This window comes from Xyrauchen texanus, chromosome 11, assembly GCF_025860055.1.
Source record: "Xyrauchen texanus isolate HMW12.3.18 chromosome 11, RBS_HiC_50CHRs, whole genome shotgun sequence".
In the NCBI taxonomy this organism is placed as follows: Eukaryota; Metazoa; Chordata; class Actinopteri; order Cypriniformes; family Catostomidae; genus Xyrauchen; species Xyrauchen texanus.
The window spans coordinates 5943172-6015260 of NC_068286.1; the positions used below are offsets into that span (position 1 = coordinate 5943172).

Sequence of the window (72089 nt, forward strand, 5' to 3'; positions counted from 1 at the left end):
AAATTGGCTGAGTACTCAAAATCTTGCTGCACACTGTCATTTTTATTATTATTATGAACCGTGTCGAATCCATGTCGAAAAGTTGTAGTTAGGCCTCACATCCAAAAACCTCAGAATTGTGTATTTCTAATCAATTATTATGACTTACCTATGGCATCACACCACGCGCTTTGGACATTCAGACAGGATAAAATAAATAAAATAGAAAATAATGTCGTCTTTTCCATAATTCACAGTAAAAAATGCGCAGTCTGTTTTATGAAACCTGGGAGCAAAGGGAATGATCATTCCTAGTGTAATATGTGCTCTCTCTCTCTCTCTCTCTCTCTCTCTCTCTCTCTCTGCGTGTGCAGTGCTTTATTACATGCAATAAAGAGTCATGAGCACCGTTCAAGAGGTGTAAGCAAGTATCAAAGGTTCTTCATAAAACCTAATAATACAGGAGTGATCATCATGATGCTGGGGGCATTTACCAGAAGAAATGTGTTTATTTGATGTTTATGGACATTTTTTTGTGTTTGTGTATTGTCTCACATTATAACTTTTGGTTTTCCACTGAGGGATCTTGATCATTTTTGCTGAGCCTAGGCTTGGTTGTTGATCATGTATAGACATTTTACTACCATGCTTACGCATACAGGGATTTCAGTCACCTAGGAATATTTTTATTTATTAATAACACCCACATAACTAATTCATTGCCGTAAATCGATTGACCTTTATGCTGGACTTTGGCCTGCAATTGAACACTGATTGTAAAGACACATTTTTCAAACTCTGCACTGCTGGGTAACTGAGATTTTAATGTAACATTCCTTTTGTTTCCCTGTAGGTACTGCCAATATAATCAATGATTTATCTTATCTCTGCTTATAAGTTTCAGGCCAGGTTTATCTCAAGCAACTTTACAATTTATAACACCACCAATTTCAGTGACATCACCCACCCAGCGAAACAATCAACACTGTGTGCACCCAGTAAAATTACCATATTTTATGATAATGGTTATATAAACAACAAACATATCCATTACTGTGCGTTTGTTTAGATAAATTGCTCATTCATAGGCAGGGTTGGGGAGTAACGGAGTACATGTAACGGGATTACGTATTTAAAATACAAATAGAAGTAACTGTATTCCACTACAGTTACAATTTAAATCATTGGTAATTACAATACAGTTACATTCAAAAAGTATTTTGATTACTGAAGAGATTACTTTGCATTTTATTGTCGTTTGTTTCATTTCATGTTTAAACTATTCAGTTGGAAAACATTTATTCATATAATGATGCAATCTGACGAGCTTTTGAACAGCAGTGAAACACTTTCTTACGATGTTTCTTTCTCACACTGTTGTGAGTGAAAAGGGGGATATGACGTCATTGAGGGATTGTCCATTGGGAGCTTATTAGAGGAGCTACATTGTGTTTATACAGCTTAACAAGAAAACAGTTAGAAACGCTTTGATGGTTGAAACACAAACCTAAATGCCTTGTCAATGTTTTTATGAGGTTAGGGTATTTTTACAAGAAATGCTAACCAATGTAGCCTTGAACATTGTATAGAAAGCTACAACAAAGTGAAAAAATCTACCAGTGCTGAAGAAGTAATCCAAAGTATTTAGATTACGTTACTGACTTTGAGTTATTGTCATGTCTACATGTGTTTTTGTTATTTTGGAATTGTAGTTCCTGTTTCATGTCATGTGATATCATGTTTCCCTCCATGTTCATGTGTCTAGTTGTCATTGGTTCATTGTCTTATCAGTTCTAGTTTGTCATTGGTTTAAGGTTATAACAGTCTTTTTATCTTGTTTATAGTTCTGCCTGTTTATTGGTTTTCTTATTTTTGCTTTACCTAATGTCTGTGTATTTAAGCCCTGTTATGTCAAGTCTAGTTCATGTTTATGTTCACGTTTTTAGTTAGGGATTTTGTAGTACATGTTTGGTAAATAAACTGCACTTGGGTTCTTCATCTTCACATCATCGTCTTCTTCATTTCCAGTGTCAGCACATTGTCAGCATACAGAAATACTTGACCCACCAAAATGAACTCAGCAGATCTACTAATGTGTCTGCATCAAGGAGGATGCTCTATAGAGGACTACGTGGAGGACTTCTGCATCCTGGCAGACGAAGTGGGCTTCAATGTGATCTCCCTCAAACACTTTTTTTGTGCAGGCTTGAATGAGCCGGTGCAAACCTGGATGACTGGCAGTGGGAGTACCTTCAATCTGGCTCAATATATCGACTTTGCCGTGCGGATAAGTGGTTCAACTTTCACTGTGGGGGAGGCGGATAACGAGCCAGCATCCTCCATGCCTGCCATGGCCAACGAGTCAACACCTACACCTGCCACGGCCAATGCCCACGCCTGCCACGGCCAACGAGTCAAAGCCCAAGCCTGCACACGGCCAAATTTGGCATCCCGGAAGAGGTTGTCTCAGAGTCTCTGCCCATGTTCACAACCAAGGAGGTCGTCTCCGAGTCTCTTGTCCATGTATACGACCACGGAGGTCGTTCCCAAGACTCAGTCCATACCCACTGCCACAGAGGTCGCTCCCAAGACTCAGTCCATACCCACTGCCACAGAGGTCGCTCCCAAGACTCAGTCCATACCCACTGCCACAGAGGTCGCTCCCAAGACTCAGTCCATACCCACTGCCACAGAGGTCGTCTCCAAGTCTCTGTCTATGCCCACGAACACAGAGGTCGTTCCCAAGACTCAGTCCATACCCACTGCCACAGAGGTCGTCTCCAAGTCTCTGTCTATGCCCACGAACACAGAGGTCGTTCCCAAGACTCAGTCCATACCCACTGCCACAGAGGTCGTCTCCAAGTCTCTGTCTATGCCCACGAACACAGAGGTCGTTCCCAAGACTCAGTCCATACCCACTGCCACAGAGGTCGTCTCCAAGTCTCTGTCTATGCCCAACACAGAGGTGCTCCCAAGACTCAGTCCATACCCACTGCCACAGAGGTCGCCAAGTCTCTGTCTATGCCCACGACCACAGAGGTCGTTCCCAAGACTCCGTCCATACCCACTGCCACAGAGGTCGTCTCCAAGTCTCTGTCTATGCCCACGAACACAGAGGTCGTTCCCAAGACTCTGCTGGTGTTCACGACCACTGAGGTCTTTTCACAGTCATCTAGGACACTTAGTTTCAAGCCTTCCAAGCCCGAGTTCCCCGTCATGGCCACCAAGCCCGAGTTCCATTTCGTTACAGTAATCTAATGGAATAGGTTACAAATTACATTTTACAGCATGTATTCTGCCATCTGTAAACTAAAATTCATTAGGAGAAATAAAAATAGACACAAATGAGTAAATTTCTCTTCAAAAAAGGTTTGAAGAGAGAGAAAAAAAAACATTTTAAGAGAAAAATATTTTTAGAAGAGAGAACTGAGACACAATTTTTGTTTTCCACCATGCGGTTCAGGGCTTCCGTAATATATAGAAAACAGTCAGAGAACACAGCTCTTAATAACATAAATAATATAAATATATTTGTTTTTAAATAAAATGAAATAAATAACCCAAGATATTGTCATAGCATGGGAGAATTCAGTCTAAGTTCAGTTATTGTATCCAATTATGTGTCACACCAAAATATACCAGGTTGCCTGAGAAAAAAAGATGGTCTGTAGTTTCAACATCATATTCACAAAAATGTGCATTCATTATCATCAAAGGGAAGTTTAAGTAATTCTTTAGAGGGGTAAATGTTGTTCATAACTTGTGTGAAGTGTGTTTCTTTCATTTTGGGGGTATAGGAAGTGTTATACATTGTTCTTAGTTTAGTTATTGAATTTGTATCAAATTTATGCAGGATGTCATTTTTGTTTGGCTTTTCAGGGTAAAGGTTTTCAGTGACAACTTCTAATAAAATGATTATTGAACTTTTTAGAAAACAGCCGGAAATGAAAACAACCCCTAAAAGTGGAGGACCGGAAGTGAAGGGACGGATTCATGTGACGCGATCACATGACGCACCGTCAACATGGCTGACGCGGACAGTGCGAGAAGTGTGAGCGCGTTACTGAACGGCATCGCGCAGAGAGTTTATTACGGGAACACAGAAATCACAGAAGAGTTACTGAAGAATGAGCTGTATGCCGAGCTGTCCCAGGACGAGTTTCACGCGTTACATGAGAAGATGAGAGCGCTCTTAAAGGTGCATCTCTCCTCTGCTAACTGTATTAGCAAATATAAATAACAACAGGGTAATTTATTAATGTTTATGCAGTAGTATACAAACTGCATTCTAAGTCGTGATTTTGTGAGACTTGAAATAGCTGGGAACACGCAACAGTATCAAATAGTTTATTTACATATTTCAGGAGGGGCTGCAGTACCAAGTTATTCCACTAGAGTATTTTTCTATTGTGACCTTTTTCTTCCATACTCTTGACTGTTTCTGCAGTGTGCACTATGCAGTTTGTATACTTTGTGCATTTTAGCAAATATACGTCTTGTGGGCTGACAGAAAATTATCATACTAAGCCTATCATGCATACTGTAGACTACAGAAGTAGCAAGAGTTCAATGGTAGTATACTTTTTAAGACAGCCAGCATTTGATAGACATTTGAGAAGTTAAGATTGAAAGTTTTCTTATTATTACTTTAAAGAAATATGTAAAACCTTCCTTTCTTTTGAAATATAGCTAAAAGTTCTGTTCTTAAAAGTGCTAAATGATCCATCAGAGATGAACTGGGACTAAAAATCAGCCCAGAACAGGGCAATGGTGACACCAAACGGAAATAGTTGCCAATAATTCTGTTTACTGCAAATACAGAATTATGTCAGATACATGCGCTGCTTACACACTGTCACTGATGACACACTTTTAAAATGATTTAAATTAAAATGGCAATTTTTTTTAAAAAGAATATCGTCTTTGATTACATAAAAAATTCTTCAAAAAAGCGTATTTAAAGGGATAGTTCACCCAAAAATGTTAATTCTGTCATCATTTACTCACCCTTATGCCACCCCAGATGTGTAATACTTTTTCATCTGCTGAACACAAATTAAGAGTTTTAGAAGAATATTTCTGCTCTGTAGGTTCATACAATGTAAGTGGATGGTGACCAGAGCTCACAAGCTCCAAAAAGCACACAAAGGCTGCATAAAAGACTCCAGTGTTTTAATCCATATTTTCAGAAGTGATATGATAGATGTGGGTGAGAAACAGATTCATATTTAAGTCCTCCTGCTCTTTAATTCCTCTCCCTGCCCAGTTATATGCATGAAGAATGTGAATCACCAAAAACGCAAGAAGAAGAATGCAAAAGTGATTTTCTCACCCACCTCTGATCATATCACTCCAGAAGACATTGATTTAACCACTGGAGTCATGGATTATTTTTATGCTGCCTTAATGTGATTTTTGGAGCTTCGCAATTTTGGCACCCATTCATTTGCATTGTTTGAGATATACCAAAATAACTATTCTTTTAATGGAAGTACATGCTTATCCAGTCAAATAAAAATAATTTACTGATGAAATCAAATCAGACATGATATTTGACATTAGGATTATATCCCCCATTGCATTTTTATACATTATATTCAGCATTACTTATACTAAGTAATGATAAATTCTTACACAAATTAGTATTGTAACAGCGCCAAATCTGTCATTTCTAAATAAGTCACTGGAAAGTTCTGTGTTATACTGCAATCCTTTTTGGTTGTTATTGGGGTTTAGGTTTCACTACTTTTTGGGATTTTATTCATTTTGGAGGCTTAATATCTGGGCCCTTCATAGTAAGGAAAGACTTAAGTAATTTTTTTTATCATTCTATAGATAAATAAAAAAAAATACTATCTGCCAATCGATCAGTTATCGGCCATTTCCACCAATGTAGTTATGGTTACCGGCAAAGCTATCGGTCGACCTCTAACGGTTACAGACAAAAAGGCAACAAGAGTCCAAAATGAATGAAATCCCGGATGCAGTGCAATTAAAATACAAGATTTGGTGCACAACACGGGTCTTTTAACTGTAATGTACTTTATGAGTTGACAGGGCATGTTTCTATATTCTTGTATTTATAAGGATAAAAAAATTTATGAATATTGTCAGTGGTGGCAGCAGGTTTATTTTGACACAGCAAATCCTCATGAGATGTAAGTGATTGTTTATAATTCACCTCCAGAGGCTGCGTTGTACTCTTGAACCCTTCTGGGCCGTCCATGGGGTGGAAAAATAACTATTAGTGTTGATTTTAGCCTGTAATCGATAGTTCCAAAAGCAGCTATTGGTGCGATGGTCCGGATCAACCTCTAGTGTACAGTGTACACTGTGCAGAATGCCAATATTCCATTCCAAACATCCTCAAAGTCTTTGGTTGCAGTAAATCATTGTTTCTTTATGTATCTTTTCCATTGTACAACATTCTGACGCCAGCCTAACCTCCTCCTGTCTCTCTTTCGCAGTCCATCGCGTCTGCAGACATGGACCAGGCGCAGCTCGAGGCATTCCTCACAGCGCAGACACGTAAGCAGGGTGGCGTTAGCGCAGAGCAGGCAGCCGCTCTGTCGCGCTTCTGGAAGGCCCACCGCGTGCGGGTGCGAGAGAGTCTGCTGTCGCAGAGCCGTTGGGAGCCCGGCCTGAGGGGCTTGAAGTGGAGGGTGGACCTGCATACCTCCGCTAGTAGGGGACAGGTGTCCAACAGTCCAGTAGCCCTGGTGGAGTTAGAGCTGGGTCGCACTGGAGAGGTGAGTGTTGAACTAATCAAAATGGCCGTATTTTATCAATCAACAGAATGAGATTGAGAGCAGACAGTTGCTTTTTGTTTTGTTTATTTGTTTTGAAACTGTTTTATTCACTTCAAATGTGCTTTTAAGTCCTCGTGGTCGCGTAGTGATTCGCCTCAATCCGGGTGGCGGAGGACGAATCCCAGCTGCCTCCGCTTCGGAGAGCTTAACCCGTGCATCTTATCATGTGGCTTGTTGAGTGCGTTGCCACGGAGACATAGCGCATGTGGAGGCTTCACGTCATCCAGCGCAGAATTCACGCTGAACTCGCCACGCGCCCCGCCGAGAACGAACCACATTATAGCGACCACGATGTGGTTAACCCATGTGACTCTACCCTCCCTATCAACCGGGCCAATTTGGTTGCTTAGGAGACCTGGCTGGAGTCACTCAGCACACCCTGGATTCAAACAAGTGAACTCCAGGGGTAGTAGCCAGCGTCTTTAGCAACCACTTTAGCACAACTGAGCTACCCAGACCCCTAAAATACATTTCTTGATTCCACGTTGTGCCTAATACTGTCACTTATCCATGACTTATAATGTAGAACAGCCTCTCGTACAGCAGGTCGGCCACTAATCACAGGGTTGGTGGTTTGATTCCCGGCCCACACGACTCCACATGCCGAAGTGTCCTTGGGCAAGACACTGAACCCCGAGTTGCTCCCAATGGCAGGCTAGCACCTTATAAAGCAGCTCTGCCGCCATTGGTGTGTGAATGTGTTTATGAATGTGTGTGTGAATGGGTGAATGAGTCACAGTGTAAAGCGCTTTGAATACCGTTAAGGTTAAAAAGGTGCTATATAAGTGCAGACGATTAATAACTACATCTCATTACATTTAATCTGATAAAAGATGTTTATTCTCCATTTAATAGAGCATCCCATTCATTTTCTCCACAGACGAATTGATTGTTAACAATAATAAACCTTTAAAGACAGACCTACCATGAGCCCACATGTTGTTAATTGATGGTATATGCATCTGTTGAAGCCATCCGTCTTTATTGTTGGATTTCATGACATCCATATGGAAAAAATGAATGGGAAAAATACTTTCAGAACCAAAACGGCTGAAAAAAATGGCCGTACGGTGTTTTGCACACTATTGTTTATTGCTGTTAAATAGATTCTGAATTCAGTTTGAACCGTTTTTTGAGTGTTTTCTATGATGTGAATCTTACGTGTTTGGTTGAGAGTGAATGTCAACGTTCTCTTTCTCTTCTTCAGAGCTCTGAGTTTGTGTGTTTGGAGTTTGATGAGCAGAAGGTCAGTCTAGTGCTGAAGAAGATGGCAGAACTTCAGGAGAGCATCAACAGCATTGTTCACCACAGCTAGAGCTTGTGTGTATCGGTGTTGTATTGTCATAATGTATATTCATTATACTGTAAATAATAAATCATGATAATGTGCGACCTGCTGTATCATCTTGAGTCACTCTAGAGATTTATTACTAAACATGGAAAGTGTCTTAAGCTTAATATTGATATAATTATAGTTTCTACTCCAACCAATTTCCAACATAATTGTTTAAATGTTTGCTGACTTTGCTTTTCACTTTAGTACATTTACTGTGTTTGAGTGACTCAATGGAGCATGTCAAATTATCTGTAGATGTATTTTTTTATTGTATTTCTTTGTACAGGAAATAAAAAAAATGTGTGCATGTGTTAAATGATACTTATTCTTTTATAACAGTACATAGCAACATTGTGAGTAACATGCTTCATTGGGCCTGTCCAGAGTCTTAATGTTTCACAAGATCTACTTGCATCCTATCAACCACTGCAAACACTTATACAATACAAAAGTATGTCAACAGCTTGCCTAAGGCATGTTAGGGATTCACCAGATCTTCACAGGTTGCCACTGGAGTCCTCCTCCATGACGACATCACAGAGCTGGTGGATGTTAGAGACCTTGTGCTCCTCCACCTTCCGTTTGAGGATGCCCCACAGATGCTCAATAGGATTTAGGTCTGGAGACATGCTTGGCCAGTCCATCACCTTCACCCTCAGCTTCTTCAGCAAGGCAGTGGTCGTCTTGGAGGTGTGTTTGGGGTCGTTATCATGCTGGAATACTGCTCTGCGGTCCAGTCTCCGAAGGGAGGGGAACATGCTCTGCTTCAGTATGTCACAGTACATGTTGGCATTCATGGTTCCCTCAATGAGCTGTAGCTCCCCAGTGCCGGCGGCACTCATGCAGCCACAGACCATCACACTCCCACCACCATGCTTGACTGTAGGCAAGACACACTTGTCTTTGTACTCCTCACCTGGTTTCCGCCACACACGCTTGACACCATCTGAACCAAATAAGTATAGAAATATAAAGTTGCAACTATATCTACGCCTCAAGCCCATCCGCCTCAACGTTGTGCGTGTTGTGGCTTCACAAATGCTTTGCTGCATACCTCGGTTGTAGCGAGTGGTTATTTCAGGCAAAGTTGCTCTTCTATTAGCTTGAATCAGTCGGCCCATTCTCCTCTGACCTCTAGCATCAACAAGGCATTTTCGCCCACAGGACTGCCGCATACTGGATGTTTTTCCCTTTTCACACCATTCTTTGTAAACCCTAGAAATGGTTGTGCGTGAAAATCCCAGTAACTGAGCAGATTGTGAAGTACTCAGACCGGCCCGTCTGGCACCAACAACCATGCCACCCTCAAAATTGCTTAAATCACCTTTCTTTCCCATTCTGACATTCAGTTTGGAGTTCAGGAGATTGTCTTGACCAGGACCACACCCCTAAATGCATTGAAGCAACTGCCATGTGATTGGTTGATTAGATAATTGCAATAATGAGAAATTGAACAGGTGTTCCTAATAATCCTTTAGGTGAGTGTATCTCACACATTATATCACTATTATAACTTAATTCGCAATTGCGACTTCATATTTCTCTCCATTTCGTAATTTCAACATCATTTTGCAAATTTATAGCTTGTAATGTCGAAAATTGTGAAATATAAAGTTAAAATATAATTTATCAATTCATCTCACAATTTCACATTTCTCTCAATTTCGTAATTTTAACATTGTATGGCTTGAAAAGGCTTGAAATACAGCGAACGAGACGCATTGACTACTTTTACGGCCGTTTATGGTGTTTTATTTTACAGCCCCAAATCACCACCCACTTTCATTATATGGCAAACAGCAGTGTAAGGATTTTTCAAATGTCTCTTTTTGTGTTTCACGGAAGAATGAAGGTTATATGGGTTTGGAGCAGTATTAGAATGAGAAAATAATGACTGAATTTTCATTTTTGAGTGACTTCTTTAAGTTCGGCTAAATCTGCCACATTTTGACTTGCGACCCCGTTAACCATTCTGAGGTGTTTCAGTTTCATGAATATGTTCCCCATTTATGTTTTTTAATGTTTATTTCTTGAAAAAACCATTTAGGCATGTTCCAAATTGTATTTAGTACACTATTATTGGAAATTGCAAAGAACCAAATGAATTCCAATAAAGAACAAATCAAATGAGTTTCTGAAAACAGGACAGGATAATTCCTTAAATACTTTTAATTACTGAAAGAGGTTTGCATCATTTACAGGTCAATTGTAACCATTCACATTAAAATGTAAACTTAAAAACATACAATGATGAAAAAACATATATAGCTTACAAGACGATGGACAGACATGCCACATGCCTGTCGGTGAATACACACTAACTTATAACCTGTACATGATCGGGGTCTTCAGTATATATCTACTATACTGTACATAGTGAATGCCTAAAAGTCTGATATTTGCATCTGGATTGCGTCGCCTCTCAGCTGAGAAACATATGATATTTAAGCGTTTTAGGTGACAAATAGATAGAAGAAAATCCAAAAGTGCAGGTGCAAAGAATAGAGCTAATACACATATATGTGATATTAGATGGAATTAGTTGCATGGCTTCAATTAAAGCAGAAGACATCATTTTAGTTTACCTGAAAATGCTTCCTATTTTGGTCCGTTCCTCCCACAAACTTGTCATATGGATGCAGAGGATTTTGACTATAGCGCACAAGTCGTCCATACATGCTTCTATTATGATACCGTAATGGGGGTTTTGTCCGTTTTGGAGCTTGGCAGTATAAATCACCATTCACGTTCCTTGTAGGAAAAGAGTTGAATGAACAAAAGTGCCTAAAGTTGACAAAATGTTCATTCAGTTCGAGTGAACCATTCCTTTTGAGTCCTTCCTCAAGAGAGGGTGATCAGTTGGACCCTCGACTATCCCTGTGAATGTTAAGCCAACGTTATGCAAAGTTCCTTGTAGGACTCTTGTTCTTTTTTTTGCCCAGTCAGGACTAGTGAGCTATTCTAGACACGATTACTATGATAAACAGTCTAAATGTATTAGATACTAGTAACCATTTCTGTATATAAAGTACACGCATTGTAGTATACAACAGGTGAATGGTTCATTTCAGTCTTTGTACATGTAAAAAGTCATTTTGTTTGTTACATCACAAAAGGTCACTATCGCACCAACTGATCAGCAAAGATCAAAGACTTACCCTCTGGGAGAAGTCATTACTGTCCTTTCCTTAATAAGCCCATATAAACATGAAGACTTTGATGTTTCACACTGATTTAAGTGGAGATCCACAAGAGAAAAAATGGCCAGTTTAGTTAAAGGGATATTTCACATGATAATTCCATCATCATTTACCCACTCTCGTAAAACCAAACACAAAAATGTGTCGCCAGGTGTTTAAATGTAGGCGCAAATGCAATATGGCGAAGATTTTCAGTGAATAATGACTTACATTTTGTGCATTTTCTCACACAAAACTATTGTATAGCTTCAAATGATTTGAAATAGTTTTATGGTGCTTCTTTATTTAAGCTCGACAGCCATGGTCACCAATGACTGTCAATGTATGGAAAAGAGAAGTTTGACCATTTTGCTTAATTACTTAATTTGTGTTGCACAAAGAAAGTCAGTCATTCGGGTTTGTAACGACATGGTGAGTAAATGATGACAGAATTATAACTATTAGATTACACCTCAAAGTTCAGACACAGCTTTGAGTGTAAAGCTGTTGTTTTATTTAGCATGTTAGCCAGATAGCGAGATCTCATAGTCACTGACGGGCACGTGCGGGTGTCCCACCTTCCGAACGTTCTTAGCATTAGATATTCGCGCAGCGATCTCTACAGGTTTCTCAAAGTACTGCACCAGGGCTTGTTCGGTGAGCACAGAGGCCAGAAACTGCTCAAAGGTGATGGCCCAGTCTTTATCGATGCTAGCGCTGTGAGGCAAACCCTCTGTCCCATGAAGTCCTGCTCTCCCGCTGTTGCGTATGAGTACCGTATCCTCCACGATGTCCTCACATTGAAGTTTATCGTCCATTTCGTGCGAGCCGGTGCTCAGGACGGAGTACGACGACATGGATGTGTCATCTTTGGTCTCGTCATCAGAGATGAGCATGGCGGAGGACGTGGCTGTGTCTTTGGGTGACGAGTCCTCAAGTTTGATGTCCTCCAAGGGTCCCGTGATGCCGGAGTTTAAATCGGCATCGCCCGGAACACCCGGTGGGTAGAAGCAGGGTTTGCGACACTCTTTTTGGTGTTTGCTTCTGCGAGATGGAATCTGATCATCCTCTTCGTTGTCGCCTTCATCTTCGTCCTTGCTAGCGGGACTACAGAAGAGCTTTCCTACCTCGCCCATCTCCAGCAGCAGACTGGCGACCGTGGCGGTGGCGTGGTACAGCTTCTGCTCGTTGGGGTCTTCACTGAACATGTTATATAGAGTCTTGCACAACTCGATGAACTGACTCTGACAAAAGGAACAAGACACAGATGCACCATATGATATAAAATTCTATGATTTAATTTAATAACGGAAGATTAATCGTAGAAATTAGCGAAGGTTAACCGTAGAAATAACGGAAGGTTAACCGTAGAAATAACGGAAGGTTAACCGTAGAAATAACGGAAGGTTAACCGTAGAAATAACGGAAGGCTAATCGTAGAAATTAGCGAAGGCTAATCGTAGAAATTAGCGAAGGTTAACCGTAGAAATAACGGAAGGTTAACCGTAGAAATAACGGAAGGTTAACCGTAGAAATAACGGAAGGTTAACCGTAGAAATAACGGAAGGCTAATCGTAGAAATTAGCGAAGGTTAACTGTAGAAATAACTGAAGATTAATCGTAGAAATAACTGAAGATTAACCGTAGAAATAACGTAAGATTAACCGTAGAAATAACTGAAGATTAATCGTAGAAATAACGCAAGATTAATCGTAGAAATAACTGAAGATTAACAGTAGAAATAACGTAAGATTAACCGTAGAAATAACGGAAGGCTAATCGTAGAAATTAGCGAAGGTTAACTGTAGAAATAACGTAAGATTAATCGTAGAAATAACTGAAGATTAACCGTAGAAATAACGTTAAGATTAACCGTAGAAATAACTGGAAGATTAATCGTAGAAATAACGCAAGATTAATCGTAGAAATAACTGAAGATTAACAGTAGAAATAACGTAAGATTAACCGTAGAAATAACGGAAGGCTAATCGTAGAAATTAGCGAAGGTTAACTGTAGAAATAACGGAAGGTTAATTGTAGAAATAACTGAAGATTAACCGTAGAAATAACGTAAGATTAACCGTAGAAATAACTGAAGATTAACCGTAGAAATAACGTAAGATTAATCGTAGAAATAACTGAAGATTAACCGTAGAAATAACGTAAGATTAATCGTAGAAATAACGTAAGATTAATCGTAGAAATAACTGAAGATTAACCGTAGAAATAACGTAAGATTAATCGTAGAAATAACGTAAGATTAATCGTAGAAATAACTGAAGATTAACCGTAGAAATAACGGAAGGTTAACCGCAGAAATAACGGAAGATTAACCGTAGAAATAACTGAAGATTAACCGTAGAAATAACGGAAGATTAACCGTAGAAATAACGGAAGGTTAACCGTAGAAATAACGGAAGGTTAACCGTAGAAATAACTGAAGATTAACCGTAGAAATAACGGAAGATTAACCGTAGAAATAACGGAAGGTTAACCGTAGAAATAACGGAAGGTTAACCGTAGAAATAACGGAAGATTAACCGTAGAAATAACGGAAGGTTAACCATAGAAATAACGGAAGGTTAACCGCAGAAATAACGGAAGATTAACCGTAGAAATAACGGACGATTAACCGTAGAAATAACGGAAGGTTAATCGTAGAAATAATCTTAGATTAATCGATTATCAAAATAATTGTTAGTTGCAACCCTAATTCAATAATGAATATGTGTTCACAGTTATGAAGTAAGAATTTGCATTTGACAGTATTTGTACCTGGTTGAGTTTGGGAAGATCCTTCATGTTCTCTAGCTTTGATTTGGTCTCCTGGTTCCACAAGCGCATGTATGTCCGGTAATCTGGAGTGTGCATTTTCTTCACTACATCACAGACAGAGAGAAGCCCATTTAAGTACGGCACCTTTAAGAGCAGATTGGATGCAGTGTTTTTGTGATTCCCACCTTTTTCGTTCTTAAAAGTAACCCTGACAAAACCATCATCCTTTTCAATCCTGTTCTTGGGGTCGTGATCTGTGAACGAGAGGTCAAAGCTGCTAGTAACACATTTCATAGAGATCAAATAAACATCTTGATTATTGTAATGAACTGGCAACTCTAAAATGAGTTTCTGGCACATTTCCCACATTAATTAATGCTACAGACACAGAATGTAGCTGAAAAGGATGATAATGTAAATCTGCAGTAGTACCGCTGGAGGTCTCAGGTGTGATGTCCTCAAAGAAATACTGTGTAGCTTCACAGGCCGAATCCGGCTCGTCCTGCTCATGACGCAACTCTGAGGAACAACACATACATTCAGACTCTTCTAATGTCAGGAGATAATGCTGATTTAAATGTATTAAATTTAACAACCTTACTGAATTAATTTGGAGTTTATATTAACACATTTTATATATAATACATATATATATAAAAAATGTAATTCAAGTATTTTACATAAAAGCGTGACACAATGTTTTTTCAAATAACCTCATAAAAGTAAAACATGTTCCTAAAGACCAGATCCAGGGGGCAAATATTGCCCCATAACATGGGGCATTTCTGACCCTGCGTTTATAACATGTTTAATATAAAGTTTTCCACTCTATGTGTAGAAAGAACTATCTACAACTACAACTACAAACCACTATCCTTAGTCTGTTTCTAATATGCCACTTAAAAGAAAATTGTTTACATATTTTAAAGCATGCCATTTAAGCATATTTAACCACAAAAATCAAAAGACACACACACACACACACACACACACACACACACACACACACACACACACACACACACACACACACACACACACACACACACACACACACACACACACACACACACACACACACACACACACACACACACACACACATATATTGGCTTTTGATTTATACACCGATCAGTCACAACATTAAAACCACCTGCCTAATATTGTGTAGGTCCCCCCCATGCCGCTAAAACAGCCCCAACCCACATCTCAGAATAAGATTCTGATATTATATTCTTCTCAGCACAATTGTACTCAAACCAGCCCGTCTGGCACCAACAATCATGCCACGGTCCAAATCACTGAGATCACATTTGTTTTCTCCATTCTGATGGTTGATGTGAACATTAACTGAAGCTCCTGACCCATATCTGAATGATTTTATGCACTGCTGCCACACGATTGTCTGATTAGATAATCGCATTGGTGCCAGATTTGGCTGATTTTAGTATTTCTGGGATTTTCACACACAACAGTCTCTAGAATTTACTCCGAATGCTGCCAAAAACAAAAAATATCTAGTGAGCGGCAGTTCTGTGGATGGAAACACCTTGTTGATGAGATCAACAGAGAATGGCCAGACTGGTTTGAACGGATCAAGTCTACAGTAACTCAGATAACCACTCTGTACAATTCTGCTGAGAAGTATATAATCCCAGAATGCTGTTCAACTGCAGTCTGCTATAGAACTAAAAATCTATATATGATATTTTAGATCCATTTTTAATGAAAACTACATGTACATTTATGCACTTGGCAGATGCTTTTATCCAAAGGGACTTACAGTGCACTTATTGCAGGGAACCCCCCCCCGGAGCAACCAGGAGTTAAGTGCCTTACTCAAGGACACAATGGTGGTGGCCGTAGGGATCGAACCAGCAACCTTCTGATGACCAGATATGTTCTTTAGCCCACTACGCCATGACCACAAACTCAACTCAGAATTAAACAATTTTCTCAGATGACTAGATACCACAGTCCGAAAACATACGTTTCAAAGAACAACAGGTTTCAAGAGACCTTTGTGAGTCTATAATGCACTTCATAACAACTTCACTGTGAGACATGAAAAAGGAAACAAAACAAAAAAAAAAGTTTTCAATTTTATGTCTGCTTTTTATCCCCGGTTCCTCTCACAAAAGAAAAATCAAAACACCTAAATGCTTTCGTTCCTATTTGACATTGTCACATACCTGGAAGCACGTGCATCTTGTACAGGAACTTGAGTTTCTCCGTCAGGTCACTGTGACACAGCACACCTGCAATACAAACCATTGCTTTGTCAATTCAGTCATATTAAAAGTGTACAAAACACAAACACCCTGATAAATCTCAATGCCTGATGTCAATGCTCATTTACTCAGGCCGTTGATGAACTCTCTGAAGTTTATGAGCGCGTCTGCGTTGTGGTCCAGCAGAAGGAAGAACCGCAGGGCCAGATCATCAGTGTGTGTGCCGCTGGCCCAGGGGAAGAGCAGAGCGAACAGCCCCTTGAACTGCTCCAGGTCGATGCGATACTGCTCCAGGTACGGAAGGCTCGGGTCGTGATGGTTCACGGGGTTACTGGTGCTGCCCCAGTAACAGCTGGTCAGATGCTCAGCCTGATGGAAATAAATAAATGAATAGATTATGAAACTTTCAATTATGAAAGTAAAAAACAATCTACTGGTTGAAATGCTTCTATTCTGCATATTATGAGTTGAAAATAAAATTGAAAATATTTCTCATTTTCCTGAGCTGCGACACCTTAAAGAGCGAGTAGAGCTCCTCCAGTTCATCAATGCTGAAGGCCGTCTCTGTTACGATGGTACGCACCTGGAAAAAGAGAGTTGAGACAAACATGAACGTTATATTCACTGTGTGAAATCAAATGGGAGAATCGTGCAATGCTTATTTATGGAGAGTGTATATTTACCACGTTGCGTTTGGTGTTGTCTTCAATGGCTTGAATCACTCTCAGTCTCTGTTTGAAGCGCATCTGCTCAATCACATCCGCCTGAATGGAGCCAAACTTCTGCACAACACAGAGAATTACCATAGCAAAATGAACATGTGTGTCTTCGAAATGTGTGCATGCTTGTGACTTAAACAGTGAATAAACCACTAACACATCAAATCTCAGATGACAAACCTCGTATGAACTGCGGACGAGTTTGAAGATGTCCACCTCTGGATGAGGCTCTCTGTTATCAGTGAGGAGAGAGTGGAGATGTGGGATTGGTGGAAGAGTGCTGTCCTTATTAGTCACACTGTCCAGATACCTACAATACACAAGCACACACACTTGTTTGTGTTCTCAATACTAAGAATGAATTTACCCTCTAAACCTTTAAAAGATACATTGCAAATGTTAACTGCTCGTCAACTGTTAATAAAACTATTTAGCTACATACATAATACACACTTGGACTATATACACACAACAGTTAGTTCCGGTCCTCGAATCTGATTGGACGAGAGACGTTCCATGAGCACTGATGGTGTGACATCATCAGCACTCGGACGCTTCACTGTGTGTGTATCACTCTGCTTGTGTTTGTGCTGTTCTAAACTAAAGTGTAAGAGTAGTGCAGATCTGTAAAGAGTTACTGTTTGTCTTTTTTTTTACATTACATATGTTAGCCAGCAGGTGGCGGCAAAATATCATTTTTGTGTGTAATATGAGCCAGTTAGATGATGTGAAGTGAATCCGTGTCAGATCTTCACGATCGCTTGTATTACTACTACTAAACTAGGAAATTTAAACTTCCTTTTCCTTCCTTAAATGGCTTTAAATGAACAATTTCCGCTCATCACAGCTGAGAAACACAACAGACTGATTAATTACACAATGGATGCTGTTTAACATGGCGGAGGACATTGCGGTTTCTATAGTGATCGACACTTGCGCACTGGCCACCGAGTGTGTCTGTAGCTTTAATTAATTGCGCACCGGCATCCCTGCTTGGATGCTATCTTTCCACTGAGAAAGCTGATCTTCAGAAAGCTGACAGCATCTCTGCTTGGGAGTGGCAACAGGTGATCACACACGCGCGCTCTCTCTCGCTCGCTCTCTTGCTCGCGCTCTCTCTCTCTCACACACACACACACACACACACCATTGTTTATACAATAATTTGTTCGAAACAGCACATGCCGTGATACAATTTCTGAAGTGACATTTTTGAATAACTAATGAAGGTATGAACGCATCATTTGTTTTGAACCAGCAACAGCATATTCTGATCCGGCACGTAAGAAAGTATTTCCATGCACAAATGCGTTTTTATGACTGTACTCAGTTGTTCCTAATTTTTTAAAATAAACATAAATGATGCATAAACAATGCCATGCCTAATACCACCGTTATCAAAGCTAAAGATGGTTCAATGAAATATTAGAGTATGCTACTTTTATTTTGCCCAGGCAGTATATATATATATATATATAGTATGTACTATGCTACACATACTTGCATTGTAGTACACTATATATTCTGCCTATGTACTACACTTCATATACTAATCTTGCTTAATATTACACATACTTCGCAGTATACTTTATATACTCACTATGTAGTACGCTTCATATACTCATCTTGCTTAATGTTACACATACTTTGCAGTATACTTAATATATTCACAAACTCAGTATACTATATATTCTCACTATGTAGTATATTACATACATATTTTGCAATACATTTTACCACATATAATCACTTTGCAGTAAACTATACATACTATGTTGTGTACTATATATATATATATATATATACTCAAAATGTAGTATGCTAAAATGTAATTTTGCAGTATTCTACATATAATCACTTAGCTGAACACTACATATACTCATATAAAATCCTTACTATGTAGTATGCAACACATATACTCTTTTACCAATATACTATACACTACAGTATATACTAACTGAGTAGTATGCTGCATACTGTATTCTCACTGTGTAGTACATAACATATCCTCATTTTACAATATTATATATATATATATATATATATACACATAATGTGTTGTATACTACATTTATTCACTTATACTACAGTATAATATACATACTTCTGTATGTTGTGTACTGTTTATATGTAGTTTTAATTACTATGTAGTATGCTCTACATAATCACTTTGCAGTATAATGACTATGTTGTGTGCTGCAATATACTATATATACACTCACTACATACAGTAGTATGCAGCAAATAGTACTTTCAGTACACTACATATCCTCACCATGCAGGATACTACATATAGTCATAGTATTTGGTTCTCATACCTGCCCAGTATAGTCATGGCTTCTCCATCATCTTTACAGCTCAGCAGCTGATGTATATTAGCGTCGAGCACAGACAGAGCGAGCTGGAAAATGACTTTAATGCCCTCATAGAAGAAGCAGTCGACCACCACCACAGCGCTCTCGAAGGGCATGACAGACAGGAAGAGCGTGAGGAACCAGGAGAGGGAGATGGTGGAGATGACGCCCAGCCCCTGCATGCAGTCATACAGCTGAGGCACGTGCACATTAGCCAGCTCTTCAAACACACCCTGATCTACCAGAGCACCTGACAAAACACACACAACACACATATCACACTGAACATTACCTGTGATCACGGTCACACACGGAGTATAACATATTATATTTGATCTCACCAACAACTCTGGTGTTGTAGTAGTCTGGCAGCATCCTCTCACATAACGCTACCAGCAGCCAGAAGGCCTCTTCCTCTTTAGAGTACAGCAACAGGACCGAGGTCACTATGTTCATGGCCTGCGGAAAAAGATGAACTCGTATTATGAGCTGCGCATGCATTGAGACTACAGAAGGTGTTGCATTGTACATGGGTATAGAAAGTATGGGATCATACCTGGCAGTAGCCAATATTGGGGTTGCGAAAGGCGTAAGCAGTTAGGACTCTACGCAAGGCGGCGATGCCCATCTCGTTCTGAAAGGCAGGATGTTCTGGCAGAGACCGGTGTAAGTCTCTTTCGATCTCCTCTGTGGCCAGATTGTATTTCCCCATCGACTTCTCCACCAGATCCTCATAATAACCAGGATGAGTCGCCATTTCGTTAATTGCCCCTGTAAATACCAATGTCCACACTCAACAACCAATCAACCCAACTAATGCTTGTTTACAAGTGAGCCACTGGTTTGTCCTTAAACACACCAAATCCACCCTAATTCATTTAGGCTAAATATGTAACTGTTACTTGCAACCCTTAAAGCTGTCGATTTAACGTGTTAATCAAGTGCGATTAAATATATAAAAAAATGTAGCATTAAATACATTTACGCAGTTAAAGGTGCACTCAGTAATTTGTTCCTCATTATAAAAGTTGAAATCTTAAAGACATGAATTGTAAAGTCATATCAGTAACCTTGTAAAAGCGGTTTTAATCTACATGGAGAGGGTCCGCACATGGGGGCGGCCATGTTAGAATCACATGACCAGCCGAATACTACTCGCTTAATCTCAGTAATAACCGTCCTGTTATTTGACACTTTCACTCATTGAATAAAGTAATCATGACTGATTGTGAATACTAAATTTCTACATTTCTACTACGGCATCTGAAACCGAAAACTACTGATTTGAAATGATGCTGCATCCAAGCCACTAGGTGTCAGTGTAAGTCCAAGATGGCACAAAGACAAAAGTTACTGAGTGCACCTTTAATCATTCTGAAATAACCTCAAATTAGATCGTAAAAAAACAAGGCTTTAATGTTCAAGATCCAAGATCCAAAAAAGCTTTTCTGAAGAAATAAGTACATTTTACATTGTAATAAAAATTGTTTAGATGTGGGTTTGCTGTTTGAATTTAAAGGAATAAGACTGGGCAATGCAAAATACTATAAAGACAATAAATATTCAACAAATCCTCATGTTGTTCACTACCACAAGAAATGTGCTAGTGCAGTCAAGTGTGTCGGTTGTATGTGCATTGGCCTATTACGGTGTGCTTTGCTCGGCTCACATTTAATAAACAGGAAATAATGTTGTAAAAAAACAAACAGGTTTGTGCACTACACCACAAGACAACCACACAAGAAAAGTAGGCCAACAGGTGTGTGTATACGTTTGCGTGTGTTTTTGTGCACGTACTGTTAAAGAGTGCAGAGAAACACACTTAACATTTCTAGGCGGGGTCCAAAATGAACACTCACAATGGAAAACTTTATTACATTTAAATGAAACTCCATGAAATTCCAATTGTAAGAATGATAGTCTGACCATTGCAGATTAAAGTGACACAAGCGAAGACAAACTGTCACCAAAGAAAACCTCTGGAATGTGGAATATATCATAAAGTCACCAAAACCAAGTATTGGAGCAAAACAATGATGCCCCTTCTTCACAGTTTTTCTGGTGAAAAAGGCTTGTCACATTTATGACCTGCACATATATGCAATATACAAATTATGCAAAATACAATTTCATTGGTAGGTAAGAAATATTTATGGCCGCTGAATATGTTTTCTGTGTGTTAACAGGTAACTCACCAGAGAACAGGAGCCAGAGTTCTCCTCTCATGTTCTCCGGGATGCCCCGCAGCACCAGGTCTTTGGTCTTCTCCGTACGGTACATACACATTCCCTGACCGTACTCGGCAAAGTGATTCTTCCACGCCTGCTCCTTCAGAAACTCTTTCGCCTGAAAACATCCAGGTAAACGGAGAGCGTTACACTGCTGTCCAACTTCAGAAGTGCTGAGTCCAGTCTACGTGACGTAGGGGAGTCTAGCATCAACCAATACAAGCTGGAATTGAAAGCCAGTGAACTGTGAACTTAATCACCTTTTTATTTTCAAACTGCAAATGTGGGGCTTTTAAATATATAAAAGCTTTAGATTAGACAACCCTGGGAGCAGCATAAAATAAATATCCTCTCTTGAAAACAGCATGGGGGTTTTAAAGTAAATGACTTCGATAAGCAGGTGTTCCGCTCATTTGTTGCAAGACCAGCTTTGAACTGTACAGTGTTTTCTTGAGTTTCACTTCCTGTTTTCTATTCATGTGTTTCTGCTTGTAGTTTACAACAACAAACACCAAACAAGCACATAATGTACACACGCAAGATTTTTGGAGTGACTATAAATGTAGAACTAGATAGGTAAAGTGGATGGATGGATCTATCTATAGATCTTTGGATGGATGGATCCTCTCAATAGATATTTGGATAGATGGATGGATGGATGGATGGATGGATGCTATCGATAGATCTTTGGATGGATGGATGGATGAATGAATGGACGGATGGATCCTATCTATAGATCTTTGGATGGATGGATGAATGGATGGATCCTATCTATACATCTTTGGATGGATGCATGGATGGATGAATGGATGGATCCTATCTATAGATCTTTCGATGGATGGATGGATGGATGGATGGATGGATGGATGGATGGATTGATCTATAGATCTTTGGATGGATGGATGGATTGATCTATAGATCTTTGGATGGATGGATGGATGGATGGATGGATTGATCTATAGATCTTTGGATGGATGGATGGATGGATTGATCTATAGATCTTTGGATGGATGGATGGATGGATTGATCTATAGATCTTTGGATGGATGGATGGATGGATTGATCTATATATCTTTGGATGTATGGATGTATGGATGGATTGATCTATAGATCTTTGGATGTATGGATGTATGGATGGATGGATCCTATCTATATATCTTTGGATGTATGGATGTATGGATGGATTGATCTATAGATCTTTGGATGGATGAATGGATGGATGGATCCTATCTATAGAACTTTGGATGGCTGGATCCTATCTATAGATCTTTGGATGGATGGATACTATCTATAGATCTTTGGATAGATGGATGGATGGATGGATTGATCTATAGATCTTTGGATGGATGAATGGATGGATGGATCCTATCTATATATCTTTGGATGTATGGATGTATGGATGGATTGATCTATAGAACTTTGGATGGATGGATGGATGGATGGATCCTATCTATAGAACTTTGGATGGATGGATCCTATCTATAGATCTTTGGATGGATGGATACTATCTATAGATCTTTGGATAGATGGATACTATCTATAGATCTTTGGATAGATGGATACTATCTATAGATCTTTGGATAGATGGATGGATGGATACTATCTATAGATCTTTGGATAGATGGATGGACAGATGGATCCTATCTATAGATCTTTGGATGGATGGACAGATGGATAGATGGATAGATAGATGAATGGATCCTATCTATAGACATTTGGATGGATCCTACCAATAGATCTTTGGATGGATGGCTGGATGGATGGACCTATCTATAGATTGATGGATGGATGGACCGGTCTATAGATCTATAGATTGATGGCTGGATGGACCGGTCTATAGATCTATAGATTGATGGCTGGATGGACTGGTCTATAGATCTATAGATTGATGGCTGGATGGACTGATGGACCAATCTATAGATTGATGGAAGGACCGATGGACCGATCTATAGATGGATGGATGGATGGATCTATAGATGGATGGATGGATGGATCTATCTATCTATAGATCTTTAGATGGATAGATGGATGGATCCATCTATAGATCTTTGGATGGATAGATAGACAGATGGATAGAGTCAGAACAGCATGAAGGTCTGTGCCAAGTTTGCTGGATGTAGCTTGAAAGCTTTAGTAGGAGTTACAACTGATAATTTTGGGCTTGGTTTAGGGATTTTGGTAAAACCCTAAAAAAGTCTGTAGAGTAACAGTATGTTGGCTTTGTCAAACCAACATAATTAAACATTGGCATCTTTTATCATATTGTTTTTTTGTGCCATTTTATAAAAGCAATAAGCCATTTGAGTGCTTTATAGTTATTTTACCATGGTTAAGGAGCTTTTAGAACACTCCTTACATGTAATAAAATGGCAACGCAATCACTGTAACACTCTCTCCTGGTTCATTACTTAATAATGTTGCAGAACATATTTCTGTCCTTCTAATCTTTCATTTATGTTTTGATGTAGGTTTGTGTGTATTTAAATAAAGGGGGAAAGAATACACATCTCAAATAAGATGTTGCCAGTGATACTGTGATGTAGGGCTGGGCCATAAATATTCACAATATAACAAGGAAATATTGTGAATGTTGTGATATTTTTGTGCTTTTAATTTGGCCATTAATTTTCATAAAGAGTGCATCAGTAGATTAATTTCATGATCCTTCAGGGTTGCACAATTAATCAAAATAACACCAAAATGACAATATGGTCATTCAGTATGTGATTATAAAACTGCAAAAGGATGCGATTAAAGACGGATAAACATGGTCTTTGTGTGCTTCTTAATAAACCAGTGATGCACTGCTTAGTGCATGCGCAGGGCTCATGGGCTTGTGTTTTTAGCAATTTTAGAGCAGTTCATGAGCATTGTGAAAGAAACATTTCAAGCATTTGTGCAATTCCAAACATTAGTAACAGCTAAAAGTTATTATACAAATCTACAAACGCAGCATAGTATGACAGAAAAGGAGGCGTTGACAGCATTTTACCAGATGAGGAACATTGTATATGGTCAAATACATGCTGCGCTTCAGTGTCAAAATAAAAGCTCAAGGTGAAGTAAATAGGACAGAAACATATAACTTTTACATAACAAATCTAATCCTCAAAATAACAATGATAATTCAGCATTATATTATTAAAATAAACTTGACTGGGTCCACAGTAATAATTTAGATTTATACAATATTGAACTGGCTCTAAAAAATAAGTCACATAATTTTTGCACCCTTTATTCACAAATTTATTTTTTAGTAAAAATATATGAAAGTAAATGATGCTGTTTATTAAGCTACTATGTATATATCTCACTATAGAAAATATAAAAACAAAAGTGCATATCAATGAAAATGATTAAATCTCATTCTGCCTTGTGTTGATTTAGTGATAAACTGTGGGGAAACATGCCTTCGTTATTTTTAATAGATTTTTATATTGAGATACCAGTTTGGGGTTGAATTCCTCTGGGGATCGACGACGGTACATGGTCATCAGTGCTTGTGTTGCTGTGGGAACTCTGTTATCATTGAGATTGAACTGTCTCTCACTCTCTCCCTCTGAGCCAAGAGCACTGCGCTGAGGACTACAGGACAAAACACTGCCCTGCTGCGAGTATACCTACAAATACAGAACAGTACAGTATAAGTTTAGTAGAGTACAGTACAGTGTAGTGCAGTATAAGTTTAGTACAGTACAGTACAGTGTAGTGCAGTATAAGTTTAGTACAGTACAGTACAGTGTAGTGCAGTATAAGTTTAGTATAGTACAGTACAGTGTAGTGCAGTATAAGTTTAGTACAGTACAGTACAGTGTAGTGCAGTATAAGTTTAGTATAGTACAGTACAGTGTAGTGCAGTATAAGTTTAGTATAGTACAGTACAGTGTAGTGCAGTATAAGTTTAGTATAGTACAGTGTAGTGCAGTATAAGTTGAGTATAGTATAGTACAATATAAGTTGAGTATAGTATAGTACAAATATAGCAGAGTGTAGTGCAGTATAAGTTTAGTATAGTACAGTGTAGTGCAGTATAAGTTTAGTATAGTACAGTGTAGTGCAGTATAAGTTTAGTATAGTACAGTGTAGTACAGTATAAGTTGAGTATAGTATAGTACAAATATAGCAGAGTGTAGTGCAGTATAAGTTTAGTATAGTACAGTGTAGTACAGTATAAGTTGAGTATAGTACAGTGTAGTGCAGTATAAGTTTAGTATAGTACAGTGTAGTGCAGTATAAGTTTAGTATAGTACAGTGTAGTGCAGTATAAGTTTAGTATAGTACAGTGTAGTACAGTATAAGTTGAGTATAGTATAGTACAATATAAGTTGAGTATAGTATAGTACAAATATAGCAGAGTGTAGTGCAGTATAAGTTTAGTATAGTACAGTACAGTGTAGTGCAGTATAAGTTTAGTATAGTACAGTGTAGTGCAGTATAAGTTTAGTATAGTACAGTGTAGTACAGTATAAGTTGAGAATAGTATAGTACAAGTATAGTACAGTATAAGTTTAGTATAGTACAGTGTAGTGCAGTATAAGTTTAGTATAGTATAGTACAATATAAGTTGAGAATAGTATAGTACAAGTATAGTACAGTATAAGTTGAGAATAGTATAGTACAAGTATAAGTTTAGAATAGCATAGTACAAGTATAGTACAATATAAGTTGAGAATAGTATAGTACAAGTATAGTACAGTATAAGTTGAGAATAGTATAGTACAAGTATAGTACAGTATAAGTTTAGTATAGTACAGTGTAGTGCAGTATAAGTTTAGTATAGTATAGTACAATATAAGTTGAGAATAGTATAGTACAAGTATAGTACAGTATAAGTTGAGAATAGTATAGTACAAGTATAGTACAGTATAAGTTTAGTATAGTGCAGTGTAGTGCAGTATAAGTTTAGTATAGTACAGTGTAGTGCAGTATAAGTTGAGTATAGTATAGTACAATATAAGTTGAGAATAGTATAGTACAAGTATAGTACAGTATAAGTTGAGAATAGTATAGTACAAGTATAGTACAGTATAAGTTTAGAATAGCATAGTACAAGTATAGTACAGTATAAGTTTAGTATAGTATAGTTCAGTATAAGTTGAGTATAGTATAGTACAAGTATAGTACAGTATAAGTTGAGAATAGTATAGTACAAGTATAGTACAGTATAAGTTGAGTATAGTATAGTACAGTATAAGTTGAGTATAGTATAGTACAAGTATGGTATAGTATAGTGTAGTATAGTACAAGTTTAGTATAATATAGTATACAGTAGAATATGTAAAGTATAAGTTAAGCATAGTATAGTACAGTATAAGTATAGTATAGTATACTGTATATAGTACAATATAAGTTTAGTGTAGTTTAGAATGGTACAGAATAGAATAAATATAATGTAGTACAGTTAAGTTTAGTATAAGTCAAGTATATGTTTAGTTTGGTATAGTTTAAGTATAGTATAGTAGTCTAATATATACAGTATTATCTTTAATAGTAAAAATCTAATGAAAAACAAAAGAAAAGCATTGTGTTCACCTCATCGTCTGAGCTGCTGAGGCTGCCTGTGATTTCCCGCTCAAAGTACATTTTGGAAGTAGTCTGCTGCAGGAAGTCAGAGATCCGCTGCACCAGGAAGTCCCGGTCTTTGAGATTGGCAAAGAGGAAAGTCATTTTGTTTTTGGTGCTGATTGACAAGGGGCTGGGAAGGACGTTGGAGCTATCAGCTTTCTCAACGATGGTCACCTATTGCAGAGAGAGAGGCATAGGGAGGTATATATTTTACGTTTTAAAGAAACAGCATTCAAAACACATTATACTTCAGCAATGTCACATCTGGTGAAAAATATATAGTGAGGAAAAAAATTAACACTGCATCTTAATGCACTGCGACAGGCTCAGTGGAAATATCAACATTGGCGAAGCAAACAAGAGAACTGCCATAATAATAATTAATGATTATAATTAGTGTGATATACAGTAGAATAGTCAGAATCACAAAACCATTGCTAACATGTAGAGGAAACAATTTGACAGCAGCAAGCGTGAACAAACTTATTCTGACAGATCTAGGAATACAGACAGCTCAAATCTGACTGACCTCTCTTAGAGGGATAATCAGACTGCAGACAGTCTCCTCTTTACTGGTGAAGCAGATGTAATTGGTGGAGACAAACATCTGTCCGAGGATGTGCAACTTGTTGAAGGGGGTCCACAGTGTACAGCCTGTGTGGCCGTCTAGTTTCTCGTCTTTGGGCAGGCGGAACAGTGCCCGGTATCGCTCGCTTTTAGCCCTGGCGTCCAAGTCCCTGAAGAAGATATATGGACAAGAAAAAATAGTTATGCTTAAAGGGGGTCCTTGTATGTCAAAATGGTTCTTCTAAAAAAAAAATAAAGTTACACTGCAATCTTTCTAGAGCATTTTTCAAAAGAATTATTGTTTTGAAATTTGACTTATTATTGTTTATCAAATTATTTTAACTAGGGCTTTCGATTTAACGCATTCATTTTGTGTGATTAATTTGATTTAAAATAACGTATATAAAAATGTACACGATTAATCAAGAAATGTTACTACTTTCGGAGCACTTCAAGCTTGATGTACCACCTTGTTGCAGTAGGGGGCAGTCAGCGCGGCAGCTGTACAGGCAACATGCCTCGTCAAACCAACGAGCAGGCACATAACATGCTCTTGTGCTTCAAGACAGCTGGACGGAGCAGGGATCTCGAGATGCGTTTCAAACAATGTTTACCTTGACATATAATCCTACAAACACAGAGCTCATGACTAGAGATACTGAAAACAAGTGAGATGCGACGCAACCAAAGAGAGATGCTCCAAAAGTGTTAATTTGACGCATGACAATATTTTGACTGTAAAGCCACTTGTTTTGTATTATCTAAAAGCTTAACTTGTCTGTTGCCACAATACATAGTATATGTATTAGAGGTTGACCGATATATCGGTTTTGCCGATTAATCGGCTCCACTAACAGATTTCTGGAACTAACAGTTATCGGCAAACATCCACACCGATAGTTTTTCCCTGTTTCGTCCAGTGATGGAGCAGCTGGGAAGGGTCCACTGTCATTATACAGTATGACAACAGCCTCCAGAAGCGGAATAAAACTTCACTGATGCCTTGTGGTGTTTGTTTTGACATGTGAGGTTACACTCTGCCTGGAGCAGAACACTTCTGAAGTGGATTTAAAATATCAATAACGAAAAGGCTGAGAGGACGCTAACATTAAAGCTAACCAGCTAAGCGGTTAGAACAATATGACAAAAATACACACAAGTCCTACCCAAATGGTTAAATGTCACGATTGTTACCATCTATAACCATCTATTTGCATTAGTTTATTTCCAGCTGGTCATTTTATGCATTCGTTAGAAAAGCTAAGTTGCATATTTAAAGCTAGTGATGTGAGAAATCAAAAATATCTGCAAATGAATATCTTCATGCAGCTGAGAGAATCATATAAACAAATCAGAAACGCATCTGATTTCAATTAAATGACATCAGACATCTTGGTTTAGTCCATGACCTTCTAACATCCAGTTTATTACAGTATCTTCAGTTTCTCTTGAGGTCACTGTTCTGTATGGTTTCACCATAATCAGCTTTATAGGCACAGACCTTTTAAGGGCTGACACTTTCTTGGGCGATTTCTTCTTGAGTTTGGGCAGAGAGCGGTCCTGCTCAAAGCCCTTGTTGTCCAGCAGTTGTCTCATGGCGATGTTGGCAAGCTGCTCCATGAGTTTGAACGTCTCGTTGATGTTCAGAAAGACGGAGAAGATGTGCTCGCTGCAGCGCGTACTGAAGCGCACCATGTTCGGAAGCAGTAGCGTGGCGTTCTTCTCCAGCTGTGTGATGTCAGCCCAGCGGATGACCAGCTTAACTGAAACACATTTATATGGACGTCTTTTAACATTTTGATGTGAAGATGAGTGTTTACAGAGCATTTAATAATGAAGTATACCAAGGTGTTTACCTAGTGAACCTAAAAACAGGAGTCTCACATCTCATGCTAAATAGGCGTCAAAAGTAAACAAGCACAATATCAAATCAAATCAAATCAAATCACTTTATTGTCACACTACCATGTACACAATATGATACGATTGTTGATTTTACTGCCGTTTTGGAGATTTTGGTCTTTCCCCAATTAAGATGTACTTTCATCCATAGAAAAAAGCTGCCCGGAAGCATTAGTTACACGGCTTCCAAGTGACCTGACTTGCCATGAGGGGACATTGGTTTAATATCCAGTTATATGGAGCTAAATTATGGACCAATTCAATTTCTACAAAGCAAGACACAGCAAATTAGTCTTATGAATGTCTTATTGCCGGACTCTGTTGATCGTTGAGGCTATTTAGGATCAAATCTTAGGTTGTTGATCTAACATGTTAACTCAGTGAGATTATATAAAAAAATTACTTGTTAAAAAACAACACAATTTATCATATTTCCGGTCAGCAATATGGAATATTCTTACCATCGGAGCAATTAAAGCTTGAAGTACCACCTGTTTTCAGCAGGGGGCAGTAAGCGAAACTCCAGCTGTATTAGCACAAACCACACAACAACAAAAACACACGTGACAGCACAAGATGGGGATGTGTTTTTGCGCTCAAACACAGCTGGATGGAGTGCAATTCCAAATGCAAGAATCCCGAGACGCGTTTATCTTAGTTTAATGTTTAACTTGACAAAGCAACCTAAAAACGCTGCTTTTATAATGCGCCGCAACCAAAGTGAGACGAACAAAACAAAAGCCTTCGTTTGACGCATGTGTATATTGACGCGTCCTTAGAAAATCCCTTATAATAAATCTCAGACGAATTGCATGCATTGACAAATTCAAATCTAAAATGGATTGCTATGGACTGTAGGCAATGATTGACTTATTTTAATATTAAATAAATTGCCTTCTATAGCCACTTTTTGTATTTTCTTATCAAAGTCTTCAATCAATTATCTGAATTTTTATTTTTGTAATATATCATATATTTATAATTATTCAAATTTCACTATTTATAATTAATTAATCATTATATACCGAATTATTGTTATTTGAGATGCTTTCTCAGCAAACATTTATATATGCAATTAATTTTGTGTCATGTAATTAATTCAATTAAAAATGTTAATCCATTGACAAAACTGCCCTTAGCCCTTATCAAAACTATATATTAATTAGGAAGATATGTGATTTATCACAATTTGATGCTTTATTGTGCTGTGCCTAGATAATAGATCAAAGTGCCAACCCATTTATAAAGTTGTTGCAGACAGCATTTTACATCATTTTGTTGTGCTGTAGTGCTCACCCTCTTTTCCGAGAATATAGGAGTAAAAGCACAGGTGATTGATGCTGAGGTACAGCCAGCCCTGCCGCGGCACCTTCCCCTTCCAGTAACTGCAGGAGTAATAATTAACCAGCTTCTCCTCCTCTGGCATGGCGAAGAGTTTACGGAACTTAGCGATGGCCTCCTTGAATTTTTCAGTGTCATCGTCTTCTTTAATATCATGGCTTTTGTTGTATTCAGCTATGATGCCCTGCACAGACAGGAGAGACACAGAGTGATTATGGCTCATTTTAGCCACATTCTAAGGCAGTATTGCAGTTTTGTACGACTAAAGTTGTTATGGCTTACCTGGACTTTTCCCTTGACGAACGTAGTGATGTCATTTTCATTCTCAAAGATGGAGAGCGTTTGCAGCAGGTTCTGCTCAAGCCACTCCCAGTTCTCTGTGATCTCCTTACGCGAGCTCCCTATGAAAAACACGTGAAGACAATGTTCCACAGTTGAATTGGAAATAGGGACAGATGCTAAGTGCAAATAGCCATAGATGCTAAGTGCAAATAGCCATAGATGCTAAGTGCAAATAGCCATAGATGCTAAGTGCAAAAAGAGATAGATGCTAAGTGTAAATAGCGACAGATGCTAAGTGCAAATAGCCATAGATGCTAAGTGCACTAAGCGATAGATGCTAATTTTTGTTGTTTTCCTTTAATGAGGAGATTTACAAAAGGACCAGCAGCTTCTAAAGAAACAGCTTGTGAAATCTGAACCCACTCGCAGTTTCCCCTAAAATAGATTAGCTCAGAAACACAGCACTCTCTGCTCTGGGACGCAAGCGCTGCCTTTCATCCACCCCTCTTGCTTTTGACTTCAGACAGAATGATCTAGGCTATAGAAGCAATAGGAATCTGTCAACCAGTAGAGAATTTAGTCTATCGTTTCTACAGCATTAAATATATCAATGAAATAAGTGGTCAAGATGAGCTTTATGTTATTTACACGTGAGAGCGATGAAGAAACATCAAGTAATGCAGAATAGATAGTGGGACGTGTCCCAAACAAGTCAAGACGAGGACTTTTTATTAAGGGGTGTCACGTGAAACAGAGTTTAGCTATTTATGGTTACAAAGCCACCTCATAAATTGCCACATTAACGTTGAAAAAAATGATATGCGGTCACATTTGCTTATATAATATCTGTGTTTAAAAACGTGTTCTTGCCTTACCTGAAGTCACTACGGTGAGCTTACAATAATGATTTTATATTCAGAGCTTTCCGAAATTTCAGCTTTCCGTCATTCATACTTGCATGTTTATGTCATGGCTACTATAGTGCACAAATATGCTTCTTACTTATTTTTTCAGATATACGTCTTCAGATATATATATTTTTAGATATATGTAAAAATAAAACAATGTTCCTTTGCAAGTAACATGCAGTTTTATATTTCAACAACAGATGTCGATAGAGAGCAAATAATTCTGTGATGTACATTTAAGCGAAGATCAATTATTTGCGTGGAAACATTGATACAGTCTTGTGAAGTAAAATACTTTGCAATACTTTGGAATAGTTGTTTCGACCACCCCTAGTGTACATATCACCACAGTAGTGTGCTGCCCAACAAAAACATCTGCATTACTCAAACCCCAGACGCAATATTTGAAGTGCTAAATCGCACATTAACCCTTCTGTAACTGCAGTCTCTTTGTAGCCCGGTACAAGTACAGATTTCCAACAACTGTAAGGTTTTGTTGAAGCATTGATTCCTAAAGCAGTGACAACATTGTTTGTAATGGTCTGATCTGAACTGTGAAAGCCAAGACAGCATGTGCACATCATGTTCTCTCAAACAGTATTTGAAAAAAAGGTGCACATTGATTTTTGACTTTAGATTCCACTTTCGAGGCAGTAGGGCATGAGGTAATGCTCTGGCCACCAGGAAGAAGGCGGGATATGAAGGAAGATTTCAGAATGGGCGGCAGTGGGGGGTGTGAAGACAGTATGTTACCGTGGGCGATGGTCCAATAAACCAGTGAATCAGGGGTCTGGTAGAGGATCCGGAACGGGGCCACACGAGCACTGGAGTCCAACACAACGTCAAGGGTTCCCACCAGCAGACCTGTGGGAAATCATTAAATACTATGCTCAGGATTATGGCAGTAGAATATTAGTAGTCTAAAAATAGGAATTTACTTAATAAATTAATATGCACACAGATACAAAACAAGGTTGTTTTTGAGGATACTCTCAATAAGACAAAATAATTTAAACAAGCATCTATTACGACCAGTGGTCAACTAATATGGGCTTTTCAATGGCCACTAGAGTGGGGTGGCCGATTGCTTTAGTGAAATTAACTTTCAACTTTTTTTTACAAAAAAAAGTCACTAAAAAAGGGGGTATGGTTATTGGCAGATGCTGATAATCTCAGAATGGGCCTGGCCCATATAGCATTTTATACTTAATATGTCAGGATGCAATATGCGGCCACAGAATTTGGCAGAAAGCCCCACAGCTTGAATCCTGCAGATTTGCCCATCAAAATCACTAATATGAAACTGTCCGGAAATTCCACGTGCGCCTACTTATGATTACGGAAGTTCAACAGATTACCAAACACTTGAAACAGGAGCGGCATGACCAAGATGAGGCATGAGCAAATCTGTGCACATCCTTATTACTGCTTTCTTGCAGTTATAGGGAATGGATATCCACTGATAAAGACCCCATAAAAGTCAAAATGAGAGTTTTGTGGCTTTTAGTCCAAGTCTGTTAGCTTTGACGTCATCTATATGCTAGTGTACTCTGAAAAGTTGCATTTTTGTTATAGCAAGCTATTTGCATATAAAATTTACAGTTTTAGTTTTTACCAAAACTATTGATGCATTGACATTTTTGTCTAATCAAATGCACTCTGGGATGAGAATATCCTGCATGCTAATAACACCTGCAACCAACACCTGCAGCAAATCATCATCAACAGCTATAACATAAATTCAAGGCTAATTGCTATTTAAACAAGAAAACAGCTGTTCAGTATGTTCAGCCTCAATGTCTCGTTTCAATTGGAAATATGTCACACAAGAAAGAAAACTGGGCTCGTCAAGCCATTTCATGAGGTTTTTAATTCGCTTTTGGCTTTTTACACTGAAGATTGTAGATTGTGCTTGTCTGCATAAAAACGACACCACAGACAGGACTGGAGGCTGTTCCTGGTTGAACCCCCTGAGCAAGCCTGCAACTGGTTCTTAGCCACTTTAAAGATTGTACCTGAAGAAATTTACCATTGCTGCAGGGTGAGATTGCTACAGCGCAATTATCAGAGCTTCTGACATGCCACATGAAGACTCCTGATAAACCAGATAAACCAGAGCTCGAGTCTCTGCCTCTGGCATCATGGTCTCTTTACATCCAGATCTACTCCACTGATTGTCTCTACACGTGGATTTCACATTTAAAGAGGCAAAATGGTGTTATGCAATATGGCATTCCACTTCAAAGCCAAATTACATCTTATCGTTCTCTGGCATAGCTACTATAAACTTTTTTCAAAAACATTTCAAGCCAGAACACTCTGGTTAAGTTGACACAGAATGAACCTATTGACCGTTAACACACCAAGTCAATTTTATATGTATAGCGCTTTTCACAACACACATCAAGGGTTGACTGGGCATCGGGAGAACTGGGACTTTCCCGGTGGGGCGGCTGCAAAACGGGGCCGAATGGGCCACGATAAACCGAAATGGGCTGCAGCAAACATGCCGCAGGGGACATTGATAAGCAGAAAAGGACAGCGACAATGTATATGTAGTCATTTTTTAAGTCATTATTTTTGCTTTGTGACAACATAGATTTTCCTGAACATAAATGTGTGGCTGAGAATAGAGATCCTCCAAACATGAGTGGCTTCCTCTTTCTGCGAGCACAATAGCCCCTCCAGACCGCATGACTGTATGTTCCTCCTTTTCATACACTCAGATGAGCCACGGTTTCCCTGGTAGCGGAATCAAGAGAGCAGGGATTTGAGAATACAGTAAGCATCACATGATCTATTCAGCTCTACTTTGTTTACGAGCACTCTTGCCCCAAAAATAACATTTGTAAGGACACAGTAACAAGTTTAATGGAACAGTCAAAGTTCACATTTCACAAAATGTGATTTTTTTTTGTTGTTGTTGTTATTGTCTGTTATTCAACAGTGTGGTGCATTTTGATGCAAGACAAGGTTTATTACTGGTAAAAAACAAAAAGTTATTATTTTTTTTTTCACTTGTCAAATAAAACTAATCCACGTATTTCGGAGAATGAATTTGTATTCAAAAACGAATTAATTTGCTTCCAGAATTCTATCATTTAATTAAAGCAGAGGCTATTTGCACCAAGCGATAGATGCTAAGTGCAAATAGCGACAGATGCTAAGTGCAAATAGCGACAGATGCTAAGTGCAAATAGCGACAGATGCTAAGTGCAAATAGCGACAGATGCTAAGCGTAAAAAGCGACAGATGCTAAGCGCAAATAGCGACAGATGCTAAGCGCAAAAAGCGATAGATGCTAAGCGCAAAAAGCGATAGATGCTAACTGCAAAAAGCGATAGATGCTAACTGCAAAAAGCGATAAAAAAGCAAAAGGATTAGGACTATCGCCTGATTAGAATAATAAATATTGATTATCATATTTGCCTTAAATTTCCTTATAACTGCACCTCTAATAGTGACTATAGATGTGCTAAACTACATATTCATAATCGACTTGTCATTGAGATTTCTTGACTTTGGGAATGTTTCCTTGAGTTACATTCTTGTGTTCAAAAACAGATACAGGCAACATCCACATTAATCCGTTTTCATTTGAAAACTCAGTTTTTAGTTTCCTAATGTCATCGTATTCAAAAGTATGCAATAAACTAATATGGTGGTATCGGCTGACGAATAAATGGACACAACTTTCAGAGAGGGTTTTCCCGCTTAAACTGTTTAACAGCAAAAGCACAGCACGCTGTTATCATGCCAATTAAGGCCACGACCACACCAATACATTTTCATATGAAAACGCATCTTTTTACTCTACGTTTTGGCCTTCCTTTCACATTGAGACGGCATCAGCGAAAACTGAGCTTTTTAATATGCTCTCCAACGTGGATACACTTGAAAACACCATCTTAACATTGTAGTGTAGATGGGAAAACTGATATGCCTAACACTATGACGTATTTGTTGTCATGTGACGCAGTCCATTCAACCCATACAATCAAGATGGCGGCCATCTTATAGCGGAGCTGTTGTGCCTGATATTCACTTTAATAGCATTTTTAAAGATACAGGTTAATTTGTACAACCTTCACATTGCATTTCATCAAAGATGACAGGAAGTTTACTCAGAAATGGTGTCCGGTGACGGAACACAAGAACGATTGCGTTTCAGACTGTACATGCAACGGATGTTTTGCATGTTTAAACGTTTCAGTGTGGACGAACAACCTTTGGCGAATGCTTAACAGCAGTGTTGAAGGAGAGCGTTTCGAAAACACAATTTGCAAATGTATCCGGATTAATTTAGACATAGCCTAAAGCACTGGGGCTAAAAATATCGAAACGAAAATGGGATAAAATATGGATAAACTAGTCAACCTCACTAATGTGGTCAGTTGACCACTATCGCGACCCTATCCTAATAGTGATGTACCAAGTATTTTGTGAATGAAGAACAAAAATTGTGACCGCAGACGCATGATTCAAACCGAATCGAAATTTGAACCGTTATCTCCCTAATGCAACCTTTTTTATGTTTTACTCTTTCCGATGCAAACTTGAATCTGTGACTGATTCCTCTATTGGTCAAACATTGTTTCTCTAGACAAATTTGCAAGTCACTGTTCACCGAACTTGAAATTTGGTACTCACTTAAAGTTGAAAGCACTATGCATGTGCTAACATGGATTTGGATGGAACGCAAAGACTGCATATGCATGGACGAGGAGTTGTGGGAGGAATTTTTCATTGTTGTCTTTTATTATTCTATATATTGTATGCAGCCTACATTCAATTGAATGTATCTTTGCCCACACAAAAACAGCCTCTTTCCTGCACATGGACAAAATCTATATTTTTCTAATCAGCATCAACCTGATACAACTGTATTGAATAGCAAAACAGCACAAAGGAGCTGTTGACTTGACCCTTATTCAGCACAAAAACAGCGTTTGAGCTTTATTTGGAACCATGTTGAGCACTAGGCCTTTGGATAATAGACAAAACATGAAATAAGCTGCTTTATCTTAGGTAAACATGCACAAACATGTGGTTTTTCTTTGGTGCTTTTGGTCAAACGCAGACTACCCAAGACCTCTTTGAGTCGGTCTGCTGGGCCGTGCCAGGCTCATCAACACTCAATGGTAACTGGCACACAGCACACTGTTACCATGACATCATCTTTTCTTGCTAGTGTATGCTTTGAGTCTGTCTTTTGTCAATGACAGACACAATGGGGTAGACACACACATATTGGCAGCGCTTAAGCACTTCAGAGTGTTGTTTATCTCACTTATGTAGTGTCATTTGAATCTTAACAGTAAATATCTCATTTCCTACCATTAAAGATCAAACATGAAACTTGGTTAAGCACGATTTCAACAGATTTCACTAATACAGAAGATGAAAGCAAATGCCAAACATACCTGCCCACCAATAAATACAGGTCAGATCAGGTGAGGTCCTTGTCAGTTAAATGCATTGCACAATACCAAATGACATGAAAACTTGACCAGTCACTACTGTGCCAGAATATTCAGTTATTTCTTAGTCTTTCCTTACTGTGGCACCACACCAGGCAACAAGAGTGCAAAACAAATAAAAACCCTGATGCAATTTATTGTGCAACTAAATCCCAATTAGTTTAGATTTGGTGCATAATGCAAGACTTTTAACAATGAACAAGACCAAACTACGTAGGACTCTTATTTTGAAATGTCTGTGCATCCAGCTCACAGAGAAAAAGGGAGGAATAATATGAATAAAAATACTATCAGCATTAATTTTTGCCGATAACCGATAATTCCAAAAAGCAACTATCCGTACCGCTTAATCGGTAAAAACCGATATATCCGTGGACCTCTGTGTGAAGCATTGCGAATGATGTTATCAAGTCTGTCTCCCAACAACAGAAAGACTTTGACCCTCGCAAACTACTCATATTTATATATACCCGAGTATATTGTTTTATTTCAAACATTCAAATCATGTTCTCTCCTCACACAGGTAATAATAGCGCGCGCACAGGTGTGTCTGTATTTACGCGGCTGTGGCACGCATGACCAATAACACAAGACGTCCATCTGAACCTACAGACAGACTTAAAACATTCATCTCTGATTATATCACACATATTTGTATAAAATAAAACACCTCTTATCATAGCATTATCGTGTAAGTGTAAGCACTAATTAGCTGTTTACCCGCGAGACCGCCTCCATGGCCCTTTCTCTTCTGCAGGATGAAATACGGATTCGCGCGTTCCGTCATCCACAACGCACTGGCCAACAACACCTCCTCAGGGTTGATCCACATCTTCACCTCAGTTTCCTTACGAGGACATCCAAAAAACTCATATGTACGTGGTCCAGTGTGGAGTCAGTGTCGCTTATCCAAGCGTGAAATCTCGTATGCAAAGTAATACGGACGTTTTAAAGCGAAACAATCGGGGTATATCGCACAATTATTGACTATATGTGAGATATAACATGTGACGTATGGAACATATCTATATATATTCGAATATGTGCGTGCAAATAAATAAAATCATCCCGGATCTCCTTAAGACACGCGCGCGCACCTCACGTTACCAAAATAATATCATATTCACGCCTTCCATCCAGAACGACAATGACATTAACGACTAAGAATGCCTAATATAGTCCTTAAAATGCAGAACTAGTATATTCAGGTGATTCATAGTGCAGTCTGAAGATTTCTCGGTGTTTTAAAGCGTCTCAGTCTTTGTTATTCGTCTCTGAATCAGGTGCGACCGGTACAGTCCAGTTTCTCCAGTCAAGCCGATGAAAATGTATTAGATTTCTAAATGCATACAATGTGAGCGTTGAGTGTATGTGGCGACACGGCAAATACTTCCTAGCGCTCAGAATAAACATTGCATGACATTTCTGTCCCTCTTTAATAATGGTGAACTCTCTCAAGCGCCACTGCAGCGCTCTGTCAACGTGCGTCACGGGCAGGCCATTGTGACGTCACGAAAGTGGGAGGAAAACTGGGTTGATAAACAGAAACATGACTGACATGTGTGTTTTTTTATTTTTAGGAAAGAATGAATAAAGCAAAATTATGATTAAATATAATTTCAGGTTACTTATAAGTGGAAAGTGGAAAATGGCTTATAAGTATATATATATATAAAGGATATATATTTGGCAATATTGTATTGTTTACATTCATGCCAATAAAGCCCCTTTGAATTGAATATATATATATATATATATATATATATTTTTTTTTTTATTTAAAATATTTTCTGTAGAGCTTCTTTTAAGCAATATGTATTGTAAAAAGTGCTATACAAATAAACTGAACTGAACTTAATGTAATACAATTAATAAAATAATACATACACAAGACGTAGATAAACAAAGTATCTGTCTTTCCATTTATTTTCTTAAAATAAGCATATGTAAAAAGAGCTTCTACTTTTTTCCACATATGTGGAATATTATAGTAAAAATATGGATATTATAAAAGTACTATATAAGGCCAGTAATTGGGAGATTCATTATTTTGTCAATATAATATTACATCTATCTATCTATCTATCTATCTATCTATCTATCTATCTATCTATCTATCTATCTATCTATCTATCTATCTATCTATCTATCTATCTATCTGTCTGTCTGTCTGTCTGTGTCTGTCTGTCTGTCTATCGTCTGTCTGTCTGTCTGTCTGTCTGTCTATCTATCATCTGTCTGTCTATCGTCTGTCTGTCTGTCTGAATATCTATCTATCTATCTGGGTTGATAAACAGAAACATGACTGACATGTGTGTTTTTTTATTTTTAGGAAAGAATGAATAAAGCAAAATTATGATTAAATATATATATATCTATCGTCTGTCTGTCTGTCTGTCTATCTATCGTCTGTCTGTCTGTCTATCGTCTGTCTGTCTGTCTGTCTGTCTATCTATCTATCTGTCTGTCTGTCTATCTATCGTCTGTCTGTCTGTCTGTCTATCTATCTGTCTGTCTGTCTGTCTATCTATCTATCTAGCTATCGTCTGTCTGTTTGTCTGTCTATCTATTGTCTGTCTGTCTATCGTCTGTCTGTCTGTCTGTCTGTCTATCTATCTATCTAGCTATCGTCTGTCTATCTATTGTCTGTCTGTCTGTCTGTCTATCGTCTGTCTGTCTGTCTGTCTGTCTATCTATCTATCTGTCTGTCTGTCTGTCTATCTATCGTCTGTCTGTCTGTCTGTCTATCTATCTATCTGTCTGTCTGTCTATCTATCTGTCTGTCTGTCTGTCTGACTGTCTATCTATCGTCTGTCTGTCTGTCTATCTATTGTCTGTCTGTCTGTCTGTCTGTCTATCTATCTATCTATCTATCTGTCTGTCTGTCTATCGTCTGTCTGTCTGTCTGTCTGTCTATCTGTCTGTCTGTCTGTCTGTCTATCTATCTATCTGTCTGTCTGTCTGTCTGTCTATCTGTCTGTCTATCTATCTATCTGTCTGTCTGTCTGTCTGTCTGTCTGTCTATCTATCTATCTGTCTGTCTGTCTGTCTGTCTGTCTGTCTATCTGTCTGTCTGTCTGTCTGTCTGTCTGTCTATCTATCTATCTATCTATCTATCTATCTATCTATCTATCTATCTATCTATCGCAACTTACTAGCCACCACTCAGAACAACTTAACAATCACATATAAATGCCCTAGCAACCACTCATAATTACATAATATAATTCTAATACTATCGTGTTTCTTAGGCAAGTTATGCAAATACACTCAAAACATATGCACACAATCACATTGAAAAATTACAACCATCTTTACAAAACATATATAAGATATATGTATATAAAACATCCATCCAACATACAGTATTTTTAAATTGTATTTGTTAAAAGAAACAAGTCCTGAGTGAGGTGATATTCCTCATGCTGAGTGACAAAAACTGTATCTAGGTCAAGTAAATATAACAGCATCTGATCTTTGGATTAGGTGTTTCCCCATTTGGTGGGTTTACATGTATGCGATATGAGACCATTTTTATATGTTGTTTATTTTTCCAAGTGGCAAACCGCATTGTGTTTTTAGGTTTAACACCCCTGCACTTGACATGACAGGTGGAGAGGTTGATGTTTATCAGACTGAAGCATATTAACCGCATTAACAACCACAATGAAAGCTTTATAACAGAAAAGCAGAGGTGCAAGCATGTGCATCACATCCATTACAGAGCTGTTTGTGTGGTGGTTTCTCAGCCGCTGGTGGGTGCGAGTTTGCAGGAGAGGGAGCTCTTTACAAACCCAAACCATGGGAAGAAAACTGAAAGCATGTTTTAAGAGGGCGGTGAGGGGGTTGGAAAGGAAAGTGATTTGGAAAGTGATGTACAGTACTTGGGGGCGGGGGATTTTGATGGGTGAGAAGCTAAAAATATGGGACCGTTCAATGCACAACTGACCACAATTGACCAATCAGAATAATGGGCTGTGTAATAAATTGAATCTATGTAAATGTCAAATGATGTGATGTGTTCACAACTGGGACAGTTTTGACAATTCTGACAAATATCAAAAATTCCCTTCATGAGTAAAGTCCCTTGAATCAGTTTGAGGTGCTCTTGTTCTCTGGTTTAGAAATGTGTGTCTCATTTCTTAGTCATTCATGTTTCTTACTTCATATAGTGCATATGGGACATCGGGGACTACAGTATATCTTCTATTTTAACTGCTGAGCCACCACATGGAACACCTTATTTATCGGCTCGCAACAACCTTCAGTCCGTACAGATAGAAGACTACAACACTGGAAATGCTATAGTTACTATGAAATAATTATGGGCTTTTCATGCTTAGGTTTCCCCAGGATTAAGGGAAGTGTGAAAACTATTTAAAGATTCCAATGTACATCAGATTAGGGATTGTTTTGAGAGTTTTCATTATGACTATTCATCACTTTTCTCAGTAATGTCTCTTTACCACAACAAAACCAAAACGTTACTAAGAATGAAACTGTGAAATCTGTACTTTTTCTATTTTTACTCCATAAATGATTCATAACCACTCTTAATCTTAAAGTTTAAAGGTTAGTTAAGGTTAGCTGGGACAATTCAAACAGAGTATTCCTGTTATGGCTGAACAATGTTGCAATTAGTTAAAGGTTCCCCACTAAAAACGTTTTACTCGTAAAGAAATGAATTGCAATTTTGAAACATGTATAAAATCACTCACATGAGATGAGGACTCCAGTCATATCAGTGCCCTTATAAAAGCTGTTTTATTCTACATGGGGCAGGGGCACCCTCATGGGGGCTTCCATTTTAAAATCACATGACCAGATGAAAACTACTAGCTTAATCTCAGTAACCTTCTTGTAATTGGACACTTTTACTCTTGGATTAAATTAATCATGGTTGATTGTGAATAGTGAATATCTTCAATAGCATCTGTAACTGAAAGCTTGACTTTGAATGATGCTGCATCCACACCACTAGGTGTCACTGCAAGTCTAAGATGACACGAGCAAAAACTTACTGAGTGCAGCTTTAATCTATCTATCTATCTATCTTTGCTTACTTGCTTAAGCGCTGTGTCACCCATGGTGGGTATAGGCGATATCCTTTGAAATCTGTCGCCATTGCAGTCTGTCAGCTGCGATTGAAACTAGATGTTGTTGCCATGATTTGTCGTTTTGTTTTTGGCTGAGGCCGAATGGTTTCATAACGATTGATTGTGCTTCTTTGTGGAAGTATCTCTGGGTCGTCATCCGCACGCCACCTTTCGGACGTTTTCAGGTTGGTCCAGGTAGTGCTGTGAAAGTTTGTATGGGGAGATGGTTCGGATGCATTCGCAGGACACGTCTTATCCATTTCCAGCGCCGTAAAGTTATTGTGGAGCATAGGGGTTCTTTTATACCACAACGTTCACGGACACGTTCATTGGAAATGTAATCTGCCCAGCTGATTTTGGCTATGCGGCGGAGACATCTATGGTCGAAGGCCTCTAATTTCTTTAACTGGTTGGCTTTTAAGGGCCATGTTTCTGAAGCATCCAGGAGAGTAGGCCGAACAACGGCACAGTAAATTCTGACTTTGGTCTTAATTTTTAGATCATGCCGATTCCAGAAATATTTGAGTGCTGCAAATATGCCAGAAGCCTTTTGTATACGTGATGCCATCTTTTGGCTAAGGTTGCCTGATGGCGAAATGTGACTGCCCAAGTAAATGAATGAGTCCGTTAATTGCATTTCTTCATTATTTATTGTGATTGGTATGACTGGGACAAAGGGGTCGAGGTTTAGAGTCATAAATTTGGATTTTGCACAGTTTAATTTTAGGCCAGCAGCCTCTGTCCTCTGGATGATATGGTTTATCATTGCTTGTAGTGATTCTAAGGATTCAGCTAGTACAGCAACATCATCTGCAAAGGTTAAGTCAGTAATAGTTTTCCCTGTCGGAAAAATTGTGATGCCGTCTAAGTTACTATCCAGTGCCTGTTTTAGGACATGGTCAATGCACATGTTGAATAGGCATGGAGAGAGTATGCCCCCCTGCCTAACGCCTGCCTTAGTGTTGAAAGCTTGACCGTGTTCTCCGTAGACACGGACAGAACACACTGTCTTTTCATATAGGGCGGCACAGAGGTTGACTAGTTTCTGGGGAGTTCCGTCTGCCAGGAGTAGTGACCAGATAGTAGATCTGTCAACACTATCAAATGCAGCCGTGAAAGCTAAGAAGGCTATGACTGTCAGTTGCCAGAACTCTTGGCACTGTTCTATTATTTCCCTCAGTGAGAATATCTGGTCAGTACAGCTTCGACCTGGTCTAAAGTCGTCTGTCTGTCTGTCTGTCTGTCTGTCTGTCTGTCTGTCTATCTATATATCTGTCTATCTATCTATCTGTCTGTCTGTCTGTCTGTCTGTCTATCTATCTGTCTGTCTGTCTGTCTGTCTGTCTGTATATCTTTCTGTCTATCTATCTATCTATCTATCTATCTATCTATCTATCTATCTATCTATCTATCTATCTATCTATCTATCTATCTATCTGTCTGTCTGTCTGTCTGTCTGTCTGTCTGTCATCTATCTATCTGTCTGTCTGTCTGTCTGTCTGTCTGTCTATCTATCTATCTATCTATCTGTCTGTCTGTCTGTCTGTCTGTCTGTCTATCTATCTATCTATCTGTCTGTCTGTCTGTCTGTCTGTCTGTCTGTCTGTCTGTCATCTATCTATCTATCTATCTATCTATCTATCTATCTATCTATCTATCTATCTATCTATCTGTCTGTCTGTCTGTCTGTCTGTCTGTCTGTCTGTCTGTCTGTCATCTATCTATCTATCTATCTATCTATCTATCTATCTATCTATCTATCTATCTATATATCTGTCTGTCTGTCTGTCTGTCTATCTGTCTGTCTGTCTGTCTGTCTATCTGTATGTCTGTCTGTCTGTCTGTCTGTCTGTCTGTCTATCTATCTATCTATCTATCTATCTATATGTCTGTCTGTCTGTCTGTCTGTCTGTCTGTCTGTGTCTATCGGTAAATCTGTCTGTCTGGCTTCCGTTTGGTCTCACAGAAATAACAACACACTGTCATGACAATCATGCAAATAGTTCTGCAGGGCCTCCACTAGAGGTCAGTGTATAATCAGGGGCTCATCAAACTATTGTCCACTTCCAAGTAACTGTATTTTCTGTTTGTAACAATGCTTGAGCTTATGAAGTAAGAACAGCAGGGTGAGCAGTATACCAGTAATAAAAAGAACAAAGCAGAGGGATTGTTGAAGATGTAAAATAATATCATTACCCAAACTTGAGTAGCAAGTTACAACTTCATTTTGATATCTTCTGGAATAATGGTTTATCAAAAGTATTCTGAATTACATTTGAATTATTTGTTACCTCATATGGCAAAAAAGGCAATATATTAAGGTGTCCAGATTTCTGAAATGAAAAATGGGGACATCTCAAGTTCAGTGGTCAATAGATCATTGACATTTCATGTTACTTATTAAAAAATTCTGATTTGATGTATTTAGACCATAATGAATATGATAATGTGCTGAACTATGCACTGTAAGAAAGGATTTTGGTTAAACATAAAAAAGTAAGTAACATTTTGAGTTCATTTAAAATAAAATGTTATAATAAAATGAAATAAATAAACATAAATAAAATGTCTTGCTCAAGGACACAATGGTGGTGGCTCTGGGAATTGAACCAGCAACCTTCTGCTTACCAGTTCAGTGCTTCAGCCAACTTTGCCACTCAAAACCAATTAGATCACTTCAGAAGACTAAAGGATTAAACCACTGGAGTCGTATGGATTACTTATATGCTGCATTTATGTGCTTTTCGATCTTCAACATTTTGGTCTACATTCACTTGCATTGTATAGACCTACATAGATGATATATTATTCTGAAAGTCTTTGAACATGTTCTGCAGAAGAAAGAAAGTTATACACATCTGGGATGACATGAGGATGAGTAAATGATTATAGAAGTGTCATTTTTGGGTGAGCTAATTCTTTAATGTCAACAGATTTTCCATATGTCAAAATCATGAACTACACCAAAAGCATTCTGATGTAAAGAGGACTGTGATTAGGGAGGGTCAGCGGGGAATGATTTCCTAAACCTAATCCAGATATATAGCAATTAATAAGTCAAACACATATTTAGCCTAAAGCTTATGTTTTCATGGATATTAAAAAATACATGCATCATACAGTTTTCCTGCATGTTAGATGTGTTCTCATGTTCTCTGTTTCATGTCTGCACATGTGCTTTAGAATATGTCAGAAACAAATAGAGCCATTGAAATGTGTACATACTGTATAAACCCACATATGTAACTATCATTTTATGTGTTCATTTATGGCCATAAATCAGATTTCTGCACCACTGACATCCTAGACAAAATCAGAAATGCCAAAATATTCCAGTACAAAATTTGGCAGGATGTAGAACCAAAGTCTCCTCGGCTGGTATAGAGGTGAGGTAGGAAGTGGAGGGCCCAGGAGGCAGTCGACCAGGCTGAAGCGCAGCTGCGGCACAGTGTGCTGGTGGGGACAGTGGCGTCAGGACGTGCAGGGCTTGGTTGTATCCAAAGACCTCGATACAACAAGGCCTAGGGAAAGGACAGGCGTCGACTGGTCCAAGAAGAAATCCGATCAGGGGTGGAGGAAAGACACATCAGTAGAATGGTGGGGATGCGACAACAGGGGGCGTGGACTCGATGGGAAGAGATAAAGGACCGAAAGATCTCGTGGTCAGAGTTGTGGAAAGCAGAGCCACACCGGATCCAGTTCCTTATCCGATCAGTCTACGATGTCCTCCCCAGCCCAACCAACTTCTCCTGGGGCCTGATAAACACCCCTGCATGCCCTCTGTGTCAAAAAAGAGGGTCCCTGGAGCACATATTAAGCTGCTGCCCTAAAGCCCTGGGAGAGGGACGTTTTCAGTGGAGCCACGATCAGGTGCTAAGGGTCAAATGCTCAATTGCATTTGTCAAGGCTGGAGAGAAACCACCTCAGAGCAGGAACCCAACAGGGGGACTTCTGGCAACAGCCCGGGACTGGCAGCTAAAGGTTGACCTGGGAAGGCAGCTCAAATTCCCAGAAACCATCGCCACGACTACACTTAGGCCTGACATGGTCCTCCTTTCAGAATCATCAAGGCAGGTGGTCCTACTGGAATTGACTGTGCCCTGGGAAGACCGAATGGAAAAGGCGTTTGAATGGAAGAGGGCCAAGTACGAGGAATTGGCTGGTGAATGCCGTTGCAGGGGATGGAAGACCCGCTGCCTCCCCATCGAGGTTGGCTGCCGAGGGTTTACCGGCCAGTCTCTCTACAGGGCCCTCAATCTCCTGGGAATAAGGGGACTGTACAACAAGAAAGCCATCAGGAACATCACGGTTGCCACTGAGAAGGCACCTAGATGTCTGTGGATCAAAAGGGGTGATCCGTGGATCACACATGCTACCTATTCACAAGTCGGGGACTGATCACCCCTGGCTGGGACACCTGGGCGATGGTGTATGATGTTGAAAGACCCGAAACACCCCATGACTCCAGGTTACATCACTGATGATGTGTCTAGGTCGCACCTGCAAAGTGTATGTTAAATAAATAAATTAGAAGCACACAACATCCGATCCATCCATCACTGCTAATCATAATTAAATGAGAGAAAACGGGTTTGCACGTTGTGAGTAACATGCAGAACCACAGAATGATCAAAGGTGACATTTTCTCTTGTAGTGAGATTATAAGCAATATATACTGTAGCCCGTGCTGTAGGGTCTAACTGAAGGCTATAATAAGGAACAGGTTGTAAATTGAGTTCATGCTTTTAGGTTAGATCGGCCAGTGCTAATATTCTCATGATAAAACAAATGGAAGGGGTACCTGTAGTCAGGTGATCCTATTCTTCTTTCTGGAATTTACATGTTCTGAAGAGGTGTATTCTCTCTATGGATAGAAGTCAGGATGTATGAGTACTTAGAGACATGCAGTGCACAAATTAATAACAGAATAACTCCTGGTGTTTATAGCTAAAATGAGAGGAAAAGTGTGGGAGTGTTCCTGAACAAAAGTTAACTGATAGTTTCCATTCTTGATTTCCCAAGAGACAATTCTCTGCTAAGCACAGTATGCCTCCCCTGCTTTCCTCTACAATGGGTAATGTGGATACATTAGAATCGGCCCAGTGATACTGTAAAAATATTCTGACTTTGCTTGGACATGTTCTCCACAGACAATCTGGGGCTTGTCTATGTTGGTATGGGTGAATACAATCTGAAGCTTCTCAACATAGTCAGAAGAGTTTGTTCAGCAAGTTCGATTAACTGGTGTTTGTCTGTGCAAACTCTCCGCTACAATGCCAGGGTGTTGAGGGTCATTGCCTGGGCTTTACTATGCAGCTTCTAAAGTGTTCGAAACGGTTTCTAGCGTGTTGCTATGTGGTTGCTAAGGTGTTCGGAGCAGTACCTAACATCATGCTATGCTGTGTCTAAGGTGTTCAAAGCTATTCCTAGGGTGTTGCTTATAGTGCCAGTTGCTAAGGCATTCTTAGTGTTTTCTAGCATGTTGCTAGGCATGTTGCTATGTTGTTGCTAAGGTGTTCAAAGCAGTTTCTAGCATGTTGCTATGCAGTTGTTAAGCTGTTTTGAGTGGTTTATAGCGTGTTGCTGCTAAGGTGTTCTAAACTGTTTCTAGCATGTTTCTGTGCGGTTGCTAAGGCATTCTGAGTGGTTTCTAGCATGTTGCTAGGCATGTTGCCATGTTGTTACTAAGGTGTTTGGAGTGGTTTATAGCATGTTGCTATGTTGATGCTAAGGTGTTCAAAGCTGTTTCTAGTGTGTTGCTGTGCAGTTGCTTAAGTGTTTAGAGTGGTTTTCAGAATGTTGCTATACATGTTGCTATGTGGTTGCTAAGGTGTTCAGAGCATTGTCTAGCATGTTATGGTGCTGTTCCAAAGTATTTCGGAGAAGTTTCTAGCATGTTGTTAGGTATGTTGCTATGTTGTTGCTAAGATATTCAAAGCCATTTCTAGCATGTTGGTATGTGGTTGCTAAGCTGTTTGGAGTGGTTTCTAGCATGTTGCTATGTTGTTGCTAAGGTGTTCAAAGCTGTCTCTAGCATGTTGCTGTGTGGTTGCTAAGGGATTCTAAGCCATTTCTAGCATGTTGCTAGGCATGTTGCTGTGTTGTTGCTAAGGTGATCAAAGCTGTTTTTAGCATGTTGCTATGCGGTTGCTAAGCTGTTTGTAGTTCTTTCTAACATGTTGCTTTAACATGTTAGGTATGCTGCTATGTTGTTGCTAAGATGTTCAAAGCCATTTCTAGCATGTTGGTATGCGGTTGCTAAGCTGTTTGGAGTGGTTTCTAGCATGTTGCTATGTTGTTGCTAAGCTGTTCAAAGCTGTCTCTAGCATGTTGCTGTGTGGTTGCTAAGGGATTCTAAGCGGTTTCTAGCATGTTGCTGTGTTGTTGCTAAGGTGTACAAAGCTGTTTTTAGCATGTTGCTATGTGGTTGCTAAGCTGTTTTGAATGGTTTCTAACATGTTGCTATGTTGTTTCTAAGGTGTTCGAAGCAGTTTCTAACATGTTGCTATGCGGTTGCTAAGGTGTTCAGAGCAGTACCTAGCATGTTGCTGTGTGGTTTTTAAGGTGTTCGGAGCAGTATAAAGCGTGTCACTATACGGTTACGAAAGTGTTCAGAGCTGTTTCTAGCATGTTGCTGCCTAAGTGTTTGAAGCAGTTTGTAGCATGTTGCTATGCGGTTGATAAGATGTTTGGAGTGGTTTCTAGCATGATGCTATGATGTTGCTATAACTGCTTATAGTGCCAACATTGAAAAGTCTACAACTGATTTATTGTCCATTTATTGTCCGTTGTAAATACGGCAGTCTTATTGACCGCTTTTTAATTATTTTCACCTTTCATCTGCTGATAAATGCACAATGAAAACTGTTCAACAGTGTAAATATAATGTCAGGGAGGGTAAAGTTATGTTGCCAAAGCTGTCATTGTGTTTACTGTTTCTCACACCAGATGTCAACTGGGTGACTTGAATAGCACATTTGGAAATGAGGATCCGTACAGTGTGTTCTACATGATCAGTCTGTCATCTTTACACTAACTGTTGCTTGGAAACAACTGCCGTATTCTGCTCAATTGAAGAGCAATAGAGCTTGATAAATTAGAGTTATGCAACCGTTTAATGATTAAAGATGCCATGTGTAATTTCCAATCAGAACTGCAGACAATAATAACAGGCCATCCAAGTTTCAATCAAATGTTAGAATACAAATGAATGTGTTCAATGACAATTGAAAAGTTCAACATACATGTTGTCACCATGTCAACCTGTTTTTCAGACAGATGCATTTCTAAATTAAAACATAATGGAAAAGATGATTTGTAAACATACAAGACAAGGTAAGTGGTTGGAAAACTCAATACATTTATTGTCCCTCACGATCAGTACTCCAATACAGGAAATTCTGCATATATCTACATCTACATGGCCAAATGTATATACAACAACAGCAATACAGGAGAACGCTGCTTGATGCAGTATACAATCCTTTTAAATGACCAGTTATTAAAAGTGCAGACCTGCCAAACATGATGCGCTATATCTGATTCTCTAGCCCTCTTAAATTTTATAAGCTGACATAATTATTCACTTTGACAAACTTGAACTTTCTCTGTATGCTTCTCAAGTATGTAGATAAAGTGCTTTCTATGAAGAAAATAAAACATGGCAATTAACATGGATATTAACATGGCAATTATGAGCATAATTGGGACAATTATGCTCATAATGTAAGGAAGGTTACGGTTTATAAACATCAAATCATTTTATGTAAAGACTATGATTAAAATTATGTATTAGCACAGTATTTATGCTTTATTATAGTCTTTACATGGTCCAATGTATGACCAAAACATTCTCAAACTCCCTCCTCAGTGAAGAAATTACAATTTATTGAAACTGCAAACAGACCTATTGCGAGAAAAGAAACATGAACGCTTTGGTTATGCAAACTGAACATTCTTTTGTGCTTTTGTACATCAGCCCATCGGACTGTAGTAGTGCATTCTGGGGACAAGTCTCTTGAGACAAAGTCTAAATGTCCTTATACCTTATGTAAATAACTGCTATGATTGAAAGTTGATGGTGAGACAGACACACTGTAAACAGCGAGATCTCTCCATTCATGTACATGAACAGTCTACAGTATATAGAATATATGACACATATGTTCAATATTGTGTATATATATATATATATATATTTAAGGGAAACAATAATAACAACTCACTAAAATAAAAAAAATCATAAATATACTAATAAGTGCTATTCTGCAATTTCATTACTTTGTTTTGTTTTTAGAAAAATAAACCCTTTGATATTAAAATATGTCATTCATCAACAGTCTTTCGCTTTCCTACAATGCAGAATATAAAGAATATAAAGCAAACTGCAATCTGTTGTGCTCTCAGTTTGAAAAGACGCTTATTAATCAAACTTTCACAGATTTCAGACCGTCTACTAACCTTCTCAACAACTAAAGTGTAGCATCGGCACAGTAAAGAGTAGCAAAAACACTTTACACTTCTACAAAATATCTACGAGCATTGGTAAACCATTTTGAGATTTCAATGTTTGGTCTTTAAATTGTAACATCGAAACACAACAATTTCTTTTAATGGAATAGTTCACCCAAAATAAACCATTTTGTCATGTCCATCCGAACCCATATGGTGCTCTTTCTTTATGAGGAGCACAAAAGAATAATTTTAAAGAATATTCCGGTCCATCTTTTCAATACAATGCAGTTGATTGTGACTTTAAAGCTTAAAGGGGCAGTTCTCCCAAAAATGAATATTCTCATAATTTACTCACCCTCATGCCACCCCACATGTGTATGACTTTCTTTCTTCTGCAGAACACAAACAAAGATTTGAAAAGAATATCTCAGCTCTGTAAATCCTCACAGTGCATGTGAATGGTGACCATAACTTTAAAGCTCAAAGAAGCACATGAAGGCAGCATAAAAGCAATTAATCCGACTCCAGTGGTTTAATCCATGTCTTCAGAAGTGATATGATAGGTATGGGTGAGAAACAGGTCAATAATTAAGTAATTATTTTACTATAAATCTCCACTTTCACTTTCTTCTTATTTTGTTTTTGGCGATTCACATTCTTTGTGCATATTGCCATCTACTGGGCAGAATTTATAGTAAATATTGATCTGTTTCTCACCCACACCTATCATATCTCTTCAGAAGACATGGATTAAACCACCGGAGTTGTATGGATTACTTTTATACTGCATTTATATGCTTTTTTTGAGCTTCAAAGCTTTGGTCACCTTTGACTTGTTTTGTATGGACCAACAGAGCTGAGATATTCTTCTAAAAATCTTCATTTGTGTTCTGCAGAAGAAAGAAAGTCTGTGATTGGATTCGAGTGAGTAAATGATGAGAACTTCATTTTTGGGTGAACTATCCCTTTAAGAAAACGTACAAAATCTTGACATCCATTGTGCATTCATTTATTCCAGCTCTCCTGTCAACACGCTCCTCTCATAGAGCTCATGAACGCATAACAGACGACAATACTTTTACTGAAATATGATATACATTTCGCCAAAACCTGTGGTATGCCTTCAGAAGACTTGCTGCTTGTTGCTGTGAGATGATTTGACACGTATAATGTGCGAACAGCATCCGTTTTGCATACGACATGCACTGGTGATACTTCTCAAGGATTATCTGTGATAACACTTGACTGTTTAAAGAACTACCGTAGGACGTCACGGATGCTGGTTAAAATAAAAACAACCTGCTTTTGACACTCAAAGCAAATGCAGTTGGCCACATACATCTATGCATTAAATGCATGTAGTTGTATGGATTGTTTTTGGAATATCTGGGCGTATATTGGCAGTGATCCCATAGGGAAGTTGAAACAGTCAACATTTCCACAAAGCAGTATGGAAACATCTAAATGTGGCATGCCCTCAACAAGCTCAGGATTCAAAGACAGGTCATTGACATGGAAACATTCAGAAAACAGAAGCACTTTTGTGGATGTGGGACTCGTTTTCAAGGCTGATGAGACCAGGGGGTCAATAAAGGAGGTTGCACACGTGTGCTACTATTGCTTTATGTTCTTGTTTTGTCTTTGTGCTCCACTGCAGTTCTTCTCCATTTATGGCACATTGAGTCTTCAGGTTCTGCTCTCAGGACTTCACTTCTTCATGTTCTGGTTCAGGCTGAAGTTCTACATCAGACAGGACCAGCTCCACCGGCATGATGAGGGAGGTGTCCGAGTCAATGCTTAAAGTGGGCTGGTGCTCACCTGTGGAAACATTAAAGCGGTCACCAAGGTGACATAAATAGGCAGTTAAATCTATATATGAGAGCTGAAATTAGCACTCAGACTTAAACAATCCAATCCAGATCCAAGGGAAGCGATACAGGTCCGTGATCTGACGTCGCACACATTGCTGTGGCTGTAACTAACTCCAGTACTCAAGGGGGCGATAGAGTTACCTTCACATGTCAGTGCCATTAAACTGGATGTGCTATTATTTAGGTAGCTAGCTATAAATATGCTGACAATTTAACTATAACTCATGATTCTCGTCAAACTGTTGTTACACCATGACAGCATTTGACCTGAAAGAGGAGAGTGACTGTAGAAGAAAACCGTTTATGCTAATGCCTACTGTAGCACCCTTTGTAGCAATGCTGAGAAAGCAAAATGTACTCGTGTTGCATTATGAAGTGCGGTTTGACACATTCCAGTAACAAAACCGAATTTGCATAGCTAGAAGCATTTGTGTTTACATTGTATATTTTGAGCCTTCAGACAGATGATCATTGATGTATACTCACTGCTGGCGATGTGGTTGCCCTGTTGGACTTGCGGAAAGGAGTCGATCTCGTGGTAAATGTGCAACAGGCCTGTTGCTCTGACAGCTGGATCAAGGACCACAGAGTTCTCCCCCACTGTGACCTCACTCGCCCCCGTCAAGGGATTGGTGGGCGGGCCACTGATTGACATCTCATAATCAGGAGGGATATCATCAGAGCAGTCTGAATTGGGCTGTTTGGATGATACATTAAAGCATTCTTTAGTAGATAGTTTATACAATGTTCAGGCAAGAAGATAACACAGAAGACAGGGTAGCTTCAACCAGAAGTATGTCACTCTTACCAAGATTCCCAGGGCTTTTAGGATGTTCATTTTACACATGGGACAGGTTCTGTGCTCCTGAAGCCAAGGGTCCACACAGTTCTTATGGAACACGTGACTGACAAAACAGCACAGTGAAAGAAGAGCAGTTAGAGAAACATTACTACAAGTCTATGACTACATTGGGGTGGCTGTGGCTCAGTTGGTACAGTGGGTCGGCCACTAATTGCAGGGTTGGTGGTTTAAATACCAGCCCACACGACTCCACATGCCGAAGTGTCCTTGGGCAAGACACTGAACCCCAAGTTGCTCCCAATGACAGGCTAGCGCCTTGCATGGGTGAATGTATCAGTGTAAAGCGCTTTGAATACCATTAAGGTTAAATATATAAGTGCAGACCATTTACCATTTACATTGGAAGCAACCTTGGGCTGTGCTGCAGCTGTACGCTTGAGGCTAGACTTCAGCAACATTATAACAGGTATTAAAATGGACACTGTATGGGCCCATTTTTTTAATTGCAAAGCAAAATAATTTTCTAAAATATTGTGGTGAGTAAAGCATTGATTAAACAATACGAAAAGTGGGGGCCTGGGTATCTCAGCGAGTTTTGACGCCAACCACCACCCCGTGAGTCACGAGTTCGAATCAAGGCGTGCTGAGTGACTCAAACCAGGTCTCCTAAGCAACCAAACTGGCCCGGTTGCTAGGGACGGTAGAGTCACATGGGGTAACCTCCTTGTGGTCACAATGAGTGGTTCTCGCTCTCAATGGGGCACGTGGTAAGTCACTAAGTAGTGGGAATTAGGCATTCCAAATTGGGAGAATAGGGGATAAAAAAAACAACAAACAAACAATACAATACAATACAATACAATACAATACAATACAATACAATACGAAAAGACGGCAATCCCTTACAAAAATTGAGAGTTCACGGCAAATTTGCCATAGATCATTTTCACATGCAAATGAGCTTTGGGGCAAATTATCCATTGTTGTCAAAGGTTTGCTGGAGGCAAGTTTCGATTTATTTTGTAATGGATATACTGTATTGTTTATTTTCATATTGAACATAAGCCAGACATTCATTGGCAGACATTCCACATCAATCCATATTGCAACTGAATTCGTCAATCTGTCAGAGACAGATTTATTATAAGGGCTTTTCTAAGGACTCGTAAACGTTCACCTGCATCACACGGACATATTTGGAGCAACTCACTTTGGTTGCGTGCCATCATAAACCCAGTGTTTTAGGTCGCTGCATATGGATTTGCGCTCTATCCAGCTGTTTTTGAAAGCTGTCGCACGTGTCTAGCGAGTGTGTTTTGTTGTTGGCTGTACAGCTGTGTGCTGCCTAAACAGCTGGAGTTTTGCTTACTGCCCCCTGCTGAAAACAAGGGGATACTTCAAGCTTGAACTGCTCTTACGGTATTCCTTATTATGGTTCTGGGACATAATGGCAATACATGTTTGAACGTAATTAATCGCACTGAATTAATGCGTTATGTCTAAATTGATCGTATTTACTTTCTTCATCCATGTTCTTGGTTTTAATGTCTTCAGTTCATCAGTTCTTGTTATTCCAAAGAAAAAAAGTCTTTGTAATCTTTTCTCAAAACGTAAGAACTTGCTCCACCTCTGAAATGACTTTTCTGCTGTAAACACAAATCCCTCTTATTTTTCCACTGCTCCCCTCCAACCACCTAGATCTGACTGTTAGCATCCGCTCTTTAGGATTTAATCGAAGTCCCCGCTAACGTTTTTCTCACTCAATGTTCTGATCGTTTCGTCAGATTTCCTCGAACAGAAATACGTCAGATACTAAAAGTAAAATGGGAGCTTTGGAAAGGATGAATTTTGCATAGAAATATTTCAGAGATTTAAGTTCATTGCTTTAATATGCGTTATCTTGTGATTATCTTCACTGCCTAATCTTTTCAAATGACTGCTGATCCTGTAATGGCTTGTGATCTTACCAACAAGGCAGTATCCTGACAACATCATTAGGTTTGTAGTCTTCGATACAAACTGCGCAGTTGTCAAAGTCTGACTCAGTTTCCTAGAAACACGGAAAAGAAGCAGGAGGATTGTGAGTAACCATATGTGGGTGTATGTACAGTGCTGGAGCACACTTCCTCTAATAGAGAGTTCATGGAAAAATACCAGCCAGGATCATAAAGTTGAAAATCATCTCAAATAAGAATGAAGCAGGTTTCAGGTTAAACACTTACTGATTTGCACACAGACATGTTTAAGTAATACATTTTGAATATTGCAGGCATTTATCATTATAAGATACTTTTAGATTCTTTAAAGTAAAAGTTACCAGTGCTTGCCCATGCCAAAGTCACCTCCATAATACTAGGGGGACTTTCAGTCAACAAATGTAAGACTTCTGTGAATAACATTTAATTTAAGACATTAAGCATTTTAATGGGTCCACTCACACCCCGTAGAATTAAGATTTACATCAGGTATAAAGAAGTGCTGACTGAGCCGTACCTTGTCACCCTTCCTGATGGTTCGTACTTGTAACTTGTTTATGGCTTTTTTTGCAGCGTCCCCCAGTTGCCTCTGCAAAACATATTAAACATTGGATCTATAGATAAAAAGTTACATATAGTGACAAATATATTATTCAACCATATTGACAAAGCAGTGAGACATCGTGGTCCTTCTGTTTAAGATCATTGGTCTTAAAACAAGGCCTAGATGAAATCAAACATTTTCTGAAACTTTTTTGTACAAAGTTAACACGACTCTTCTTAAATGTTTATTCTGGGTTCAATAAAGGTGAGCTCAATTTACAGCATTAGTGGCATAATGTTAATTACCACAAACAAATCATTTCAATTCGTCCTTTTCTTTCTTTCTTTCTTTCTCTCCCCAATATGAAATGCCCAATTCCCAAGGCACTCCAAGTTCTCGTGGTGGCGTAGTGCCTCAATCCGGGTGGTGGAGGACGAGTCTCAGTTGCCTCCACATCTGAGACGTCAATTCTTGCATCTTATCACGTGACTTGTTGAGCGCGTTACCGCGCGTGTGGAGGCTTCCCGCTATTCTCCACAGCATCCACGCACAACTCACTATGCACCCACCGAGAGCGAGAACCACATTATAGCGACCACGAGGAGGTTATCCCATGTGACTCTGCCCTCCCTAACAACCGGGCCAATTTGGTTGCTTAGGAGACCTGGCTGGAGTCACTCAGCACGCCCTGGATTCAAACTCGCGACTCCAGGTGTGATAGTTTGAGGATTTAAAAGGCAGAAATCTGATGCTTAGCAATTTATAGAAGCACTTACATTCATTCTTCCTTCATTCTTGTGTGTAACTGGAGCAGTAATGTGGTTTAAATCGCTACTTTTACTGTCTTTTTAGGGTTTAAAAAGTTACGTCATCATAGCTGATTGTAAAATTGGATTTAACTTTACACAGGTTAGTAAATTATATTATGACACTAAAATAAATCACTAATAAATAAATCATGTTAGCACATATAATGTTTACGTCTTGTGGCTATAGTTTTGAAACTGCATTTACACATTGGCCCCATTCACTTCCATTGTAAGTGGAAGTAGATTTTACATACAGTTTTACGATGCTTTAACAATTTTATGTATAAATCAATAAACGTGGAAATAAATAAAACACAATAATACATAAATAAGGAATTAAAAGTATAAACACTCATTTATGTCAGATTTGAACATGTTTTTATTCATTTATTTGTAAGTCCACTTTTAAATTTTTTACTTCTTTGCAAATGTATAAATTTTTTTTAAAAATGTCATATTGGCAGATCCAGTCCTCCATTAATGTTCCATTATAAAACATTTTTCAAATCCTATTTGGACAAACGTTGATTGTTCAGACTTTTGGACTTCACTGCTTATTGGCGAGACCGGTTAATTGGCAATTATTTGGTCATTTTGGTCACTACTTTATAACAAGGCCTAGATGAAATCAGACTACTTTTAACATTTTCTGAGGTTTCTGCAAACACTCAGCAATCTGTACACTTGCAGAAACTGGTGTCCACCAATGGGAAATGTGTAGCTCATCCTTGTGTCAGTTCAGATCTACCAACAGCTTCGTCAACGAAAAATGAACTATTTATTTTTCATAGAATTGGGGGTGAATTTTAAGTAAATATTGTGTAAACTGAATGCTCATTAAATTCCATAAATGTTGTATTTCTCCAGCACCTGGTTGCGGTCTCGTGCGTTGGCGTAGCGGAACCGTTGGATGTAGTAGAAGACGAGCCAGGTGAGAGAGATGATCATGAGGATGATGAAGGAGATGGAGACGAACACCACAGAGGTGCGGCTGACATATTTTTGGAGATTTCGTGTGCCGATGGTGATGTGCATCACCACAGTGATGTTCTTCTCCAACAGGGCGACGATCTCACGACCTTTGGGCTCTGGAATCATGATGGCAACCACATCACCGGTACCTAAAGAGATGATGTTGCATCAAATATCAAAGAAGCACTCAAAACTCAAAAGGAAATTAAATTCTAAAACTTGTTTGAAGTGGCTAGAATCTTGCAAATGTTAAATTCGGGTATGCTTAAATTCCTAAAGGATAAACAGAGCAACATTTACTTTGATTAAATGTGAGTGTGAGTGACAGTCACTTGTGTGTGGCAGCACTGCTGTGCCGCAGGCATGTGCTGCTAATACTGCAATACAGAGGTAAAAATAGAGCTACTGTTAGCTCAGCATGTGCAGTCTGGAGTAATTATGAGCAGTGACAGCACAGCTGCAGATCTGTTTGCATGTCTCTACCTCTGCTGGACTCTTACATCATAACAACTCTACCATTTGATTCGATGCTTAGTTTCAATCATGAGTTTGCTGCTGATGAATATACTGATTCCTAGTGAGTTGTGTTACAGAGACACCTATCTATAGATCTACCTATCTATCTCTCAGAAAACCTTAGCAACCACAGAACACCCTAGCAACTACCAAAGCACCCTAGCAACTACCAGAATACCCTAGCAACTACCAAAATACCTTTGCAAAGGTCTAGCAACCACTCAGAATACCTTAGTAACAACCCAGAATGCATGTGCAATGCCCTAGCAATGAGTCAGAACACCCTAGCAACCACCTAACAACCATCAGAACAATCTAGCAACCATCAGAACACCCCAACAACCTCACACAACACACGAGCAATGGCACAGAATACCTTAGCAACCACCCAGAACACCCTAGCAACCACAGAACACCCTAGCAACTACCAGAACACCTTAGCAAAGGCCTAGCAACCACTCAGAATACCTCAGTAACAACCCAGAATGCCTGTGTAATGCCCTAGCAATGAGAGAGAACACCCTAGCAACCACCTAACAACCATCATAACAAAAAAAGCAACCATCAGAACACCCTAACAATGGCACAGAATACCTTAGCAATAACCCAGAAAACCCAAATAATGGCCAAACAACCTCCCACAAGACTCTAGCAATGGCCTAGCAACCACCAAGTACACCCTGAAAACACCTGTCTACCACTCAAAACACCCAAGCAATGTCCTAGCAACCACCAAGTACACCCTGAAAACACCTGTCTACCACTCAAAACACCCAAGCAATGTCCTAACAACCACCCAAAACACTCTATCAATAGCTAACGACCGCCCAGAACATCCTCATAATGGCCTAGCAAGCACACAGAACACCCTTGCAAACACCTAGCAACTACTAAAAACACCCAAGCAATGGCAAAGCAACCAGTCAGAACACACTAACAACCTCACAAATAAATTATTTTAAATAAATACAAATGAAAAAAAACTTTCAAAAAAAAGGCACTTGCAACCTCACAGAATACCTTAGTAACGACCCAGACCATTAACACAATGCCATTGCAACCACCAGAACACCCTTGCAACCTCTAACTACACCCTAGCAAAGGCCAGGCAACCACCCAGAACACCCAAGCAATGCCCTAGCAACCAGTAAGAACACCCTAGCATCCACATAGCAACCACAGAACACCCCAGCAACCTCCCAAAACACCCTAGCAAAGGCCTAGCAACCATCAGAACACCCTAGCAAACATCACAACACCCTAGCAAAGACCTAGCAATCACTCAGAATACCCAATGCCCTAGAAACCACCCAGGACACCCAAGCAATCTTAGCAACCAGTCAGAATACCCTAGCAACCACCAGAACACCATAGCAACCTCCTAAAACACCCTGGCAAAGGCCAAGCAACCACTCCGAACACCCAAGCAAAATGTTGAAATGTAAATGAAAATGTTAAGATCTAGTTAAGCTGATTGAAGTTCTGGACCTCTTGATCTCTAGCAGTGACTTGACCTTGACCACAAGATCTGGATGACATGAAGAGATTTCAGGTCAAGCTTTAGCAATCTCTCACAGAACTGAGTTGTTCAGATTGTCAAACTGCTGAGATAAAGCACAAAACAGTCCATCCAGAATCATATTTGAGAGGATGACAGAAAAGTTTTTGAAATGTCTTAGTGTACTAGGCCAAAACCAACAGAAGCAGGTTCAACACATGTAAACTGTTCACAGAGTGAATCCACCAACAGGCTTATCACCAGGTCACTCCGACACGCAAGATATTCCAGCACAGCTGTTTTTTATATAACACTGCCCATCATACCAGTGTTTATGGCAGCCTAATAAAATCAACCTCACAGCTGAAAGGAGAACAGCCTATGTTTGCATATTATCCTGAGCAGTTCTGACTATCAGCAAAGAAACAGATGGCCTCTTGAACCAAAATTACAATAAACAATACCTTAAAGCGGCACTCAGTAACTTTTTTTCCTCATTAAAAAGTATTACTCCTATAGAAATGAATAGTCATTTTAATGCATATTTATAAAATCATGAGCACTCACATGAGATGAAGACTCCAGTCCTATTAGTAACATTATAAAAGCTGTTTTTATTCTACATGTGGCAGGGGTGCCCTCATGGGCCATTTTAGAATCACATGACCAGCTGACTACAACTCACTTAATCTCAGTAACCGTCTTGTTATTGGATACTTTCACTGATAGATTAATAGATAGATAGATCAACCATGGCTAACTATGAATAGTCATTTTTGAGATCTGTACCTGAAAACTATTGCGTTTGAGTGATGCTACATCCAGGCCACTAGTTGTCAGTGTAAGTTTAAGGTGACATATTAAAAACATTTCTGGGTGCACCTTAAAATGAGACATTTTCATTTCATTTTCATTTCGATTTGACTTATTTAAGCAACAGATAATGCTACACTTGAATATTTATTTCTAAATGTCCAAGAATAATCTTGATTGTTGAAAACTGGAGTTTTCTGGCCTTTAGTCCATGAATATTTGCTGTGAAGTCATCTATATGCTAGTGTGCTCCAAAAACTTGCCTTAAAATTGTGAAATGACTTATTTTAAGTATTTATGTCTATTTTAAAGATACCGTAATATTGTTAGCAGCTACTGTAAGTTTCAAGGTATTACGTTTTAAGAATTCTCTCCAAGTCTTATCACATTTTAGCTTGATTTTAGTGAATTGTTGCTATATTTAAAGGTGCTGGAAGCTATTTATTTCATGGAAAGGTTTGCAAAAAAAACGATATTAATGACTTGAGATATCTCAGCAGTCTGTGTGACAGCTGTAGACTTTGTAAGCAGCAAATAAAAGTGTGTCCGCAGACATTGACACTTTTCACCTGTCAATCATTTTGCTCATTCTCGTTTGAAGTGGATCACTCAGGCTATGACTCATAATGTTTGTCAGTTGAGGGCACTATTGTGCCATTGTTAAATTTGACAGCAACAGGAACAAACAATGCTGCTCTTTTGCGCAGTTTTGGTCTCAAATGTATCTTTGGAGGGCGGGGTTTTTGAATGAGTGGGCGTGGCTAATTCAACAGCTTAGTCAGGTGAAAGCTTCAGAATGCTAAAATCGCTTACAGCTGTTTTTAGTTTGTTTCAAGAGGGTGTTTTTTAACGGTATATAGCCTCACCTTTGATGTTACCAATATACCATTCTGTCTAAAAATGTGTGGTACATGTGTACAGGAAAACACGATGAGCCCCTCGTCTAATATGAATGCTACGATTTTACGTAGCTCAGCTAATCTCAGGGCTCCAATCTTCCTGGACTCAGGAGTTCCTGTAGCTATATATGTGAAATTTGCTTAATTGTGAAAATGTCAACCAAAAATCTTTATGCTTTATTTTCTTTATTTCTGCCTTTGATTTTGGAGTGTAATGTGATCTGGACATGTTATGAAAATCTAACAAGAGGAAACCTGCAGCGACTGCAAACGTCGATTAATCATGTCGCAACTCAACTAATAAATCCACAGGATGCTGAGTGCATACTTACTTGTTTCAGATATGTCACTAAATGCAAGTCAAGACAACAATCGTGGGGATTTTGCAATGCATGTGTTTAAAAAAATTTTTTTTAATAAATAAATCATGTGAGTCAGATTTTAAACTTGACATGGGTTATTTGTTTTATCTCGTTTTCTTTATTATGCAAGTAAGAGACTTTGAATATCCATCAAGTATTAAATGTGCAATATAAATAAACTAGCTGTGCCTTGTTTGACACGTCATGAACATTATGTTACATTGCTAATGACACACAGATGCACAAAGCACAGTCCCTCACAAAGTAAATATACCACCTAAATTCACTGTCAAGAGTTTGACTGTTTTTCCACATCAGAATAAGTGCCATAAATTGTCTTTTGAAATAAAATGCAATATCTGTCCCCTGGCATCGATTAACGGGGGCATTTCTTTGAGTGGGGGCACTGTTTTCCATTCATCAAGCCAAAATATGAAATGTCATCAGTCAATATTTATGGCTTAATCCAGTATTTTGTATTTGACCATGTATAATCAAAATGCAGTATGCATATGTAGCAGGTCATTAACACATGTTGATGCATTGCTATAGAAACCAGTTGCAACAAATCAGTGTGATTGCCTTTGACATACATGAAGAATGACTGTGAGAGCAAATGCACGAAGGTGAGTTTCCACTTACCTTGATGTGGCATTGTTATAGTCTCATTAGAGTTGCTGGAGCCCATGTTGAATATGACCACAGCAGATGCATTGAGACTAGCAGCATGCCTGATTTTGTCTCTGTATGTGCAATTCCCTCTGGATATCAGTGCTATCCATGGACTGTTGGGATTTGGAAGAGGGAATTTAGTATTACTGTCACACGCCTGCCTGTCCTGCAGAAGAGAAGGCATAAAAACAAAGCCCTTGGCATCCCTTTTAGGAGAGTGTTCCCCATATCTACCACACTCAGTCTTCTCTGTCTTGATTTCAGATGTCACTGGATCCAGATAGGTGATGTTGACAAAAGCAGTGTACCATTCCTCTTTCTCTGCCACTGTGAAGTCCAGACACAGCAAATGCACAAAGCATAAAGACAGTAGCCAAGCAGACAGGGCAAGACTCCGGCAGGCTTGCGTTAGGGACATTGCCATGTTTCTAGAAATGATCCCAAACAACAGTTTTCAAAGCTGGTAAAGATCCGTTATCCCTCCTGTTCTTCAATATGGGATGTTGTTCGAGTAAAGCATGACTTGGCAACCCAACAATACAACTGAGACGCAATTAACTCAAAACACCTCCATGTCAAACTCAGTTGTCCTTTAAAAGTGGCTTATAAATGCAGTCCACCATCATGTTGAGTCACCAGCAGCATTTGCGCTTGATGTCACGGTAACAACAAGGTTGCCAGGTATTACGAACAAGACCATTTTGCTGTATCTCTTTTTTTTATAGCCAAAAGCATAACGACACAAGATACAGTGATTTAATTGGCTAAATAAATTAAATGGCATACAATAAGAAAAAAGGGCCTGTAATAATAGGTTTAAAAACTAGGTATAGGCATGTGGCAAAATCATTTAAGAAGAACTCTTGGAACTCTATTAGTGAATATCTATAATTAACCCTTTAATATTGAATATTAAATATAAAATATAATATAACAAATAGTATAGTAATTGGTTTCTTTGTAGATGCAAACAATGCAATTTGTTGTCGTTTTTTCCCTGAAAAATAAAGGTAAAAAAAAGTGAAGGAAAATGGTGCCATAGTTAGGGACCGTTCTCACCAAACATATTGTTTTTGTATGTCCGTGCTGTAAAAAACATCTTTGACCATTGCACCACTTCTCTCTGTTTTTTCAGCCTCTCACGCAGGATCGCCACGTTTTTTAGGACACATATATTTTAAGTATGAAACTTGGTTTTCAGTTTCCTAGCATTATTTGTTTTCCCAAGTATATGGTTATTTAGAAAATGCAGTTCCAGTTGACGTGCTGTGCAGTGTGTATAAACCTCTAGACTGACACTAGAGGCTGTAGCCTTTAGCTTCCTCGTTAGCACGCCCGCCTCCCATGCTGGAGACGCCGGTTCGAATCCCGCTCAGAGTGGGTCGAGCAGGACAGATTAGTGTGGATGTGAGATGTCATGTCAAGTTAAAACGTGTTTAGAGATCTGCTTTCGTCTAGCTTGTTTAGTGTGTGGTCGCGTTCGATGTGAACTTACCCGTAGGAACGTTTGAATATATTGCTTGATACAATCTGTTACAATCTGCAAGAAAATGTTCAGTGAAAAATTGACAAAACTAAAACTCTTTCCAAAATATTTTTTTAGAAGTCATTCCCAAAAGATATAGGCTTATTCAGTTGGCATATCACAGACATGATCATTTCGCTGCATTCGAATACTTCCCTACTATACTATATAGTATGCTAAAAACAGTGTGCCAATGGAGTCTTATTTAAAATCCTCAGTATTCATAAAAATAACCGGATGACCTTCTATTTCTGTTGAGATTCTGAAATGTGGATCAACTGTACACTAATGATCCCATAATCCCTCGGGAGCTGATGCAATATCACATTCAAAATGTTGGATTAAAAGAATGGCAGGGAACCACGATTTGGATAGCACTTCTATATAGCACCATATATATATATATATTCAGAGAAAATGGTTGCTTGTACGTATATTGTGCCTGTTTGGCAGTTGATTATTTTCATGATTTTTTTTCTTATGTCATAAATTCAGGCCACAGATCAATACCCAAATCCTCAGATGAAGTATGTCCAAAATATATAATACTACTTGCTTGCATACCTAAAAGAACATACTGTATACCTACAGAGAAGTGCGTCCTTCATCAAGTACAGTACATGCAGTGACAGAACGCAATGTCTCAAAGTAATTAAAAAAAAAATAATAATTATATGTTTTTGATGGGTAAAATCGAAAAAGACAATTGAAATGACTCTTACTCAAGTAGTTTTCAAAAACGTAATGAAAAATAACCCTCTGAAATGATGCAGTGTAGTGCATTATCTAGAGTATCTGGCAACCCGCTCAGTCATTGACAGCGCTAAACTCTGTGCGTTGCCCTCCTCTGTGATGGAGTGGGACTACTCTCCTGTAACTCTGACAGATTTATATCCAGCATATATACATTTTACGATATTAATCTCTAAATAACATTTTAAATAACACGTGACTGCAAAAAAACAAAAAAAAAAAACCAAAAAAAAAAACACACAGACGTGTAAATCTAACCGGAACTGATAATTGCGCCTAGATGTTTCAGTACGGCACGGTTTACCGTTGCACGCGCTCAGGGATCAGCTGTGGTCAAAACTGCCTGGCGGGAGAGCTGCCGTCGTCACACAAGGATTAATTTCGGGAACCTCTCCTCGCCCCGTCTCTGTTATTTGCGCCCCTTTAAATCAATTCAAAATGTTTTTGAATGTTAAAAAAATAATAAGTAGGAAAAGCAATCAATATTCATTATATAGAAGGAAAACGTAAATGTTATTAACACAGAATGTATACAATGTTCTCCGGGCTTCAGTCCATTTAAATCTCCAGACACAAAAAAATATATTTGGGTGTGGGGTTTAATTAGGGATTTACTGTCGCTCCACCTGTGCTCAGTACAGTACAAGAAGCCTGTACTGGAATGAGTCTTGTGAAGCTGCTTTTCAATATAGTGTTTAGAGTGTAAACTGGCGCTTCAGTGTGATATTTGAGGATGCCTGCTGCATGTATTGATATTGTCAGGAATGAATACACATTTTGGGACTTGATTTGATGCTGTCACGTGATGAATTAAGATTGGATGACATCATAGGAACTTACCTTGGCTTTTGGTGAATTGATGCCACTGAATAGTATAAACAAATAGCATAAAATATAGAATAAGTTAGCTTGACTCAAATTTTGTTTAGGGTTTTCCCAAAATCCCGAAACCAAGACAAAAAATTAACAATTGTACTCCTTGTTAGATAATTTTGTCATCCAATGTATTTAATTTATTTTCTTGATCAGCAATCCCGTCTTGATACGGCTCAGCTGAGGGAAGAAAGAAATGACACAGAGACCCAATGCTATCAAATCCTTCTTCCACGTTTATTGTTCAGCACTTTGTTATATGGTCCAGAAAAACCACATTCCACTGGACCCCCACCAATGAAATATTTATTTACCTTATATGGGGGTGACATACATGTCTGAGCTATGTGGGAAACGTGAGAGTAGAGACAGGAAACACATTCCTATTGAAACATCCTATTCTTGCAAGGGGCAGCTTTGGTTTGTGATGACACAGCAAGCTACATGCCCCAGAGAAGTTGTTGAGAAGCATTAATTATTTCACACTCCTCCAACAGCTGTCAAGTGAAATGCATCAACCTCGGCACATACTTTCAGACTGTTCTAACTTTGTGTGCTATATCTTTTCTAACTGATCGGACTAACGGTTTTCCCATAGTGGGTGATCAAATATCCCCAGAATCCCATTGACTTACACTGACGGAATGTTTAGATGAGCCAAAACTATTCAAACTCCACTGTCAGACAATTTATATGTGAACAACCTCTCTTTTGATTTTTTTTGTGCCCATCCATCCATCCATCCATCCATCCGATGGTTTATTTGACCATCCATCCATCAATCCATCCATCCATCCATCCATCCATCCATCCGATGGTTTATTTGACCATCCATCCATCCATCCTTCCATCCGATGGTTTATTTGACCATCCATCCATCCATCCATCCATCCATCCATCCATCCATCCATCCATCCATCCATCCAATGGTTTATTTGACCATCCATCCATCCCATCCATCCATCCATCCGATGGTTTATTTGACCATCCATCCATCCATCCATCCTTCCATCCGATGGTTTATTTGACCATCCATCCTTCCATACAATGGTTTATTTGACCATCCATCCATCCATCCGATGGTTTATTTGACCATCCATCCATCCATCCGATGGTTTATTTGACCATCCATCCATCCATCCGATGGTTTATTTGACCATCCATCCTTCCATCCGATGGTTTATTTGACCATCCATCCTTCCATACAATGGTTTATTTGACTATCCATCCATCCATCCGATGGTTTATTTGATCATCCATCCATCCGATGGTTTATTTGACCATCCATCCATCCATCCATCCATCCGATGGTTTATTTGACCATCCATCCTTCCATCCGATGGTTTATTTGACCATCCATCCTTCCATCCTATGGTTTATTTGACCATCCATCCTTCCATCCGATGGTTTATTTGACCATCCATCCATCCATCCATCCGATGGTTTATTTGACCATCCATCCATCCATCCATCCGATGGTTTATTTGACCATCCATCCTTCCATCCGATGGTTTATTTGACCATCCATCCATCCATCCATCCAATGGTTTATTTGACCATCCATCCTTCCATCCGATGGTTTATTTGACCATCCATCCATCCATCCATCCAATGGTTTATTTGACCATCCATCCATCCACCCGATGGTTTATTTGACCATCCATCCTTCCATCCGATGGTTTATTTGACCATCCATCCATCCATCCGATGGTTTTTTGACCATCCATCCATCCATCCATCCATTTATCCGATGGTTTATTTGACCATCCATCCATCCATCCATCCATCCGATGGTTTTTTGACCATCCATCCATCCATCCATCCATTTATCCGATGGTTTATTTGACCATCCATCCATCCATCCATCCATCCGATGGTTTTTTGACCATCCATCCATCCATCCATCCATTTATCCGATGGTTTATTTGACCATCCATCCATCCATCCATCCATCCAATGGTTTATTTGACCATCCATCCATCCATCCAATGGTTTATTTGACCATCCATCCATCCATCCATCCGATGGTTTATTTGACCATCCACCCATCCATCCGATGGTTTATTTGACCATCCACCCATCCATCTGATGGTTTATTTGACCATCCATCCTTCCATTTATCCGATGGTTTATTTGACCATCCATCCATCCATCCATTTATCCGATGGTTTATTTGACCATCCATCCTTCCATCCGATGGTTTATTTGACCATCCATCCATCCATCCGATGGTTTTTTGACCATCCATCCATCCATCCATCCATTTATCCGATGGTTTATTTGACCATCCATCCATCCATCCATCCATCCGATGGTTTATTTGACCATCCATCCATCCATCCGATGGTTTATTTGACCATCCATCCTTCCATTTATCCGATGGTTTATTTGACCATCCATCCATCCATCCGATGGTTTATTTGACCATCCATCCTTCCATCCGATGGTTTATTTGACCATCCATCCATCTGATGTTTTAATATAAAATCTATCTAGCTGGCTGTTTGTCTTGCTTTAAGTCTGTATAACCATCAAACTTTTATAATCAGTTACATTTTATACTTTGTCAAGCCAACATCAAAGTTTGTCTTGACAAACTTTACCTATCTATTTAAAATGTATATATACAGTAATTTTAATTATGTATATAAATAGCATAAAATAGACATATCAAATCTCTATATTGCAAATTAATAGGTATTTTCTAGTTTAAAATGTAATAAAACAAAATCAAATCCAGAAAGTTTCTTTTAAAATTCAGTTTGATGTCCTACAGGGAATAATTCCAGTTATTTTGAGAACTGTGTGCTATAAAAGCTCTATTTTTTTGTTTGGTGGTAGAATTCAATAATAAATAAAAAAAATTCCCAATCGGATTGGTTCCAAATTATGATAGATATTCCAATAGAAATCCTTTAGAATTTTTACTAGGGTTCGGGCTGCTTTCAACGCATATAGATTTCACAATATATGTTTTCCCAGTTGGTACATTAATGCACTTATTTTCTTTTAACTTTTCAGGAATGTGAAGTGCCAAAGGTAAATCCACTTATTGATGGTGTGTTTATGGAATTACATCAGCTGTTATATTTACTGTGGTTAATATATTTTTAATGTTTATGTACAACAATTACAATAAATGTGGAGGAAACAGAATGTGTAATTGTACTCTTGTTTGCAGGTGACAGAAAATCAGTGCAAAAACTTCCCATGTGTGCACAATGTGGTAAGAACTGATGTTAATATAATTCATGTTCATTTGGGCTAATGCATAGTTACTTTAATCCACAGCATGCACTTCTCATCGATCGTTCTGGGTACTTAAGCTCATTAATATAAGTGCAAGCGCTATAAAATAGCTGTTAAGATGGGGTGTAGGGTATCGTTCACCAAACAAAATATATATTTTTTTAACATTTATTCACCCATATGATATTCCAAGCTTGCATTCATTTATGCAATTACTTACAAAAGGAGATGCTGGGCAGAAAGTTAGCCTCAGTCACCATACTCTTTCATTGTAAAAAGAAAAAGGCGAAAAGAGACAAATTTTATTATTGCATAGTATTTGATACAGTCATACGGCTTAGCTCTAGTCTAGTATTTGGGAAATTATCCAACAGGAGTTGCGTTTTTCCGGAGGAAAAATGAGTGAAAGTTCATGCAATCTGCTGAAGTGAGTAGCCATGTGATGGAAATAAAATGTGGTTCAATGAGAAATGCAGAAAACCGGCAAGAGTGAGGGCGATAATTTAACTCAGATTTAAATATTCAATGGATAACATGAGATGAGTGATCGAATCTAAAATAAAACAGATCGGATAGTCGGATGACAAATGACCTCTTAAAAGACTGCCAATTTGCTTTTGTGTTTAGGAATGCTTTAAATATAAACAGTTTGGAGAACTGGTGTGTGGAGTGGATCCATGTTTACTATCAATCTATCAGAAAGTAACTCTCCCTAAAAGGGAGGATACCCTACAAAAACACATATGTAACCTTTTCTAGTTTGATGATAACACTTGATTTTGGAGATGAATTTAGCTTATCAGGATATTCTTGGTTTTGGTGTTGGTCATGTGACAACTTTAGGCGCTATCAAAGACATTGCTCTTTTTTGAGCATTCCAACCCACCCAACTCATCGTCATTGGCCAATAGTTATAACTTATGCTATGTGTCAAAATGTCAAATTGATTGATTTATGACATGTGATTTATATCACCCCTGATTGACAGGTATGTGTGACATGTCCTTCCAGGCTGATGGGATAAAAGATAGGTTATAACTACTTTGGCTCAACCAATGTTGTGAGTTTGGGATGGGACAATCGGTTTTTCGACCAATGGCAGTTGGGGGAGTGTCCGGGAAACCTGTTTGAAATTCCTTTTGGTGGCACTAGTGGTGCAGAAATCAGTCCCAACAGGATTTCGCGGCACTTTTTAAAAATAATTGCCACCCAAAACAACTGAATTTGCTGCGGCTTTTCTAAAAGCTGAAAAAATACTGTTAAAATACTTTCTCCTATCCCAGTTTAATATACAGAGTCAAACTGTGAGCACTGTCTTTCTGTGACGCTTTGAAAATGTTTCTGTTTTAACTGACCTGCTTAGACCCACCCCAACAACATTACTCAACTAATGGCTTGAGTTGGGGGCGGGACTATCTCTTTGTTTGACCAATGGCAGACAGGGGACGTATTCACAAATGGCATACTTACGCTTTAAAAATTGCAATGCCATTTTGTGGTGTTTTTTGTGTTGTTTTCTTGTGAAAGTATAGACAAGGGTTCCCCATAGGATCCCCCTTGAGTGTCAATATGGGACAATTGGCATTCCGTTTGGGACGTCATCATTTTGGCCAAAATATGGGACATCACAGATAAAATGGGACAGTTGCCAACCCTGTGGAGATGACAGAAATGGCAGCTGAGCAGTTGGAGAGGTCCAGACTGCGTCAAGCTTTTCAACTGTCCGCTGTCAAACATGGAGCAAAGTTATCTGATAACCTTAGATTCATGGTTTATGCGGAAAAATAGCAGAAATTATTAACTTTGCAAGCTGCTGCAAATAATGCAGAGAGTTGTTGAATTCGTATTCATTCTTGCGATTGCACAATTCTGGAGGGACTGAGAAACGACACACTTCAATCCAATTTGTTCGTATTTATTTATGTATTTTTCTTCATGAAAAGGCAAAACAAAATGTGTGACGTCTTCAGACTGCGTCATAAAACCTCCTGGCATACACAGCACTGAAATGGGCATGGTGGTCAGCAAAAACAAGACCTTATATATCACCAATAAATGTTTGCACAGATCTCATCGTCCATACCAAGTTTGCTAAAAATGAACACTGGACGATTCTTTTTGATTGTGAAGTTAATGCAGTGTTGTTTGTGACCAGTAGGGGGCCATATGTGATTTCTTTAAAGTAGCATGGGAGGAAATGCATGAGTACTCATGCCTGCTCGTGTCCCCTCTGTGATGCAGGCTGCATTGAATGCACAAAAAAAAATGCATTGTTTAATTCGAACACAAGCACTACTTTAAATAATGAGGATGAATAGAGACACAACTTCAAACTGAATTTAACTACACGTTAATGCACAGCGCTGTCAAAACACTTAACTAGGCCTATTCATTATTATTATTTTTTTTTTTTGCATCTTTCAATTCATCTCTTTAAAAGCACCACAGCAAAAATTAATATTATTATTGGGGACTGTTACCTCCCCCCCATCCCCTTGGAATCTACGCCCCTGGCTACAGTTATGGTAAAGTGAAAGTGCACCCGCCTAGTAATTCACACTGGGTCTGAGCGGCCCATTAGGAATGTTCAAAATTAACAATAGGTCTACTATATGTAGATAACATCATTTGGGTCCGTAGATAACCTTATGCTCTTTGTGGCCAAAGGGACTCTGATTTCATTGAGTTACCACCCAAAACAAACATGGTTGCTCATTGACACAAAAGGAAGAGAGCTTGCACTGCATTAG

At 38.8% G+C, this 72089-nt stretch overlaps 3 protein-coding genes across 3 annotated transcripts; 1 reads left to right on the top strand and 2 right to left on the bottom strand.

Annotated features, from left to right (window-relative positions):
* Positions 1-3995: 3995 nt before the first annotated feature.
* commd1 (copper metabolism (Murr1) domain containing 1) lies at positions 3996-8429 on the top strand. Its single transcript, XM_052137909.1, has 3 exons — positions 3996-4177; positions 6447-6728; positions 7996-8429. The coding sequence occupies exons 1-3, from the start codon at positions 4004-4006 to the stop codon at positions 8101-8103; spliced, it is 564 nt and encodes a 187-aa protein (XP_051993869.1). The 5' UTR covers positions 3996-4003; the 3' UTR covers positions 8104-8429.
* Positions 8430-10284: 1855 nt separating this feature from the next.
* Positions 10285-39111, bottom strand: LOC127651860 (TBC1 domain family member 9-like). Its single transcript, XM_052137896.1, has 21 exons — positions 38376-39111; positions 32929-33039; positions 31268-31386; positions 30941-31169; positions 29244-29505; positions 27705-27912; positions 27143-27349; positions 25057-25230; positions 21578-21728; positions 19939-20153; positions 19724-19841; positions 19347-19632; positions 17209-17338; positions 16993-17091; positions 16824-16892; positions 16438-16678; positions 16271-16336; positions 14511-14597; positions 14264-14332; positions 14079-14182; positions 10285-12547 (listed from the first exon to the last, which is right to left on the bottom strand). The coding sequence occupies exons 1-21, from the start codon at positions 38485-38487 to the stop codon at positions 11828-11830; spliced, it is 3777 nt and encodes a 1258-aa protein (XP_051993856.1). The 5' UTR covers positions 38488-39111; the 3' UTR covers positions 10285-11827.
* Positions 39112-52051: 12940 nt separating this feature from the next.
* Positions 52052-63565, bottom strand: LOC127651640 (RING finger protein 150-like). The gene is made up of 7 exons (XM_052137579.1): positions 62910-63565; positions 58078-58328; positions 56372-56443; positions 55846-55928; positions 53885-53981; positions 53563-53773; positions 52052-53023 (listed from the first exon to the last, which is right to left on the bottom strand). Exons 1-7 carry the CDS (start codon positions 63361-63363, stop codon positions 52905-52907), a joined length of 1287 nt encoding a protein of 428 aa, XP_051993539.1. The 5' UTR covers positions 63364-63565; the 3' UTR covers positions 52052-52904.
* Between the last annotated feature and the right edge of the window lie 8524 nt (positions 63566-72089).

What these genes read in the sequence shown, in the direction of transcription:
- LOC127651640 (XM_052137579.1), bottom strand. Translation starts at nt 63,363, where the DNA reads ATGGCAATGTCCCTAACGCAAGCCTGCCGGAGTCTTGCCCTGTCTGCT. An exon ending in TATAACAATGCCACATCAAG is followed by an intron (nt 58,329 to 62,909) that starts GTAAGTGGAAAC and finishes TCATCTCTTTAG; the next exon opens with GTACCGGTGATGTGGTTGCC. An exon ending in TAAAAGCCCTGGGAATCTTG is followed by an intron (nt 53,774 to 53,884) that starts GTAAGAGTGACA and finishes TCATCCAAACAG; the next exon opens with CCCAATTCAGACTGCTCTGA.
- LOC127651860 (XM_052137896.1), bottom strand. Translation starts at nt 38,487, where the DNA reads ATGTGGATCAACCCTGAGGAGGTGTTGTTGGCCAGTGCGTTGTGGATG. An exon ending in GCCATGACTATACTGGGCAG is followed by an intron (nt 17,339 to 19,346) that starts GTATGAGAACCA and finishes TGTGTATTGTAG; the next exon opens with GTATCTGGACAGTGTGACTA. An exon ending in CACACCTGAGACCTCCAGCG is followed by an intron (nt 14,333 to 14,510) that starts GTACTACTGCAG and finishes TCTCGTTCACAG; the next exon opens with ATCACGACCCCAAGAACAGG.
- commd1 (XM_052137909.1), top strand. Translation starts at nt 4,004, where the DNA reads ATGGCTGACGCGGACAGTGCGAGAAGTGTGAGCGCGTTACTGAACGGC. An exon ending in AGATGAGAGCGCTCTTAAAG is followed by an intron (nt 4,178 to 6,446) that starts GTGCATCTCTCC and finishes TCTCTTTCGCAG; the next exon opens with TCCATCGCGTCTGCAGACAT. An exon ending in AGCTGGGTCGCACTGGAGAG is followed by an intron (nt 6,729 to 7,995) that starts GTGAGTGTTGAA and finishes TCTCTTCTTCAG; the next exon opens with AGCTCTGAGTTTGTGTGTTT.